At 37.6% G+C, this 72,089-nt stretch overlaps 1 protein-coding gene and 1 pseudogene across 2 annotated transcripts in view; both read right to left on the bottom strand.

The window, feature by feature from the left end:
- Positions 1-1,831, bottom strand: part of IGSF1 (immunoglobulin superfamily member 1) — a gene marked incomplete at its 5' end in the record, with an annotated part of 13,238 nt that extends 11,407 nt beyond the window's left edge. Inside the window, 4 exon segments of the mRNA XM_081043203.1 lie at positions 248-535; positions 889-1,170; positions 1,594-1,620; positions 1,762-1,831. Of these exon segments, the coding sequence (XP_080899329.1) occupies positions 248-535; positions 889-1,170; positions 1,594-1,620; positions 1,762-1,831 (667 nt within the window).
- Positions 1,832-47,563: 45,732 nt separating this feature from the next.
- Positions 47,564-48,688, bottom strand: LOC308494775 (olfactory receptor 10A4-like; annotated as a pseudogene). The gene is made up of 2 exons: positions 48,290-48,688; positions 47,564-48,108 (listed from the first exon to the last, which is right to left on the bottom strand). The product of its transcript is annotated as an olfactory receptor 10A4-like (transcript).
- Positions 48,689-72,089: the final 23,401 nt, after the last annotated feature.

Below are 72,089 nucleotides of genomic sequence, written 5' to 3'. Positions count from 1 at the left end.
GTGATGATCTGAAACTGCTGGATATTTTGCTGGGCTCACTCACTAGCCTTTTGACTGGCTCCCAAACATCTGCCACATAGCATGCGTAATTCTAATTTTCATCTCAGTAAAATGATAAATGACTAGCTCCTGTGCCTTGCAGAGCCTAGGAATTGGCCAAGGAAAATAAAATCAGAAACCCTGTCTCATCCAGCCATGATCCCAGGGACAACCATCATCAGACCCCAACAGCCATAGCCACACCCACCTGCCACAATCAGCTTCAGCGGGTTGCTGGGCTCTGACCACAAGGTGGGGAGCATCAGAATATGAGTGCGGCAGACGTAAACCCCTTCACTCTCAGGTGTCATGTTGGAAATGGAGAAGATGGCCACTGTCCCAGTTGGGACTTGGTAATCCACGGGCTCTGCATATCCCTCTTTGAACAGCATGAATACCAAATCCTGCAGCCAGCCATGGCAGAGTATGTTAACATTACATGCAGGAAGAGGAGAGTTCTCAGACTGGATCCAGAAGATGGGCTTGGGCAGCTGGCCTGGAAGGAGGGAAGGAACTAGAATTCAGGTAGAGCAAGAATAGTGCTGCTCAGGAGAGCTCTACTTAAATGAGCCTTTCCTGTATGATCCTTATTTGCCACCATCTCAGGTCTTCCCTAAGTTGAGAGCTCGCCCTCTAAATCTGTTCCAGAGTATGCATCCTCACTCTGCATTGCAGCGTGGGCAGTATGGAGAGTAGGCACTTATTTACTAATTGTGGAGTGTGCACATGTACGTGTGCATGCATTTGAGGTAAATGAATAGATGAATTAAACAAATCCTTCACTAGAAAAGCAAGTTTGAATCCCAGGAGCTGGAGTTTATTCTTGATTAGCTATCTCTGTCTTCCTACCTGGTGCCTCCAACTCTGAAACTTTACTGGGCTCTGACCAGCCTGTCTCCTTCCAGTAGCAGCACCTGTAAAGACCTGTATTGGACTTAGTAAGGGCACCTATGGAGAATGAAACTTGGGAAGTCTTATAGGAGGGTTGGATACAGGTCATCTGGGTCTTAATCTTCAGTAGCAGAAACTTGCTTGAAATCTGAGAAGGGCTTTTGTACCAAAGTGTGATGTTCTCCAAAGGTGCCTGGGGGTAGTTGGTCTCTATCCACAGATCTGGTTCAGATTGCATCACTGTTGTTACCAAAAATCACAAAAATGTGAACAGTCCAACCCTCTCCCTCCCCTAACATGCCCCACAGTGTCTCTTAAAATTAGCCCTGACCCAGATTATTCCTTTTGTCTTCCCTTAGGGACAGAATTGTCTGCTCATGTGGGGGTGGGATAGGGACCCCCACAGGGGACAAAGGATATTTGTTCAAGGAATCTAAGTGAGTTGGGGAATAAAATGCAAGACTGGCTTCCTTTCCATCTGAAATAAAGCTCTTTAGTATCCTGTGGAAAACCAAGTCACAAAGTGAGGGCTTTGATTCCCAACCAACGCAATCTGTGAATTGTCTTTGGGATCTCAAGGCATTTGTGTCTAGGACCATGGACGCAGACCGATATCTTGGAACCTTCAGGAAAGAAGGTATTGAGGTGGCAAGACTCACTTACCTATTGATGTCATACCCAGACTAAGCCCTGAAAAGAGAGATTACGGTAAAGGAAGGTCCCTTCATTGTTCCCACCTACCCTCAATACTTTCCTCTCCCTCCCCAAGGTGCCCACTCATGGGGTACTTATGACAGAGTTGCTTGCCCCTCACCCCTTCCTTGTACTCACGAACGCAAAAGAGCAAGAGAGTCAATGTCCATAGCATGGTGGCCCCCTCCCCTGGCCTGTCCAGGGTCATGGGGCCTCTGGAGCTCAATGTGTGCTTCAAGACTTGAAGGGCTTTGCCCCTTAGCAGGTGATGAGATCTAAAAACAGAAGTGTTTTTACTCAGGGGACTTGTCTTGCTTCTTAAAGTTTAGTTTGGATCACTAAACTGCATTTGACAACCCAACTACTTTCCATTCCCTCACAGCTATGCAAGGTATTACAAAGTATTATGAGACAACCGAAATGCCCATCGGTAGATGACTGGATTAAGAAACTGTGGTAAGTTTAAACAATGGAGTATTACGCAGCCATAAAGAAGAAAGAAATCTTGCCATTTGCAACAACATGGATGGATTTAGAGAACATTATGTTAAGTGAAATAAGTCAGAAAGAGAAAGACAAGTACCATATGATCTCACTTATATGCGGAATCTAAAGAAAAGAATAAGTGAATGAACTAATCAGAAACAGTTTGGGGGACAAAGAGGAAAAACTGAGGGTTGTTAGATGGGCGGGGGGGTGGGGATAAGGGGGAAGGTGAGGGGATTAGAAAACAGTCGGTAACCACAAGATGGCCTCAGGGTTTTTGAAAATTAATTTGGGGAACGTAATCAATAATGTTGTAAAGATTTTGTAGGGTGTCCGATGGACAGGTGTCCCATTTGGGAGACCACCTCAGGGATACTGTAGATGCCTGATCATGGCACTGTACACCGGAAGCTGAACAATAATGAATGCCAACTATAATTTTATATATATAATATGATGGCTCAGTGTGAAGTCGGAGGGATAGTGGATGGGGGTAGGGGGGTCCACAGTGTGAGGGATATAAATGATGAACGTCTAAGTATTACCTTGTCTTGTGCACCTGAAACTAATTTAAAAAAAAGTATTATGAGGTCACCTGTTACTTTGTCCCCTTGCCCTTTTTCTCCACTCCCTCCTCCACCCACCCAAGGTCTTTGCTGGTATCTAAAATATCAGATATTTTGGGGATGGCCAGTTAGCTCAGTTGGTTGGAGTGTGGTGCTGATAGCACTAAGGTTGCCAGTTCAGTCCCCACATGAGCCACTGTGAGCCGTGCTCTTTAAAAAAATAAAATTTAAAATAATAAAATAAAATAAAATAAAAATGTCAGATATTCTGAAATGTCTCTTTCTCCCTGGGCTCTCTCCAGACAAGCAGAAGCCCCATGGGATGAAGGAGATGGAGGTGTAGAGACACACCTTTTCAGAGGATAGATGATGATAGATAGATAGATAGATAGATAGATAGATAGATAGATATAGATATACATATAGATATAAATATATAGATATATAGATATACACAGACACGTATATTCTGAGTCCTCCAACAATGTAGCAAAGAAAGTGTTCCTACCATCCCCATTTTGCTGGCAAGGAAACTGAGACTTAGAGAGGATATATAATTTGCCCAAAGTCAAAAGGTATTAAATATCAGAGTCAAAACTCAGAAACATATTTAACTCCAATGCCTATGCTCTAAAACCAGTATTTAGAAGCAGCCCTGTCCCTCATTCTCACCCTCCCATACATATCCCATCTCATCCCATCCAGGCCTTCCTTCTGTGGAATGCTTCAGATCCAATATTATTCTCATTCTTATCTCTTACCCCCTAAAGCTCAAAAGCATCATCTCAAGTAGGTGTTGGGGAATCAAGCTGATTGAGCTAATCAATATTATTATAAGATGTAAATGATTTATTGGCTGTCTATAATTTATAAGCATTTTTGTTCGTTGCCCCTAAGTAAATAATAATAATAATTGTTTTAATTTCAGGGAGTAGGGCAAAGATTTGAGTTCCGGCAAACTTTCTCATTTTCTGAAAATCGCTACTGACCGCAGGCCCTGCATGTACACAAGTAGACTCCTTATGCTTTTCTGCCTTCTCCCACTCCACCCAGAGTATTATTTTGCCAAGGGGAGGTACACCTCCACTACACAAACTCAGGCTATCTTTCCTTCACCAACTGTTCAGAGTCGAGGTCCTGGATGACCCCAGTTTTATCCTACCTCAGGAGAGTGGGGTAAGGGCGGGTCCCAGGCTGATTTTCCTTCCCAAACTGATCCTAGTGCCGCCGCCTCTAACTTGTCCAGTGCTAACACTGGGCAGATGGAGGAAGAGAAAATGAATATTCATTTTCAAACATCTGGGCTGTAGGAAGCAAGCAGATTGTCAGAGATCCAAAGAGGCACAGTTTCCTTTTGCATTTCACCCTTTGCTTTGAGGGATGTTCAAATTACCTTCTCTGAACTTCTCCTATCTGTAAAGTTGGGGAATAATATATACCTAGCATTGTTGTGTTAGATCAAAGATAATATATGTGCAGTGCCAGGCACATAGTGAACATTTCATAAGAAGGTGGCTATTTTTCTTCTTCTCAAAAGGGACATCAACTTGATATAGGACCCTAAAGATGCTCTTTCCATCTTACCTGTTACAGCCTTTTGTACCTACTCCTCTCAGGACCAGGACCAGGGCCAGGGCCAGGCTTGGGTGCCACCCTGTTGCTTTGTTCCCCTGAGACTTGGAGTCAGGATTTATTGGAGAAGCCAAGTTCTACTGCCAAGGGAAAGGTTCAACCTGGGATTCTTCCCATTAATGCCATCTGAGATTCCAGCCTTCCCACTTGGACCCCTAAACCAGGGGTTTGCCTCCTGGGGGCTAGAGTGGAATCAGGGAAGTTGGGCTGCTCAGCATGACTGAACCCTCCCCAATCACTAAGAAAACTGTACCATTTATATCCAGCCAAAATGTTGAATCTTAGGCCCGGGGAACTTGGAAAGTAGCTGCAAGCTTCAGGTTAATTAGCCATGCACATTTTGGGCCTTTCACATACCCACCCAACCCCCAATTTCAGCAGTCTAGCCTTTGTACCCTCCCCTTCTACTCCACCCCAACTGCTTTCCCCACCCTTAGGCAGCGCCAAAGTGCTTTTGACGGTGATATACACGGAGTATCTAATGGCTCGCCCCCCTGCACAGCTATACGGGCTCCAGGAATCAAAGAGGTTTGGCTCGGCAGGGTGCCGGGTGCAGGATCAGCTGAGGGTTTGGAGGAAAGCCTGATAAGGACAAGGGAAGATATCTACAGTGCCCAGAGATTATCAGCGAGGCAAGGCTGGAATGGGGAAGGAAAAGAAAGGAAGGGATGACACAGGTGGGGGAAAACTGGGGGGCAGTTTGACTTACGGCAATTAATTACAGCAGAGAGACTATTTTGGGGTTTTGTTTAAGATGTAATGGCCAGTATTTAATCTTCAGCCACTGTACTATGCGCTCATTTGCAGATACTTACGGTAGTTGATGGCCCGCTCAGATGTTGGAGATTCTCCAGCGAGCTTCTCCAGATGAAGCAAACTGCCCAGCATGAAAAGAGCTGTCTAACGACAGCCTCTCAGGCTTCGCGCCCCGCCTCCCTTTCTCCCGCCTGCTTGCAGTCCCGTTCCAACCTCCTCCCCTCCCTCTGCCAGGCTCTGGGAGCCCACCTACACTAACTCTGCTTGACACCTGCAGTCCTCTGACAACCAGGATTTCTATGCCCCTCCCAACTCTCAGCCTCTCTCTCGACTCCCTGCAGAGGTTGCTGGAGCCAAATTCAGATCTCTGCCCCTTCCTCTGTCGCTCAGTCTCACTGGGTCACTGTATTCTGGAGGAGAGAGGGCCAGCATTTAAGATTGCCAAAACTGTAGGTCACTCTTCTCCAGCTCCCCAATGTGTTCAAAGGGATCTCCTATCTTTCTCTGCCAGTTTAATGCCCCACTCATGCATAAACATTACCACCATGGTTTAAATGCTTGCTATGTGACTCTGGGCCCTGGGTATCTACTATTTATAATCTTCGTAGCAGTTCTACAAGATGCGCTAATTCCCTCAATTTTACAGATGAGGAAACTGAAGCTCAGAGAGGGTTAAGTAACTTGAACAGCCTTCAAAGTCCATCTTGGAACAAAAGCCTAGGCTTTAGAGACATACAAATTAGGACTTCAGTCCAGGTTCCATTATTCAGTAGCTGAGTGACTTCAAGTGAGTTACTCTCTGAGTCACAATTTCTGCACCTGTTTTTTTTTGTTTTTGTTTTTTTAAAAGCTATTGCACAGGGCTTCCATGGGATAGTGCAAGTAAAACTTATAGAACAGTAAGCTTGGTACATGGTAGGTGTTCAATAAGTGATAGCTGCTGCTGCTACCACTACTACTATTACTAACCTCTAAAACATTCCCCACATGCCCTAGAGTAACATGATTTGAATGACATAGACAACCTTTCACTAATTTAGGTGACCATGAAATAGTTTTTGAAATAATAATGTATAGTTAAGATACTACTCAAAGCACCTGACATATATGATGGGATCAAAGTATAGTATCTAATGGATTCACGGATCAATTGATTGTTGGAAGAAATAGCCAATTTTTCTTTATGTGCATATTTTTACCTTCATAAGATTAAACATTATCTACAGAAAAATACTGTAATTTAAGAGCAAACTATGTATAAATAAAGTAACATGCTTTTTTAATCAGAAAATTGAATACCATATCTTCATGCATCAGGTGATATCAATTGTGGCTTACTGGCACCTTCTTTTACCATACACCATTATAAACTGCAGATTATCGCATAAGGAATAGAATAGCAATATTACTATAAATCTGTGTTTGGGGGCAGCAATTATTTAGCCTCTCTAAGCTGCAGTTTTCTTATTTGTAAAATGAGGATAATAATTGTATTTACTATCACACAGAGTTTTGGGTAGGATTGAATGAAAATCCCCCTGTAAACCACTATGTAGTGCCTGGGACACAGCAAGCATCCATTAATTCCATAAATGCTGAGTATTTTCTTTGTGCCAGGCATTGTTGTAGATGCTGACAATTTAGAGAGAATGGCAGTTTCTGCTGTTAAGGAGTTTGTAGTCTAAGGATAAACACTGGTAGAGAGTGAGGAATGGGATCTAGCCAAAGAAGGAGGTGCCATGAGAGTCAGAGGATTGCAATAGGCCAGACCGGTGGCAAGGAATGGAGAATTACAAGCAGGTTACTGTTGCTGTGGGTCTAAACGAGGGCTGTGAAAGAAGAGAAGGAGGGGACAGCAAAGAGGGGGACATTTAGGACATTTAGGAGGTAAAATTGGCCAGATATGTTTGCTTTTTGGAACACAGTAGTGAGAGTCATTATCTTTCAGGGTGAGAACATATATGCAAATTTTCAAAACAGGTATATAGAAATCACTATGATAGTACCAAGCTATATATATATATATATATATATATATATATAAATATTATATATATAAATATTAACTCATTGTGTCCCCATAACAATCCTACGTGATGACTATCATTATCAGCCCCATTTTACAGATGAGGAAACTGTAATGTAAAGCCATTAAGCAAATTGCCTGATGTCTGCACAGCCAAGAAGTTGCACAGCTAGGATTCACATCCAGGTAGCCTGTATATACAATCCTATGTTTTGTTTTTGTTTTTGTTTTTTTTTAACTGAAACCACTTTATTGATTTTACTGTATCTCTAAAAAGGGTCCTATATAGATTTCTGAAACTTTTTATGCAAAGTAACTGAACAACTTTTTATTTATTTATTGGGTTGGCAATTGTTAGTAAAATTACGTAGATTTCAGGTGTACAATTCTGTATTACATCATCTATAAATCCCATTGTGTGTTCACCACCCAGAGTCAGTTCTCCTTCCATCACCATATATTTGATCTGCCTTACCCTCATCTCCCACCCCCCACACCCCCTTACCCTCTGGTAACCACTAAACTATTGTCTGTGTCTATGAGTTTTTGTTTCTCATTTGTTTGTCTTGAGTAACTGAACAACTTCTTAACTGAACAACTTTGTAGCTCTATCATTCTTTTTCGGATTGAGGTATAATTGGCATACAACATTATATTAGTTTCAGGTTACAACATAATGATTCAATATTTGTATGTATTGTGAAATGCAGTCTAATATTCTTAACCACTACCCTATGCTGTCTCAGCATTGAATGTATGCTTGGAATGATACAACTAAAAAACAAACAAACAAACAAACAAAAAAACCCAAACAGATGTGAAAGTAGTTAGTGAAATAGAAAAGCAACAATCAAATCCATTAATAATGTAGAGAAAAGGTAATGATAGCGCCCCCCTGCTCTCTGTAAGTCTTTGAGCTGAGGCTTGTGTTCTTTGAACAGCAGCCTGAATCTAGAGCCGAGAAGCCTCACTAACTCGCCATGGAAGCCTAATAAAGGTCCTGGGACTGTGTAGGTGAGAATACCACTCACTCTTACCTTTTGCTCTGGGACACTATGGAATCTTGAAGAGACTTATTATTCAAGGTTCATAGAAGCCCCTCATTCAAATTACCGCTGGCAATTGAGATACTAGAGCCTCCATCTCTAGACTACCTCTGTGGGTCTTAAACTTTGCAGCCTGCCTGCAAATGGAGAAACATTCTCTGGCCAACCTCCTTAGAGAAAACTTGAGTGGACCAATATTATAAAGATAGTGGTAGAGGCCAACAGGGCCTGGGGCTGTGTCATAATTGAGATGGAGTTCTTTCTGTTGGCTCTGCTGGCCTTCCCCCATCGAGAATCCAGCAGGCCTATGGCTCGGTGACTCTGAATCTTACATATTAAGATAGGGGGATTGTAATGGTGGCAATAAATCTTCTATTTTGAGATTTGGATCTCTGGTATAATTTGTTTTAACAAGTATAATTTAGCTTGGGATTTTTTTCAAAGCTTTCTTTTCTTTCTTTCTTTGATTCTGTTTATACATTTACTATGCAGACCAGTTTCAAGGGTTCTGTTTACTTCAGCCCAATACTGGCCCTGTGACTTGGGATAGGTTTTGCATCTGTATGGGATCCGCTCAGGGTTCCCTTAAATCTACATACCATATGCAAAGGTTCTGATAACCAGCTTAACTGCACCTTCCCCCACCCCAAGGGACCAAGTCGAAATCCATAGAAAGTTCCATTACAAGCTGAAGCAATTTACATCCTGGTTAGAAAATATAAAACTTGAGACGAAACAAAGACTCGACGCAATAGTTTTCAGCAGACTCTGCCAAGCTGACCCTCCTCTTACTTTAATCTTCTTTCTGTATTTCTACCTGACTCGTGAATTCTTGAGCAGCCACAATATTACACACACACACACTCCAAGGAACCTGAGTTTCTTCTGATTTATTACTCTAAAGTTGGCTGATATTAAACAACTCCTCTTTCAAGGAATGTTTTGAGATTGACTACTCTTATTCTTGGTAGTTAGGGCCCCCCTGATTCTCCATCCTCTTAAACTGATGAGATGGACAGGAGAGGGCTGGTATAGGAGCCCCCACCCTCACTATCTTGGAAAGTGGTGATACCACAAAATATTCCTGAGCTATATCCCTTCTCACTTTCACTGCTTGAGCATGGGTGCTGGAAGAGGGTTCCTCCTTCAAAAGCTTCAGAATCAACTATTATGGCTTATGAGAAAAATGTTAAACACAAAATTTTATTGAGTACATGCTATTCATATTGAAGTAGGGAATATGGCAGGGGTAGGACTAATGTGATTTGTAAGACAGGGTTTCTAAGCTCCAAAGACTCAGCCTAGAAAGAAAAAAAGAGCAACTGTCTTATAAAAGCTGTAGTGGGGGCCAGAGGAGAGCTAGAAACACTTCAAGAAGGTGGAGCTCAAAGGAGGTGAGGCACCAAGGGCCATGTACATGCACAGGGTGGTCTGGTGAACCTTTCTCTAAACAGAGTCCAGTGTAGGATGATGAGACTTTTTTTAAAGCTAAATCTGTCTTATAGTCAAGCCAGGAGAAGCACAGGACAAATCTGGCCTCTTCCCAGTGATATGCTGGAGCTGGCCAGCAGTGGTTCAGGAGAGATGAATGTGTCATCTTATCTCAACCTAGTATCAGTAATATCACATTGGTAGTTTAAAATTGGCCATGAACAAAAAAATTACACTAGTGAATAAGTGAATGCTATAAATCAGTTTCCCCCGCTCCCCCAGGGAGCTGTTTGTTAAACATTTACTAGCAAACCACTTTCTTCCAGTTTTATATTTCAGGATAGTGATTCTCACTGGTAAACAGGAACTACCAAGGATCCTGATAATTTTCTTACACTCTCAAGAGAGTGATGAGCATTGTCTACTCCATCTCACCCCACCCCCATTTTCAATGCTATGGTAAGCCACCTAAGGACTGTGTCAGATCTCTACAACATTTGGTACAGTCAAAGTTTGCTAATTAATACGTTTTAGTACCCTTCCCCACTCCCTAATAACTTTCAGCCATCATCCTCTTCTGCAGTGGAGAGGGTATGTGGAGCAGACAAGTAAGGAACTAAGGTGGGACTAGACAAACAGTGTTCTGGGACAGTAAAGAGGTCCAATCAGACAGATTAGCTTCCAACAGAAAGACCTGGTGGAAGTTGGAGCTTTGGTGGTGAGAAGTACCTTATGTTAAAGGTGGAAAGGGAAGCTGGAGCCCACCCACAGAGCTTGGATTTCCATTTATTCTTTGTCAGGCATTTCAATTATCAAAGGCTCAGTTTGGGGCACTAAGTCACTTGCAGAAGCTGTAACTGAGGGTATTTTTAGGACTGTGAAAGGAAGATTCCTAGAATAAATCAAATACAAGTGGTGAACCAAACTGAAACTTATTTAATCAAAATATTCCTTGTGAGCCATAAGACATTATAAGCCATAAGCATAAAGGCTTGCCTGTCACAAAGCAAACCAAGACTGAGATTACCTAGGTGAATTTAACTTGAGGTTAATGGGTGGATAGAGAAAATGAAGTTTTGTTGTGTTCCAATCTAACATGGCCACAAGTTTCTGTTTGGCACATGTAGTTTGCCTGTACCCAAATAACAATCTGTTCCCGAATAATAATCCTTTTAGCATCACAAAATGCCTTTTATTTATATGAAGAACTGCAAGGAGACATGTATGTGCTTATATGTTGTATGCACCTGGGTAAATGGGGCGGGAGTTAAGGGATAGACTTATAAAATGAAGGACGGCTCTGAGGGTGGGCTGCCAAGTATTTCAGTGTCCCTTTTTTCCTGTGTTAGATAAAGTTGATAGCCCCAGAAGAAAAGAGGTGGGCTCAGCCCCACTGCCTGGGGTGGGCAGGGAGAGTGGCTCTTTTTAGCAGTTTAGGTCTGACACAGGCAGGATATTTTAAAGTGCCTGTGCCAGGAAAGCCTTCTTTCTGTGAGTCTACTTTGCCTTCAGTGTATCCAAATTGTAGGCATTTTCATGGATGGGTGAGGAGAAGGGAATATCATTCAGGAACGTTTAATCACTTGTCTAAAGGAAAGTATAGAAGTGAACAATGGTGTTTTTTTATTCCAATTTATTGTATGATTAACCCATTATATAATGAAAGGTAAATGGAGTTATCTGAACTGCAAGAACAACACAGATTAGCAATTTACAAACATGATTGCAACATCACCCACTGTTTACAATCTGTTTCTAAAATTATTGGTTTATAGGAAATCATTTCAAAATACATGCATCTCTTTGAGTTCTACTTGTTTTGTGCTCAAGGATATAGTGAGATTTTCTACAAGATTTAAATACCTTTGACAGGGTAGGGGAAGAATTTCTTTATTTAAACAAGTCTGTTAATTTCATATTTTTTATTGCTTTCAGATTCACAATAAAATTATTTTTTCTATCACATTCCAATGACTGCCTTTCCAACTGACCCTTAATTATCATCTTGCTGTACTCATATCCTGTCTCCCATTTATGTCTCCCTCATCCCTTCTCATTTTCTCTTTCACTTTTCTCTTCCCCCCTTTTCATGCAGGATGGATGCATTAATAGACAGACAGACAGACAGATAATAGACAGTAGATAGATAGATAGATGATAGATAGATAGACAGATAGATAGAAAGATATAGATATACATACACTTAATAACAACTCAGTTAACATTGTATTTTTACTTCATATTTAACTAATTACCCTGGCAAAAATGCAATTAATCATAAAACTAAGATCTACAGTCTAGCAATAAACTGTGCTTTGTAAGTCAAGTTGGTCACATCTCCAGGAATACCCTCTCCCTGGGGTGCACCTGTTTGCAGTAAAGCCAGTAGTTTCAGAGTTTTGCTGACAAATGCCTTGAAGTCATCTTAATTGTCAAAGATTCTTCTCTCATATGCAGATAGGAAAGATAGCTTAGTGGATGGTTCACTTGGGGCTTCAGCTGGTAATAGATCTTGCTCCAACTTTGTCTCTCTTCCACGGCAAGGCATAAGTCAGGTGTCAGACCTATGTTTGCCTTGTTGAAAATCACTTGTTTTTCTTCTGAGCAGCTTGCAAGATGATTTCTTTTTCTTTCCAGGTTAAGAACTGTACAATTATAGGGCTGGGACTTTCAGTTTGAGGGGTATATTTGAGTGGGGATCTGCAAATTCTCTCAGTATGTAAATTGAGATCTATGTTTAGCTCTGGAACATTTTTTTCAATAATTTCCTTAATAATGGTTTCAAGATTACTCTCATTTTCTGCACCTTCAGGGATACAAGATACACAAATATTTCACCTCCTTGATATGTTTTTAAGATCCATCCCCTTTTTTGGTACTGTGAAGAGCTGTTTGGTTAAATTTCTTATCTTTTGAAACTGAAGCTCAGTTTGGTCCTCATTTGTACTGATTCTCTCTTCCATGATATTTGTTCGGTAATTTTCCTCTCTCGGGGTTTCTTTCAGTCCTGTGACCTCATTCATTGGTGTCCTGTAGTCTTTGACAAGCTTTTCCTGTGTACTTTTCAAAATGTCCACATGGTCCTATATCACTTTCAGGGTGGAAAACATCAGCTTCTTCGTGTTGGCCCTTTTTCTGGGTTCTGCCTGCTGCTCCTCCAGGCCAGCTAAACTGAGGTCCCTAGTTCCTCTACAGCATCACTGTACTTCTTGCTTGCTCCTAAGCTTGATGTCATCATTTTTCTCATTCTTTTTAAAGCTTAGGTAGGGTTTCTTTTTTCTTTTTCCTGCTCTCATCGTTGAGACTTCTGTTGTCTTCAAGTCGTTTCCAAAGCTCAGCAATTTGGTTCTGCACACAGCTGCTCTCTCTCTGTATTCTCCCCCAGAAGCTCATGAATTGGGGTCTTTTAATCAAAATTCAACCTTATTTTAGGCTGAAATCCTCAGAAACACTATAGGAAATTAATGTATAATTAGCTAATGTGCTCTCCTCTAATAGCATTGGAAGTAAATGCTTCAATAGCCCTAAAGGTAAGATAAGGAAACACATTAATGCCTAAATAAAAAATAGACACACACGCATATAAATATATAAGTACACTAAATATCTGAATTCATAAATATATAAACACACCAAAAAATAATATAAATGAAGGCATAGATACATAAACATGGAAATAAATATGTACCTAAAATGAGCCTCGTGTGTTCAGAATATTTAGCTTCTTCCTGACTGAGGGTACAGAGAATATGTTTCTGGAAACTAGGTGCATTAGAATTATAAAGTAGAGAGTGAAAAGAGTTTATTTAAATGTTTTGGTGTTTGTGGAAAGAGATTTTGACTTTGTGTCTGGGGGCTTAAATTTCAGTCCTGGCATAGCCACTTACTAGCTGTGTAATCGTGTGACATTTGGCAAGTTACTGAATGTTATGTGAGTCTCCATCTCCTCATCAGTCAAATGAGTATTCAATAACTGTGAGTTAAATCTGAATATAGACCTCTCTGTTAGCCTCAGCCTAACCATGTTTTTGGTTTTTTTCAATGTCTCTTTACAGTGATATCTGGGGTTTAGATGGGTGATGATGGTGCAGGTGGAGACAGGACAGTGATGGGGAGGGGAAATTTTAAATAGAACTCAAATGGATACTCTCTTGGGTCCCATGGCATCATCTTTCTTTTTGAACAATTAAAAAATATGCATTCAGCTTGAATATATCTAAAATATTGTAGAAAGTGATAAACTAGATGAGAAAATAAACTCTGCCTTCAAGATTGGATGGAAGATACATCCATGTTCACAGTTAAATATAATATAATGCAAAACATGGTAAGCTTGAAAGACAGAGTATTAAACAAAGCATTATGGGAACATAGAAGGGAAAAAGTTAATTCTGATGGTAGGACTTAGGAAGTTCTTCATTCAAATTCCTGAGACTCAAGCATCATTAGGCATGGAGAGGGCACCTGTAAGGCTTCCTACTCCAAAACATCTGCCTCACCCACCTGATGCCTCCCTTACATTCTGCCATATAATTCACTTTTCTGGAATTCAGGACAAAGAAGTACAAAGTATGGCAGCACAAGGTGTAAGGAGAGTGATTGGAAATGAGATTAGAGACATGGGCAGCAGCCAGATCATTACTGGCCATATGTGCCCCCACAGCACTTTTTAGTAAAATCTCTTATTTGTGCAAAATTGAAAGGCTAGGTCATGATCTAGGTCCAAAGGGAGGGAGGGCTTCTAACCAAGCAGAAAATGACCTCTATCTCCTAATTCTCCCTGAAATTATGGGATCCTGAGCACAGATCCTTAGTGACAGGGCTCAGAGACCACTTTTTGAGCTGACAGTCCACCTGTCCCTCTAATTCAGACTCCTAGTAGTTCAGGGTTCTGTTTCAATAGAAAACAAAAAACCGGATTGCTTGCAATCAGAATTATACATATTAAATACCGATACATGAAAAGGCCTTTTCAGAGGCCCGGTAATTTTCAAATCAGGGTCTGTCTTAGACTCCAATGTGTACAAGCAGATAACTTTTCTTATTTTTATTTATTTATTTTTAAGGAGGGCATAGCTCACAGTGGCCCACGCAAGGATCGAACCAGTAACCTTGGTGTTGTTAGCACCACACTCTAACCAACTAAGCTAACCAGCCATCCACAAGCACATAACTTCTAATGGGGTTGGGAGAAGGACAGTTGAGAGTGGGAGATAGTGTGTAGGAAGTAGAAAATCCAAATTAGGTGCAGTAAGTGCAAACACAAAAGGTAATTTCATCTGATTCTCATCTGAATTCTCTGAAATACTCAAAATTGACATAGAAATTAGTATAAGCACTGGATGGGATTCACCTAATGAAAACTAGAAAAGTTATTTGGTACCTCTGCATTGAAAACAACTGAAAAATAGTCTTAGTGCTCATAGTGCTTAGGTACTATAATATCTTATGAGATTTATTCATTTGTGCATTTATTAAAAATATTTGTTTTTGGTTTATATACCACATAACAAGACAAACAAATGAGAAACAAAAACTCATAGACACAGACAGTAATTTAGTGGTTACCAGAGGGTAAGGTGGTGGGGGGTGGGTGATGAGGGTAAAGGGGATCAAATATATGGTGATGGAAGGAGAACTGACTCTGGGTGGTGAACACACAATGGGATTTATAGATGATGTAATACAGAATTGTACACCTGAAATCTATGTAAATTTACTAACAATTGTCACCCCAATAAATCTAATTAAAAAATATTTGTTGCACACCTACTATGCTTTCTAGTTATGAGGATACATCAGTGAACAAAACAGAAAAAGCTCCACATATTGATCAATGAATATTTTTACTAAGTATATGGGTAAATATATTTTCTAATGCTTGAATATAAGAAGATATTCTCTTATAACTTTACCATTACTAAAGATACAGAGCTGAACTTTGCTGCAAACTTTGCCAACTGAATTTTTGGATGTCATTTAGTAATGTCTGGTATTGGTTGTATGGATGACTGAAGGGATTCTTTGTCCTATCAAATATCCTTTCCCCAAACCCCTTTATTCAGAATCAAGTGAGCAAGTGAGGAAGGGAAGGGGTGTAGGAGAAAGATTACGGAAAGACTTTTATATGTTTAGAAAGGAGTAGAGGAAAAGGTTTGACCACTTGCCATTAAAGATCTTTTTAATTAACTATGTGACATTTACTTATAGAAGATTTTTTCTTAGTATTTTTTAAAAGATCTCCAGAAACTTAAGAAGGCATAATTCAATGGGGAAATTGCAGTGCCAAGGAAATCTACACTACAATTGTCGTTAGGCACTATGATGTTAAAAATATATATTAACTAATGGAAATAGTGCTGGACACTAATTAAAGTATCCAAATGACTTGCCATTATTAATAACTCTGTACTTCACCAAGGAGCACTTGCTGTGTAAGTTCTGTGACTATCCTGGGCACAGCATGACAATATTTTAAAAATATGTACCCCACGAAAGAATCCCACTTGAAATAGCTGTGAGATGGTGCCAAAAGGTTACCCAGTGGAACTTAGCACAAACTCAGAATGAAGTGGAAATCTGTTCTTATGACTTCAAGAAATAATTTAAATTTTACACTTTTGAAAATATATGAGACAGACTTAATAACATATGGTTTCTTGAATTTCAGATGGTTAATTCCAATGCTTATTCATAGCCAACATTTATTGAGTGCCCACTATAAACAAGGAACCCTCAAATATTTAGTGGTATAAGATGGGTGAAAGATGGAGAGAAGGAAGGAAGGAAAGTAGGGAAAGAGGGAAGAAGGGAGAGAGGGAGGGAGGGAGGGAGGAAGGGAGGAAGGAAGGAAGGAAGGAAGGAAGGAAGGAAGGAAGGAAGGAAGGAAGGAAGGAAGGAAGGAAGGAAGGAAGGACAAAAGAGTGCAAAACCTTTGCATGTGTGTTGGCAGCTAAAAGTTTAATAAAATATATTCACTGCCCTTGTAGTAACTAAAAGTCTAGAAATGGAGCAAAGACCTGTAAACAAAAACAAAAGTACAATGTGCTAAAGTTTGATAAGAAAAGTACAGAAAAAAATGGTCATGGAAGTTTAGTAAAGGGTAATATTCTTAATATTCTTTCCAGCTGAGGGGATCAGTGAAAGCCTTGTGGATAAGGTCACATTTGAACTGAACTTTGAAATATGGTTGGATTATTCTGGCAGCTGTAAGTACTAGATTGTTAGTTCTCCAAGTGTAGAGAGGGTGATTTACTCATGTGTGTATCCCCTACGCCTAATGCAGAAATAACACTAAATAATCACTACTATAGGCCAGGCACCATGTTAAGCATTTACTATTTGCCAGGCACCATGTTAAGCATTTTTCCATACATTGTTACGTTTACCATCACAACACTCCTGAGGGGGTGCTTATGTAATATAGCATCAGCAGCAGCAGCAGCAGCAGCAGCAAAGATATTTGTTGAATGTTGTGAGTCAGGCTCTGCTTTAATAGTTGTATGTTGCTATTAGTATCCCTTTCTTATACATGAGAACTGGAGGTTCAGAAAGTTTAAGAAATTTGCCCAAGATCACACAACTTAATGAGAAGTAGAGCTGCACGTTAAATCTAGTTCAACTGATTCCAAACCCTGTGTTATCATAGTTCAGAACCTGTTACCTAGAAAGGAGTTAGGAATTTTGAGAAAATAAGTGAATGAAAATTGAAACCGGAAAGAATAGAGATATTATGAAGATGGAAACCGTTGAATCTGTAAACTGTGGCAGAAAGAGTGAGAAGCAAAACTCCCACTGCTTTTTTTTTTAGCCTAAGCTAAAAAATGTAAATAGTTTTCCTTCTAAAAGATGAGCTACCATGTACTGGATTTTTAAAAAATGATTTTTATGAAGCATTTGAGAAATGTTATGATGTGTTTTACATATGTATGTATATATAATGATATCCCCATAAACGTTACATAAAAAAGACTTCAAAGAGAACAGGCAAAGTGTTCATATTTTATGTGATTGACCATTATTGGTGATGCCGTTCTTTTTTCTTCATCCCTGTATTTTCTACTGTGACAACAAATAAATTATGATAATTTTTTTAAAGTAGTGTAACATTTTAGGGCATATTTAAAACATAATGAGAGTTCCTTATTGTGTGTATATATATATATATATATATATATATACACACACACATGTTTATATACTTATGTATACACACATATATGAAATATAATAAAATGTCAAAATTTAGGGAAGCTGAGAGAATGGTATTATCTAGGAATTTTTTATACTAATTTTGCAAAATTTCTTTAAGTCTAAATTTATGTTCCAAGTAGAAAAACACACCAGTTTGGATAGATAAAACAAAAAAGCCAAGAGGAAATGTGTGTGCATAGTATATGTATAGTTTATAGTATATATGTATATATATATATATATATATATATATATACATATATAATACAATTTTGTATATAATAAAGAACATAATCACTATAATCATAAAATTTCTACTTTTCCTATAGCACTTATTTCTGTTGACTTTCTTTTGGCACTTCCAACCTATCCTTTCTAAAGTTTCCAATTGTACCAGAAGAAACCCATTCCTAGTTTGCACAACTGGCCATGTTACCTACAGTATTATTTCAAAGGCTAACTTCTGTTCAACTTCTTCAAAATCATCTTGAGATAGTCAAATCTCAATGTATTTTCACCATCTCTACTGAGCTAACTAGTTGTTTATTTGAATTTACTTGGTTATTCGGTTAAATAGACAGTTGATAGGGGGCTTTTGGAGAGTGAGGTGGAGAGAAAGGTTGGACTAATGGAGCAATTAATCCAAATGGTGAATCTTTTATGCAAATACGGATTGCCATGGAAACAAAACAATAAAACAAAAAGAAGAAGAAGATAGTTGTGAAAGGTTTGTGAAATTGCTTTTAGTTCTGCCGTCTAATTTCCATCAGGTCAGGTCTGATGACTGTTATTATTTTTATTGTCTATGTATGGCACCATTGTTCCTTTCCCGCAATGTGCACATAGATCCATTTTGTTCATTTACATTCACAACAATGCTGTTAAATAGAGCTAAGGTACATGGGGCCAATGCTTATTTTCTTTGCTAGCTTAATATATAGCAATTAATTGCATTAAAAACACTGTTCAGAGGCAATGGTATCTTTGACTGAATGTTGACATGCCATATATAATATAGCTATCATAACTGATAATGGACATAACAACTTATGATATGTTTGAAAAATGTTTTTGAATAGTACTCTGACCATTTATAAACGACTAGAAATAAATGGCACAGAAATGGAAATATACTAATTATGCATTGTAGGTTGAGAAAGTTTTATTTGAATTTGTGTTCCCTCAGAGTTTAGGGAGCGAAATGGAAGCTAACAACTTGAATTTTTCCTTAAAATGAGAAGATTATTCTATGATTTTATAAATCCATCACCTTATAACTTAATGTCACCTTCTGGAAATCATTCAAATAGAAAACATAAACAGAGAGGTTTTTTTAAGACTTATGTTTATCACAAGGTAATAAGATTAGACTGAGATACTTTAATATAATTTTAATTTTGGTTCTAAATAACTTGTATCTCTTCCAAGGTTAAACACACAGAAAGTACACATAAACACAAAGTAAGATCTAAACATTTCCTGAAGTGCATTAACCATTCCATATATATAACAAATACCTTGTTTGTTTGTGATCATCTCAACATTAAACTAGATAAATAAATGCAAAAATGAAGGGAGTTTGATCTGTGGTGCTGTCCATTGCACAGCAACAAGGGACTATGGTTTTTGCAGCATAGCACCACTTTTGGAGGCCGGGAATGGTCTAGGCATATGCCATTTTTTCCACCTAAAACTGAGACAGGCAGCAAAATGAAGAATTTAAATTTATTATTTGTCAACAGGTTAAATTTGACGACATTTACATTTTAAAGATGAAGTTTGAAAATCTAAATGCCCTTGAAACCTTAATTATCTGTGCCTTCATTCTGAAAATTAACTTTCAGAATAAAAAAAAAAAACACAAAATAGGATATTTACTTGACTTCAAAATTGATGAGAGTTATTTTTACAAACCTTGAAATAAGCTTAGTGATACATATATCAAAAATAATTTTTAAATGTTCACAAACTATGGAACATAAATGTGAAATCTTCATTTGCGTCCATAAAAAACCAGATGCACAAGCAAAGGATGAGATGTGGCTAAGTAGCAACACACACGTACAAAATAGATGTAAGGGTTTTCAGGGACTGTAAACTCAGTATTATTCAGCTGTGTGTTGTTGCTGCACAAAAAACTAAATCTACCTTCATGTGCAATAATGGGAATATAGAGTTGGAAACAAGAGGGTGATAGTACAGCCCAACTCTGGGTTTGGCAGACTTGTACTTGAAGTGCTGAATGAAAACAGCAGGATGGGAGGAGGGACATTTGTTCAGCAGCCACAAGCTAAAATGTGTCTAGAAGGGAAAGAGCAGGATTCTAAAGACTCTAGAAACTGTGCTGGTGAGGGACTGCTGAGAGGCCTGGGCTTCATAAAACTAGAAATGAATTTTTTTCTGAGGAGGAACAAGAGGTAGAAGTTGTCTTTGAATCCTCCTTATCTCCATTATCTCTTCCTCTCATCCTTAACCCCTCTCCTTTCCCCATCGCTCCTCCTCTCCCTGCTTCTTATCCTTCCTCTGTAAAGTTATTTCTCGAGATAGTGATGTTTTAATTTCATTCTTTGACACTGGTATTATTTCCCCACATACTGTAAACACCACAATTCCCTAGAGCCCCTTTTTACTTCCTCCTTGTTTTTGTGCTTCACCACTCATAGCTAGCAAGACCAGACCACAGTAAGAACCCCCCACCTCCACATTTTATTTTTAGGAAGGACTTCATGACCCTGAGAAAGGAAACAGAATATGAGTTAACTAGCACAGACTTTTAAGCCAAGGCCATGTGAAAAAGTGCCTAGGTATAAAAGGAGCAATTCTAATAAAGCTATAAAATGAACTTCTTTAGTCCACCTAATGCTCATTGGCATTAGACATGGGAATCTGAGCACAGATGCTCATGGGTGGGCTGAAAGTGCACCTGTAACACTAATCTAGGATTCTTAAATATCAGGTTCCTATTTAACAAGAAAAAGAAAAGGGGAAGTTTGTTAATACAAAGGTTTCAACATAGAATACCACCTGAATGATTAAACCTATTTCAAAGTGCTGAAATACTAATGACTCCAATTTGTCAAAACATAGCAATTTTAATGAGGGGTCAGGAAGGGTTGGCAGTGGTATGCAGCATAGGAATCAACAAATGCATACTTTAAAGCAAAACATAGCTCTGTCAGACTGAAATTCTCAGAACCACTATAGGAAATTAGGTGTAATTGACTGATGTGATCTTATATAATAGAAATGAGTGCTTAGAATGCTCATAGTTAAAACAAGTAAATGAAGTGAATTGGTGAACACAAAATGTTTATGATGTGCAACAGTTCGTAAAAATTGGCTACATTCTTGATTTAAACATTTTGTAAATATAAATTTTTATGTTTGAAAATGATGTTGAAGGGAAAAGGAAACAGAAGGAAAAAGAGAAAGGAGGTAATAAGGAATGGGAAGGACATATAGAAAAATAAAAAGTAAGAAAGAGAGAGAAGGAAAGAAAGAAAGGAGAAAGGAAAAAATTAGGTACAGAAATAGGGGGAAATAAATTTAAATAGGGAAATGCAGAAAATGAGGAAGAGAGCTATGGATAGAAGATGTATTACAGAACTGTACACTTGAAACCTGTGTAACTTTATTAAAAATTGTCACCCCAATAAACTATATATATATATATATATATATATATATATATATATATATATATGACTGCAGAGTATCTGTATTTACAAAAATCTTCAATTAAGAAATGAGAAATCATGAAGACATTCCGTGCTCATGGATTGGAAGAATCAACATAGTTAAAATGGCCATATTACCGAAAGCCATATACAGATTTAATGCAATCCCCATCAAAATCCCAGTGGCATTTTTTCATGGAAAACAGTATGGAGGTATCTCAGGAATCTGAAAATAAAACTACCCTATGATCCAGTAATTCCACTCCTAGGCATCTACCCGGAGAAATCCAAAACTCCAATTCAAAAATCTGTATGCACTCCTATGTTTATTGCAGCACTTTACACAATAGCCAAGATATGGAAGCAACCAAAATGCCCATCGGTAGATGACTGGATTAAGAAGCTGTGGTACATTTATACAATGGAGTATTACGCAGCCATAAAGAAGAAAGAAATCTTATCATTTGCAACAACATGGATGGATCTAGAGAACATTATGTTTAGTGAAATAAGTCAGAAAGAGAAAGACAAGTACCATATGATCTCACTTATATGCGGAATCTAAAGAAAAGAATAAGTGAATGAACTAATCAGAAACAGTTTTGGGGACACAAAGCAAAAACCAAGAGTTGTTAGATGGGCGGGGGGGGGATAAGGGGAAAGGTGAAGGGATTAGGAAGCAGCTGGTAACCACAAGATGGCCTCAGGGTTTTTTGAAAATTAATTTGGGGAACTTATTCAATAATGTTGTAAAGATTTTGTTGGGTATCCGATGGACATGCGTCCTATTTGGGAGACCACCTCAGAGATACTGTGGATGCCTGATCATGGCATTGTACACCAGAAGCTAAACATTAATGAATGCCAACTATAATTTTATATATATAATGTGATGGCTCGGTGTGAGGTCTGAGGGATAGTGGATGGGGGGAGGGGGGATCACAGTGTGAGGGATATAAATGATGAACGTCTAAGTATTACCTTGTCTTGTACACCTGAAACTAATAAATTAAAAAATAAAAAAAATAAAAGACATTATTGGCAAAATAAAAAATTAGAAAAAAGAAAAAGCTGAGAACCATATGGTTTCACTGATATGTGGTATATAAAACTAAAAACAACAAAGGAACAAAACAAACAAATGAAGAAACAAAAACTCATAGACACAGACAATAGTTTAGTGGTTACCAGAGGGTAAGAGGGGAGGGGGTGGTAGATGAGGGTAAAGGGGATCAAATATATGGTGATGGAAAGAGAAATGACTGGGTAGTAAACACACGTGATATAAAGATGATGTATCACAGAATTGTACACCTGAGACCTACATAACTTTACTAACAATTGTCACTCCAATAAACTTCAATAAAAAAAAAAATTCCAGTGGCATTTTTTAAAGAAATAGAACAAAAAAATCATCAGATTTGTTTGGAACCACAAAAGACCCCGAATAGCCAAAGCAATATTTAAAAAAAAGAACAATACTGGAGGTATCACACTGCCTGATTTTTGCTTGTACTACAGGGCTGCAATAATCAAAACAGCTTGGTATTGGCGGATAAACAGACACATAGACCAAGGGAATAGAATTGAGAACCCAGAAATAAAACCACATAAATATGGAGAGATAATTTTTGACAAAGAAGCTAAAAACATACAATGGAGGAAAGACAGCCTCTTCAATAAATGGTGCTGGCAGAATTGGATAGCTACGTGCAAAAGAATGAAACTGGACTGCTATCTGTCACCATGTAGCAAAATTAATTCAAAATGGATCAAAGACTTAAGCATAAGACCTGACACAATAAGCTGCATTGAAGAAAACATAGGTACTAAACTTATGGACCTTCGGTTCAAAGAGCATTTTATGAATTTGACTCCAAAGGCAATGGAAGTAAAATCCTAAATAAACGAATGGGATTATATGAAACTGAAAAGCTTCTGCACAGCAAAAGAAACTATTGACAAAATAACGAGGCAACCAACTGAATGGGAGAAGATTTTTGCAAACAGTGCCTCTGATAAGGGGCTAATATCCAAAATGTACAAGGAACTCATGAAACTCAACAACAAAAAAACTAACAACCCAATTGAAAAATGGACAGAGGACCTGAAGAGACATTTCTCCAAAGAGGACATACAAATGGCAAATAGACATATGAAAAAATGTTCAACATCGCTAATCATCAGAGAAATGCAAATGAAAACCACAATGAGATATCACCTCACCCCAGTCAGAATGGCTTTCATCAACAAGACAAATAGTAACAAGTGTTGGAGAGGCTGTGGAGAAAAAGGAACCCTGATACACTGTTGGTGGGAATGCAGACTGGTGCAGCCGCTATGGAAGGCAGTGTGGAGGTTCCTCAAGAAATTACGAGTAGAATTACCATAGGACCCAGCAATCACTCTCCTGGGTATCTACCCAAAAAATCAGAAAGCATTTCTCTATAGAGACACGTGTACTCCAATGTTCATTGCAGCTTTGTTTATGGTGGCCAAGACATGGAAACAACCAAAATGTCCTTCGATAGATGAATGGATAAAGAAGTTATGGTATATATACACAATGGAATACTATTTGACATTAAGGAAAGATGATATAGGAGCATTTGTGACAACATGGATGGATCTTGAGAGTATAATGCTAAGTGAAATAAGTCAGACCGGAAAAGCAGAGAACCATATGATTTTATTGATATGTGGTATATAAACCAAAAACAAGAAAAGAACAAGACACACTAAATGAGATATAAAAACTCATAGACGCAGACAATAGTTCATTTGTTACCAAAGGATCAAATATATGGTGATGAAGGAGAACTGACTTTGGGTGGTGAACACACAATTGGATTTATAGATGATGTAATGCAGAATTGTACACCTGAAATCTATGTAATTTTACTAACAATTGTCACCCCAATAAATTAAAAATTAAAAAATATATATAGGGATACCTGGTTTCAGCCTGAACGAGTAAGAAGCTTGGAAGTTGTCATTCCCATCCAAGAAAATGCTGGACAAATAACAAATCGATTAGTTTTTTTGGACTCAGAGAATTGAGGTGGCAGGGAAAACAAACACCTTAAACATTGAGTAGCAGGTGCCTGCAGAATTTCTTACCTGAAGAACTACTGGAACCCATTACCAGTAAGAGTACATAATTCACTAGTCATTATAAAAAAAATGTTGCTGCTTAAGTGTGGACTAGAGTGGGAGTGAAAAATTCCCGGGGGTCTCCCTATACTTGTTTAGATTGTTTTTCCCCAGGAACCCCTTAATATTCACAAAGTGAGGTCAGAAAATATCCTGTAGTGGCTTTGGCAGGGAGAGGAAAAAAACGAAAAGAATATGAAAAAACTATGGGACAGTAATTAAGGACTAATATACATGACTAGAATGCTAGAAAGAGAAGAAAAAGAGAGCAGAGTAGCTTATACTTATAAGTGTGACTATATGAAGAACTATTATTACTCAATAATAAGACAAACAACCCTATTAAAGGCTTAGATAATGATTTAAATAAACATTTTCCTAAAGAAAATAAACACATGTCTAATAAGTACATGAAAATATACTAAATATCATTAGTTATTATGGAAATACAAAATGAAACTATGATTAAATACCAATACACAGCATTTAGAACGTATATTATGAATAAAACAGGGTATACCAAGTATTGGTGTTGATTTGGAGAAATTGAAACCCTAATGCATTGCTGATGGGAATGCAAAATGGTTCAATCACTTTGGAAAACCATATAGCACTTTCTTTTACATTTAGCTTATACTTATAAGTGTGACTGAACAATTACACTCACAGGAATTTACCCGAGAGAAATAACAACATGTGCTCAAAGAGATGTAAAGCAATAGTCACAGCAACATTGCTCATAATAGTCCCAAAGTGGCAACATTGCAAGTATCTGTTAACTGGTGAATGGGTAAAAATGATGTAGTTTATCTATACAGTAGAATGCTTTTTGGCAATTTAAATAGTGAACTACTAATACATGCCATAACATGGATAAACTTCAACAACATTATGCTAAGTGAAAGAATCAATACACAAAAATTGCATATGTATGAATCTTTTCATATGATATACCTATTAAAAGTAAATTTTTAGAGACAGAAAGCTGGTGAGTGGTTGTCTAAGGTTAAGATTAACTATAATTCTAGAATTACATAGGAGAGCTGGGATTAACTATAAATGGATACAAGGGAACTTTTTAGGGGAATGAAAATATTCTAATACTGAATTGTCATAATGGCAGCAAAAATCTACAAATCTAGTGAAATAACTGAATTATTACATATACATTGGGTGAATTTTAGTATGTAAATTAAATCTCAATAAAACTGTGAAAAGAAAAATAACAAGAAAACATTATGAATAACTTAATACCAATAAAGGTAGGTAACATATTCACAGGTTTCAGGGAATTGAATGTGGACATCTTGGGAGGGGGCATTATTCTGCTTGCCACAAGAGGAATAGTAAAATAAAACCTGTAGTGCTGGGTTAGAGTCAGAGATAGTTTAGATTCATCGTCATGTTAATGCACACACAGATAGATACAGAATAAAATACAGATATGTGTGTATATGCATAGATTTTCTTGCTCTGTCCACAAGAGGGCCGAGAAATGGTAGCACCCCAGTAGCAACAAGCAGACCTGGGCACAGATCTTGTTTTCTAAATACCATACTATAATAAAAGCAACCAAAACTCCTTGGAGAAATGGACGATTCTAGAGCTGCAGCAGGGAAACTATGAAATGAACTGGAGTATCTTGTAGTGACAGAAAGTGCTTTTTAAAACCCGAAAACAATAGGGTCATGTCAAAAGAATATAAGACCAAACTTGAAAAAGCTCCCAATAGCCCAAGCTGGACAAATTGGAGCAACAAACTAAATAATGGTATTATTGTATTTTAACTCAAAGAATGAGTCATTGCTGATATAAAGAAATAATTGAATAATGGGAAAGAAATGGCAACTCTTTCTTACAGAAGAATTCCAATTAATAAAAGTAGAAGGAATGAAAGAAATAGAAAATCACCATTACTATAGCACAATAATTTCTGTAGGCAAGATGCACTGATGAATGCCAAAATTAGTGAATGTAACCTAAAGGAGAAATGAAATGTTTTGTATCTCCCTCAAATAGTATATGTTTCTGTGGTTGAGATACTTCTATTTTTTAAAAAAAAATTATTTGGTTCTCCTCTCTCTAGAAGGCAGAGATTAATTCTCCGTTTAAATATGGGCTAGACTTAGTGGCTTGCTTGTATCAAAAAGACTGAACTATAACTGAGCATGTATGTATGTATGTATGTGTGTTACTGTAAAGAGTAACTTAACAGTAAAAAATCTAGAAGACGCTACCCTGACCAAGTGACCAATGTTAACATCATTAGTGATAAATCCAGTGGATATATCACGTGCCCCCTGATATGATATACTGAGAAGAGCACTTTGACTATGTGGTATTCTTTTCCTTAACATAGAACCGCAGTCTAATCTTGAAAAAACATCAGATAAAGCTAAATCAAAGAACATTGTACAAAATAACTGACTAATACTCTTCAAAAGTTCCAAGGTTACAAAAGACAAGGAAAGACTGAGAAACTGTCGTAGATTGGAAAAGTCTAAGGAGCTATGATGAGTAAATACAATGTGGCATCCTGCATTTCATCCTGGGCAGTAAAAGGACATTAGTGGAAACACTGACAGAACCCTAATAAAGTCTGTAGTTCAGTTAATGATGTGCCAATGTTAATTCTGGCAAATGTATCATAGTTATGTAATGTGTTAACATTAGGGGTGGCTGGATGATGATTATACAGAAACTCTCCACATTATTTTTGCAAGTCTTCTATAAATCTAAAGTTATCTTAAAATATTTTTTTAGGGGACAAGAGCTTTGAACAGACATTTCACAAGGGAAAATATATAAGTGGCCAATATATACAAAAAAAGCACTCAATATCATTAGTCATCAGAAAAAAGCAAATTAAAAGTACAATGAGATATCAATGCACACATGTCTAAACAGTTAAATTTAAGATAACTTTCAACATCAAATGTGGGCAAGAATGTGGAGCAATCAGAACTTTCCTACATCTGGGTGGGAATATAAAAGGGTACAAGTTTGGAAAATGGTCTGCAATTTCTTGTAAAACTAAATTATCCTATGACAAGCAACTGCAATCTTACATATTAGCTCAATATAAATAAAAATCGTATGTCCACATAAAAACTTGTACATGAAAATTCATAAAAGATTTAACCATAATAGTTTAAAGCTGGAAATATATCAGGGGTCTATCGGTATGACAATGGATAAATAAACTTTGGTATATTCATAAAACTGAATATTATTCACAGTAATAAGGAACAAACACTAGACTACATGGAACAATATGGATTAATCTCAAAAACATTATTTTGTGTCAAAAAACCTTCACATATAAAAGTACTTACTGTCTTATTATATGCATATGAAATTCTGGAACAGACAAGATTAATCTATTGTAGAAAAAAGAGCAGAACAGTGTTTGCCTCTGGGGGATGGGGTAAGGATTGATTACACTGGGAAATGAGAGAATTCTGGGATAATGGTAATGTTCTATATGTTGAAAGGTATTTAGGTTACACATATGTATGAATTTGTAAAAACTTTTCAAATGTGGATTTAAGGCTTTTACATTTCATGGTATGTAAAATTCATATCCAAAAAATATCTATAAGCAAATATTTCAGCCTAATTAATTATATAAATTCTGAAAGATTTATGGACGAGTGTATTGATGTTTACAATTTACTGTGAAATGCATCAAAGAATAAGATGGATTGATGGATGGAGAGGGACACTAATGTATAATCTGAAAAAGCAAGTACAGTAAAATTTTAATGGTAGAATCTAGGTTGTGGAATTTTAGGTATTTATTTTTAAATATTTTCAACTTTGTGAAAAATATGAAGATTTTTACAATAAAATTTTGAAAATTACAGTTATGAAATTAACAATTTCAACTGAACAGTATCCATGGAACATCAAAGAAATAATAATGTTCAGTACATGTCTTTAATAAAACATGTACATTATCGACATAGTACTATTAAAACAGATTAAAATAAAAATATGGCACCTAAAAAATGGTCAAACAGAATCAAGAAAACACATACGACATGAAATGGTTACCAGCTGGATGTCAAAGGTTCGGTGTCAGAGTGACTGGCGGTGAGGGGATTTGAGGGTGGCTTGAACTTAAAAGGTAGTCAAAGATATTATGACCACTGGACAATATCAAACTGTTACCAAGCTACTGCTATGTGTAAGATAGTTAGCCTATTTTGAGAAATAAGTTATTTTATGGGTAAAAAAATGTGCAGAATCAGTGAGACAGTGATGAATTGGTAATAAATATTTGAGAGGGTAAAATAAGACTAGAGTAGCATTAGAGGCAGCAAAGTTTATTATATGGTTGTTCGGTTGATATCACTATTAGCATCTCAACAATGTGTCTCAGAGTCCCCAAAAAGAGTCACCAAAAACATTGTAAAGACAGGGAATTCTAACCCATGGAGATTCCCACTTCCTAAGAAAGCAAGTTCCATGACTCTTGCAAGATTTGCCTTTCCCTTAGTAATGGGTATCCACTAGAACACTGGTTCTGAACTAAAGGAGTTCCATCCATTAGGATGTGTTTGAGAAATTGTGGGGACATTTTGGTTGTCACAAAGTTTGGGAAGTGCTAGCAACATTTAGAAGATGGAAGTCAGTGATGCTAGTTTTCTGAAGTTCATGTGATAATCCTGCATAATGAAGAGTTATCCTGTATCCCACACAGTTTTCAAATACTCCAGTGAATCTTAATGATATGGGTGAGGTAAACACTGTCATTATATGAACCCTGTCTTATCTCAACAGCAGCTTTTAGCTTACTGCTTTCCAATATATATGTGTTTTTTTTTTATGTTTTCCGTTCTTATATGTAATGGCTCCCAACCTTCTTATTTTTTTCTTAAATATAAACTTACTCATTTTAAGGTGATGCAATCATTATGTATTCCATTATGTTTTCTGATGTAATCATGCCCTTGCATTTACATATTGAAATACATATTTTACTGTAAATAGATTTTCTTTCATTTCTCATTTATATTTCAGTTAGGTCACTATAATGAGTTTTTGAAATTATGTATGTAGGTAAGTTACACTATCTATAAGCATCATTTCAGAATAGTGAAGGGAGAGTCCCAAAATATTTGTTATAAGAAGTATAAAATTTTTTCTGGTCAAGAGGGTGGAGTAGGTAAACGCTGTGCCTGCATCATCTCATGACCACATCAAAATTACAACTAAACTACAAAACAACCGTTATTGAGAATTGCCGGAAGTCTAGCTGAACAGAAGTCCTATAACTAAGGACATACAGAAGAAGCCAAGTTGAACTTGGTTGGAGAGGCAGAGATGTAAAATGGGCTGGTCCCATACCCATGTGTGACAGACCAAAATTGGGGGTGATATCTTGACTGTGGAGGTCCCTGCTGAAGAGTAAGGTGTTCCAGCCCCACACCAGGCTCCCAACCCAAGGTTCCAGTCCTGGAAAGAGAAGTACCCACAAATTCTGACTGTAAAAACCAGCGGCAATCGTGCCTGAGTGAGACGGAGGGCTGCTGGAGTCCCAGGCGTTCCTGTTATAGGGCCCGAACTTACTCACTGACAGACTCACTCGCTCTGAGCTCCAGCACTGGGGCAACAGCTTGAATGGCACCAGGGACTTATGGGGAGGAACTGAGTTGTCTGGATTCAGAGCAAGGGCTGAAGGGACAGCTTTCTCCCAGATAGATGTGCTAGCAGAAACTATTGTTACTTTGTTGAGCCCTCGCACCACCCAGTATGCAAACACAGGCAGCTGCCAAATCTAAGTCTTCATCAATATGGTTAACACAATTTGCCTTGCTCTGGTGATTAACTGAGACGCCACCTCACCCAATTTGCAGGCCCACCCAAAGCACTTCCAGTGGTTTTTCCATACAAATGATGTCTCTTGGCTTATACTGTGGACTTCCCTAAAAAATCTCAAAGGTTCACAAGCCCCAAGTAAGCAGTGTCTGGACTGGCATGCCCTGTACCTGTTGCTAAGCAGCTCGAAGCCAGGCACTAATAGCAGCTGGCCTTGGTTTGAGGCTTGGCCTTTACTAGGCACCTCCAAGCCAAGCATGGGTGGCACCCTTCTGCAGATTGCTTTATGGCTCATTCCATAATGAGCAGGGAACAGCCTTCACCTGAACTTGGCTTGTAGCGTGGCCTCTCCAGAAGGCTCCAATGCCGGCACTCCTAGTGGCCTGCTTTGGATTGAGTTTGAACACGATCCAGCTGGCTACCTTGGTGGATGACACACCCTAAAGACAAACTGGACAGGCATCAGGGCACAGCTTGAAACAGATTCTGCTCTGTAGTGTAAGCCTATGCACAACAGCTCTTCCACTGTAGTTACAGCTAGTCCTCACAACAAAAGAGCCTGAGAGTAAGTCCCTCCTATTGATGTTCAAAGAGCAACCAAGGTTCAACTACAATAGGAGGGAACACACAACCCACACATGGGACACATTGGAACACCCAGCTCAGGTGACCAGGGAGACCGTACTACTGGGTCCCACCGGACACCTTCTACATAAAGCCAGTGTGCTAAGACTGGAAGACATGTGTCTTGCAGGGCGGCCTGTGGGGTCTCTGCTCCCGCTCCCCATATAATAACGCAGGATGTGGTGAGGCCAAAAAAGAACACCCATGGAGCCATAGGTAGGGGAGTCATACCACTATGATTTCATTGGAGGCTGGGTTCACACAACGTGCAACCTGCTGTCCGCTTTGCTGCCAACTGATCGACTCTCCTTGACTCTCCTCAGTAGCCGCGGCAGTTATATTAGTGGCCAATGGCTGAATGGTTACAGCTGACAGCCAACCAGCCACAGCTGACGGCCATCTACTACCTGAGCCAGCACCCTTCCATGTGAGACCGAGAGCCTGGAAACTGCTCTCTGGGGCTCTGTTCCCACAACATGGTAGCTCTACCTAATACATAGAAACAAACACAGGGAGGCAGTGAAAATGGGAAGACAAGGAAATGTATTTCAATTGAAGAAGAGAAAAAAACTCCAGAAAAAAAGAACTAAAAAAAATAACAATAATAATTGAGACACGCAATCTACCAGATGTAGCGTTCAAAACACTGGTTATAAGGATGCTCAGTGATCTCAGGGAGAACTTCAACAAAGAGATAGGAAACATAAAAATGGAGATAGAAAACATTAAGATGAACCAGTCAGAAATAAAGAATGCAATAACTGAAATTAAGAATACATTACAGGGAATCAAGAGTACATTAGATGAAGAAGAGGACTGAATCAGTGATTTAGAAGATAAGATTGCAGAAAACACCCAATGAGAACAGCAAAAAGAAAAAAAAATCCAAAAAAATGGGGATACTTTCAGGGGCCTTTAGGACAAAATCAAGCATACCAACATTTGCATCATTCATATCCCAGAAGGAGAATAGAGAGAACAAGGAATCATGGCATTGTACATCAGAAGCTAAACATTAATGAATGCCAACTATAATTTTATATATATAATGTGATGGTTCAGTGTGAGGTCGGAGGGATAGTGGATGGGGGGAGGGGGATATAAATGATGAACGTCTAAGTATTACCTTGTTTTGTACACCTGAAACTAATAAATAAATTAATTAATAAAAAAAAAAAAAAAAAAAAAAAAAAAAAAAAAAAACAATCTAAAGAAATAATGATGGAATACTTCCCTAACCTGGTGAAGGAAATAGACATACAAGCCCAGGAAGCAAAATGAGTTCCAAAATAGATGAACCCAAAGACACACATCATAATTAAAATAACTAAAGATAAAGAAAAAGATAGAAACTTAAAAACAACAAGATAAAGCAGTCAGTTACCTACAAAGGAGCTCTCACAAGTCTGTCAACTGATTTCTCAACAGAAATTTTGCAGGCCAGAGGGATTGGAACGAAATATTCAAAGTAATAAAAAGCAAGGACCTACAACTAAGATTACTCAATCAAGGAAAGTTATCATTTAAAATCGAAGGCCAGATAAAGAGCTTCCCACACAAGAAAAGGATAAAGGAGTTCATCACCACTAAATAAGTATTACAAGAAATGTTAAAGGGAAAACGTTCTACCAAAACCTACTGGGAAACAAAAAGAAGACATCTTCCTATAAACCTGTTACAGAACCCACTCCTGTAGATGTCCAGGAAGAGAAATCATAAATAATTAATTGCCATGAATGACCAAGGTAACAGAGGGAGCTCAGAAAGAAAATGAAAAGTCTCCAGAAAATGAACTTAAAGACATGGAAATATGTGACTAATACGACAGAGAATTCAAAAGTGAGTTTTCTGAAAAAAACTCAACAAGATGCAAGAAAACACAGACAGGCAGTTTAATGAACTCAGAAAAACAATCAATGAACAAAATGAACATTTTACCAAAGAGATTGAAAATTTTAAAAAGAACCAAATGGAATTTCTGGAGATTAAGAACTCAATAAAAGAAATGAAGAATGAAATAACCAGCTTAGGAAATAGAGTTGACCAGATGGAGGAAAGAATTCAGTGACATCAAAGACAGAAATCTGGAAATGACACAAATAGAAGAAAAGAATAAATTGAGAGTTAAAAGAAGTGAAAGAACTCTACAAGAACTTTCTGACTCCATCAGAAAGAGCAATATAAGAATAATGGGCATACCAGAAGGAGAAGAAAGGGAAAAGGGAACAGAGAGTATATTCAAACAAGTAGTCCACGAGAACTTCCCAAACATGTGGAAAGAACTAGATCCTCGAATCCAAGAAGCAAATGGAGAAACTAATTACCTCAATTTCAACAGGCCTTCTCCAAGGCACATTGTATTGAAGCTGTCAAAAATCAACGACAAAGAAAGAATCCTGAAAGCAGCTAGGGAAAAGAAGACAGTAACCTACAAAGGAAAGCCCTTTAGATTATCATCAGATTTTTTAGCAGAAACTCTACAAGCCAGGAGAAAGTGGAACAAATATTTAAACTATTGAAAGAGAGAAATTATGAGCCAAGAATAATATATCCAGCATATATATCCTTTAGATGTGAAGGAGGAATAAAGACCTTTCCAGACATACAGAAGCTGAGGGAATTTTCTAACACACGACCTGCACTACAAGAAATACTGAAGGAGACTATTTGACCAGAAACAAAAAAGCAAAAGAATACAAAACCATGAGTAGTATTAAAAACAGACAGAAGCAAGAAATGGCAACACCTATACCAAATAGGACACTATACACTTATAACATACAGGGTACAGAAGGAAAAAAAATAACTTAAAAAAAGAGGAAACAGACAACTTGCAGCTGCCGCGCAGAAATCAACTCACAGCATAAATAGGGATAATTTGTGACAACAAAAATATAAAAGGGGAGATAGTAAAGGTCTGAACCAGCACAAGGGAATGGAGAAAGTAAGCATGCTGAAGAAAATGGAATACTCTAAATATGAAAATTTCTTTGACAAACACTTAATGGTAACCACTCAAAAATATCCAGAACTGAGATATATAACATAAAAAAAGAAGAAATAGAGGGGAAAATCATAGAATACCACAACACTGAAATAATAGACGGCAACAAAAAGGCAAAGAAACAATGGAGACACCATCCTACCAGAAAACCAGAGATAGAATGATAGGAAATTCTTATATATCAATAATCAACCTAAATGTAACTGGACTGAACTCACCAATAAAAAGTCACAGAGTAGCAGATTGGATCCAAAAATTAAGCCCAACTGTATGCTGCCTCCAAGAGACACAACTCAGCTGCAAGGACAAATATAGACTCAAAGTGAAAGGGTGGAAACTGACACCCCAAGCAAATGGTATTGAGAGAAAAGCAGGTGTAGCCATAGTGATATCAGATGAAACAGACTTCAGGATAAAAATGGTAACAAGAGACAAAGATGAATATTTAATAATGATAAACAGGACTATACAACAGGAAGGCATCACAGTCATCAATATTTATGCTCCCAATCAGGGAGCACCAAAATATACTAAGCAACTACTAACAACTAAAGGGAGAAATTGATCAAGATACAATTATAGTAGGGGACCTAGATACATTATTGACAGCTATGGATAGATCATCCAAACAGAAAACAAATAATGAAATAGCAGCCCTAAATGACACATTAGATGAAATGGATATAATTGACATTTATAGAGCACTTCATTCTAAAACATCAGACTATACATTTCGTAGTGTACATGGTACATTCTCAATGATCGACCATACATTTGGACATAAAACTAGCCTCAACAAATTTAAGAAGATTGAAATCATCCCAAGCATATTTTCTGATCACAAGACTTTGAAATTGGATATCAACTGTAAAAAGAAAGCAGGAATACCCACAAATATTTGGAGATCAAAAAAACATACTTTTAAAGAAAGACTGAGTCAAAGAAGAAATGAGAGATCAAAAGATACATGGAAACAAGTGAGTATGAAAATACAACCTACCAAAATTTTGGGGATGCAGCGAAATCAGTTTTTAGAGGGAAATTTATATCATTACAGGCCTATCGTAAGAAAGTAGAAAAAAAATCCCAGATAAATATCTTCGCGTTATACCTTACAAAACCACAAAAAAGAAGAACAAATGTAACCCAAAGTCAGCAGAAGGAAGGAAAGAATGAAAATCAGAGCAGAATGAAAGGAAATGGAGAACAAAAAGAAAATAGAAAAAAATTAATACAACAAAGAGCTGGTTCTTTGAAAAGACTAATAAAATTGCCAAACCTTTGGCTAGACTCACTAAGATCAAAAGAGAAAAGACACAAATAAACAAAATCAGAACTAAAAGAGGGCAAGTTACTACGGATGCCACAGAAATGCAAAGGATCATCCAAGAATACTATGAAGGACTATATGCCACCAAATTCAATAACCTAGAAGAAATGGACATGTTCTTCGAAATACATAGCCTTCCTACGCTGAATCATGAAGAACTGGAAAATCTAAACAGACCCATCACCAGTAAGGAAATGGAATCAGTCATGTGAAACCTTCCCAAAAGCAAAAGTGCAGGACCAGATCACTTCGCTAGTGAATTCTACCAAACATTCAAAAAGGATCTAATACCTGCCCTACTCAAACTCTTCCAAAAAACTGAAGAAGAGTCAGTACTCCCTAACTCATTTTATGAGGCCAACATTACCTTGATACCAAAACCTGGTAAAGATAACACAAAAAAAGAAAACTACAGACTAATATCTCTGATGAATGCAGATGAAAATTCGTAAACAAAATTCTAGCAAATTGAATGCAACAATGCATTAAAAAGATTATACATCACGACCAAGTGGGGTCATCCCAGGGGCACAAGGATGGTTCAACACATGCAAATTGATCAATGTGATACACCATACAAACAAAATGAAGGACAAAAATCACATGACTATATCAATAGATGCATAAAAACTATTTGACTAGATGTAACATCCATTTATGATTAAAACACTTAATAAAATTGGTATAGAAGGAAAATACCTTAACATAATAAAGGCCATCTATGACAAGCCCTCAGCTAATCTCATAATTAATGGTGAAAAACTGATGCCCTTTGCTCTGCGCATGCTTTCTATTGTCCTACTGAGGTTCTCCAAGATCAAGTGGACAAGAAAGTACTAGATATCCCCATCCTTCTCCAGAAGAATCAGCCTGTGAAGATCAATAAATGGGGAACTTTCAATATTTTTTGAGTGCTTCAAGCTGTGCTAAGAAATCAGAAAAAAAAACCACAGAAACACCTTTCTCACTGTGAATTTCTAACCTAATTGGATACATCAGTTGTATAATAAGTCCAAGTTTAAATTAAAGGAAGGGGAGAAAATGGTAGTAGCTGGGAGAACAGGGGTGTGTGTGTGTGTGTGTGTGTGTGTGTGTGTGTGTGTGCCATTGTGTGCCATGTGTGTCTGAAAGAAATTTCAACAAAGATTTACTGAGTGCCTACTATGTGCACAGCAAAAAAAAGAAAAAGAAAAGAAAAAAGAAAAAAAACAGGGAAAAAGAATAAAGACATAGTGAAATGTTGGGGAAGAGAACCAGTCCTTGAGGTGGTAGAAAGGGAACGGGCCAGAGAACAGGTGAAAAAGCATACCTATTTGTCGGAGGCCATAGGCCCAAGGGAGAAGAATTTTGCAATATTAAGAAAATTTGGGAGGCAAAATAGGGGGGCTTCAGCCAGCCCTGATATGCAAGGACCAGGATGAGTTCATTCTTATTCATTGAACAAGAATTGGAGACAGGAGAGGGTAAGTTGAGAGAACAAGAAGAACAGAAAATGTTTGGGACAGGCTGTGGGGATGAATAAGGCCAATGAGTCAACAATAAATGAATAAAAGATTGTGGAGCTGCCTACAGAACTCTGATGAAGTTAAGCTGCAGGGATTTATGCATTTGTTGATTATCTACTTTGTGCGCTACACACAGTAAATATTCAACCCCAGACTGTCACCTCTGCAACTTCCACACTCTTAGCCCCCCAACCAATGTTCTATCTCATTTTTTTGGTAAGTTGTGAGCAACAAATTATGAAGACAGAGCATATACATACAAGGTTTGCTGTTATAATCAAAATTTACAACTAAATTAACCTGACACATATTTATTGATGTGCATAATTGTTATTGTGCTTGGTGGAAATTAGGCATGAATTATAAACAGTTTACATAAATGCCTGTAATTAGAATTACTTCCATACAGTTAAACCAAATTCTCAGTTTCTTCCCTCAGTTTGTCAGCTCTTGTATATCCCTCATCTGTATCCACATTAGCAGCACAGATACTGAGTTGGCGTTAATCATCACCTTCAAGTACCTGTTATTGCTAGAAGGTAAGATCTGGGGTCTTCTTGCCCAACAGCTATCTCTGGCTGCCACCCATATGGCTCTTTCATCTGAAGTGCCCATCAAGAGCCAGCCCTCTCTTATGAGGTTTTCTCCCAAACTCAGAGGGTGCTCCTTGCCCCCTTCCAAAGGATTTCAGTTGTGGACAGAGGAGATAAACCTGACTGGTGGTGGCAAGATAGGGGGAAAATGAGTTCTGAATCTCATTACCTGGAATTGAAGGGGCAAGTGGATCACAAGGTAGGAAAATGACTGAATTTAGGATACACCTACCCCACTCCCTGCCCCAGATCCTATGAGATGACTAATATATAACCATCTTTACAGCTGTCCTTAGTGGGATAGAGTCATACTAAAAAGCAAAACCTGCTTTCACCTAACTCTTGAAACATCTCTCCCCATTCAATGAAGCTATTGCCTCAAATGACTTTAAATTCCAGACATGTGTTGTTTTTTTTGCCATTAAAAATAAATGGTTTTAAAAAACTCGCAAGGAAGCCAGCCTATTGATGGGTATACTTGTCAGTAGACTAGGCTTTAGAGTCAGATAGACCTGGATGCTACAACATTCTAGCAGTGAAGTTTTGGTATTTACCCTCTTTGAATCTCAACTTCCTCATCTGTAAAATGGTGATAATAATAGTGTCTATCTCATATTACTGTTACAAAGATATGATGGGATCATCTATGTAAAACATTTAGTACACTGACTATAGCAGAGTAAAATTTCATTAACTATTAGTTGCATTTATTATTATTGTGGTTATTGTTGCTTTTAGTTATAGTCTTGGCTTCCTCATTACTGTGATCATCGCTCAATGTGTTTACTTTTGTAGGAAGCAGAACTGTAGGAAATGAATGGATGAAATGCTAGTGGTAAAAGCTGGATGTTAAAGCCGCAGATGACCTTAAATCAAACAGAACAGAACAGATGGCTCAGACCCTCATCTATATTCCAATTTTGTTAGAGGAAGTTTGGTGCCGACCTGGTACATGGTGAAAGCTGACATTTAGAGGAGAGTAAAGCCAGCTCAGATTAAAATGATCTTTAGAAACATTCGTTTAATCACCAAAAAATGTATTAATTAAACCTCAATGCAAGGCACTGGGAAGACAGAAGTTATATAGACAAGCTATTTTAGGAGAGGAGGGAGAACATGTGCAACTAGTATAACAAGGACACTAACGAGGGGTGTCCACGACACAATGGTAGCATCCAAGATGGACGAAGTCTGATACTTCTCTCTGCTTGAGAGGAGCAGGAAAGCTTCTTTCAGAAGAAAAACACAAAACAGTTGTTTAAGTGAGTGTAGAAATGTATGAAATGGTATAATATGTATTTTTTTAAAAATCTAGTCTCAGTAAAGATGCATTTTCCCATCCAGTTGAATTTCTTGAACTTATTTTTGGCCTCCTAAAATAACATGGATTCCATGGCCACTATTCTAATTACCATTCCTCCATAACAAAGTACCCCAAAATTAGTGGAATAAAAATAATTGAATTATGCTTATGAATTCTGTGGGTCTGGAATTTGGAGATGTCACAGCAGGCATGGCTTGTCTCTGCCTCACAATGTCTGGGTCCTCAGCTTGAAAAATTTTATGAGTAGAGGGGATCAGACAGCTAGGAAGTGGGATCATTTAGAGGCATCTTTAATCACCTATCTAGCAATTGATGCTGGTTGTCACTGTCACCTTCTATTAGAGCTCCGGTCATGCTAAATAGGTCAAAGTGTCACAGCTCTTTCATATTTAAAGGGAAGGAACATAGAGATACCACTTTTTTTTGATGGCCAAATGTCTACATTTATTTACAGGTGAAATGTGTTTCATACAGTTATGATGGATGTAGTGCATACCACCTGATAGCAGCAAGACCTTTTGAAGAACCCAACATTGACTATAGTATACCATGCAAGTATCTGTATATACACAAAAGAATTTTTCTTAAAAAAAAGTACAAAACATGTTTAGGGATGAATACAAGATACAAAATGCCAAAGTAAACACAAACCAAAAACCAAAAAATAGAACTCTCCCAGAGAACTATAAATGGAAGCGACACTTCAATAACTACCGACAGTAAATGTATTTATGAAAATGACCGAATTAATCCTGGGTGGCTCAGTGCTGAATCTAACGGCCATTCGCCATGCACAGGCTACTGCATTGATTGGTGGGTGAGGTTGTGCATCTCAACTCTAAGTACCAGAACGTTTTTCAGTAGCACCTAGAACAGGAAACACCAACTCTTTAGACAGCAAAGGGTTAAGTCGACTGTGATTTTTGTCTTCGTGTTAAGAGCCAGACAAATATTTGGTATCTTTAGTCGTCGTCTCATGACAAAAGCTTGATTGTATAAATGTATTGGTCTAATCACATATTTGTAACTTTTACAGTAGTACAGCCCTTTCTTTAAGTTTATCTCCTTGTACTCTTCCAGCCAGCCTTGTAAATTTGACCAGAAAACAATCAGCCCCCATTTTTACCTTTAGAATACCCTTCTTCCCCATTCTAAGATGGGGTTAGGGAAATGCACATTCCTTACTGGATTTCTGACCTAAGTTTTTATTCACCACCTGCGAGGCTACTTTAAACACCAGTTGGCATGGCTGGGAAAAGATGCCACACAGGGCAGGAGTGCAGATGTCTGCAATGCTCACCCCTGGACTTAGAGCAGGTGTATTGAGGATAGTGCTAAGACAATTAAATGTCCCCAGTGTTTTGAGACCCACAACCACCTACAATTTATGTAGTGAATTCTAAAAATTAAAAACACTGAAAAAGGCATTATCTTAGCCTGTAATTAGTTAACTCTTTTAAATCCGTGACATACTAAATTGTTTATTTGAATTCAGGAACTGCCCCTGTTACTAAGAAATCTGTTTTAAAGAAACAATACAAAAAGAAAAATTCTAACATGTAACAAAGAGTATTAAAAGTTATTCATTTGAATATATACAAATTCTTTTAAACTCAAATACTGTTGTTTTTTTTTAAATTAAAGTTAATTGGGGTGACAATGGTTAGTATCGTTACATAGGTTTCAAGTGTACAATTCTGTAATACATCATCTACATACCACATGTTGTGTTCACCACCCAGAGCCAGTTCTCCTTCCATCACCATATGTTTGATACCCTTTACTCTCATCTACCACCCTCATCCCCTTACCCTCTGGTAACCACAAAACTATTGTCTAGGTCTATGAGTTTTTGTTTCTTTGTTTGTCTTGTTCCTTTTTTTGCTTTCAGTTTTATATCCCACATATCAGTGAAATCATGGTTCTCGACTTTTTCTGTCTGACTTATTTCGCTTAGCATAATAATCCCAAGATCCATCCATGTTGTTGCAAATGGCACTATTTCATCTTTTCTTATACTTATCAAGGATATACACGATGAGGTGAAGAAGGTACCTTGAAAGAGAATATATTACAACAGCTTAGACAATACTGTTAACTCTATTATACTGAAAACTTTTTGTAACAAAAATGTCTTCTTTATTCCAGTGTGGACAGGTGTGTGGCTATTTTTCAGCCGAACTCAGTATTTTAGATTTAATGAAGGCCATGCCATATGTCTGCATGTGAGCATAAGGCAGCTTCAGTTACGAATGTTTTTGCTCACACTTTACACTTTCTGTTGGACACCATGCTGTTAGACGACTTGTCCTCATGGCTGGGCTTGTTCTCTTGCTGGCTGTGTTACCCTGCCCCGTTCTGCTTGGACACTGTCTGAAGCTTTTTCAGCTAGTGCACAATAAAGAGGTGCCTGGACAGGGCGATGTATGACGTATAGTACAGGCAGCACTCCCGGCACTGGTAGGAGAAGCTGTCTGATTTGTTTTGAGGGATGTTTTCATGGAAATGAAGCAGGTTTTTGGTGGTGAAGCACACGCAGCACATTTGTGTACCTTAGAAACATTTATCTTTAGCTTTTTCAGTGGTTGAATAATTGCTCAGAACTCTAAAACTGGTTCTTCCAACTTCCCTTGGGACTGGGAACCTTGGTATCTTCTTTTATTTCTGTTTCCTCCTCGTTGGCAGCTTCTGTCATTTCTTTTAAGTCAGGATCCTTAAAATTGCATGAGCTGGAAATGTTTCTCCAGTATCAATCGTTTCTTAAAGGTTCACCTGGAGTCTGAGTAGTAAGAGCCGGTATAAACTTTCCTGTTGCCTTTGTGCTTGTTCCAATTGTGACCGCACAGGCTGTGTGATGAGCCGAAAGATTTGTCACACTGCTGGCAAGGTGTGCTTTCATTTGCTTCCTGTGTTCCTTCCTCACGTGGGAAATGTAAACATCTCTTTCCGTGAACAGGAGGTCACACTCCCAACACGTCTACCCAGGATTGGCCACTTTCTTGGGTTTCACTGATTTATAAACAGGAGATGGAGATTTCTTTTCCAATTTCTCTTTCCTGTTCATGGATCTGGTGTCCTCTTTATTTTGATTGGCTGGATTCTGAGTTGCAGGCTTAATGCTCAAAGGCAAGTTTACACCCACATTTGGAGGCATTTCAATCCTTTTCAATATTCCATGTGTAGACTTGATATGATCCATCATAAGTTGCTTCTGTGCATGTAAAAAAGAACAGTCCAGACACTTGAAAACAGACACCTTCTGGTTTTTGATGTGTTGGTCAAAGTATCAATACAGCAGGGTTTGCTGGGTAAACACAGTGTCACACGTGGACCACCTATATTTTATTTTTGGTTTTTCTATCTTGATGCCAGGATGCTATGTGTAGGTATGGGAATGTGTGCTTGGGGCAGACTTAAATGCCACTGGACAAGTAGAATAATTGTAGAAGACGTCACAGTGAGAACCTTGAACGTAAGATTTTGGTGCAGCCACATCAGAGTACTGAACATTGTAATGCACACATTGAAAGCCAGCTCTCCATGTGTAGTGGAGACAGTTCTTGGTGATATGGATATGGAAGTGGCCCCACCTCCCTGCAGATGGCCCCACACTGGGGCAGGTGTAAGGAGATCTGTACTGATGGATTCTCTGGTGTGATTCATTGCTTCACTGGTTAGGAAGCAGTATATGATAGATAGTGCAAGTGTTGTGCCCACTTGTATCTGCAAATGAAAACAACAATGAGATATCACCTCACCCCAGTCGGAATGACTATCTTCAACAAGACAAATAGTAACAGGTGTTGGAGAGGCTGTGGAGAAAAAGGAACCCTCATACACTGTTGGTGGGATTGCAGATTAGTGCAGCCACTATGGAAAACAGTATGGAGGTATCTCAGGAATCTGAAAATGTACTCCGTTTCTTGTAACTATATATCTATATCTATATCTATATCTATATCTATATCTATATCTATATCTATATCTATATCGATATCGATATCGATATCGATATAGATAGGTAGATATACAATTATAGTTGACATTCATTATTGTTCAGCTTCAGTCAGACAGAGAAAGACAAATACCATGTGATTTCACTTATATGTGGAATCTAAAGAAAAGAATAAATGAATGAACTAATCAGAAACAGTCTCAGAGACATAGAGGAAAAACTGAGGGTTGCTAGATGGGAGGGGGGTGAGGATAAGGAGGAAGGTGAGGGGATTAGAAAGCACGATCCGTAATCATAAGATTGCCATGGGTATACAAAAGTCAATTTGGGGAATGTTATCAATAATGTTGCAAAAATTTTGTAGGGTGTCCGATGAAGTTATTTGTTTACTGGCTAAAAACTCCCCCACAGACAGTGCCGTGTGAGCTGGTGCATTGTCGTGATGCAAGAGCCATGAATTGTTGGTGAAAAGTTCAGGTCGTTTTTGTCTTTTTCACATAGTTTTTCAGCACTTCCAAATAGTAAACTTGGTTAACTGTTTATCCAGTTGGTACAAATTCATAATGAATAATCCCTCTGATATCAAAAAAGGTTAGCAACATCATTGCAACAAGTTCACAAAATTAATTCTCAGAATGCATATGATGAAGTTGGGACAAACTCTTAGCAATTTAACAGGTCCATTCCTCCTTATCCTGCCTTCTACTTCTATCAGGCAGCCCTTGTTTCCCTTCACGTTACTTATTGTCAAAAGGATTTTAGTAAGGGAAATGTGGCAATTAAGAAAAGAGAGAAGGAAATATGGTTCTTGCAGAAAGAATAAGGTAGATCCAGTCTGGTCTTATTGTTTGGACTGCCAGTGAAAGCCAGATGTTGAACAGCAGGATGCAGTTTCCAAAAGTTGCTCAATCAACTAATATATGAAGTACCTTGGTGCTCAGCTTGTGTATTGCTTGCCAAAGATGATAGTAAACTGAAATCCTGACAAAACTGAGAAGCCTCTGAAGTTTGTCTCATGTCTTCTACTTTCAGGTGTCAGATTACTGTATAGTTATTCCGATACCTTCTTGGTCAATATTTCTTTACTATATCAAAGCATGAATGGGTCCAATGACATACAATAATGATGTTAAAGATGATCATAATGATGATAACTACTAAAATAATAACATGTATTGAATATCTCTTATGTGCCCAGGATTTTACGTGCATTATCTCTTTTAATCCTCATAACATCCTAGTGAGGTAAGGTAGATATTAGTATTCCCATTTTACACATGAAGGATTTAAAGATCAGGGAGGCTATTTTAGTTTAGTTACCTAAGGCTACAGAGCTAAAACTCACAAGCTAGTCTGTCTGACTGGTGAGCCCACTTTTTTAAGCTTGATGAAATACTGTAATTCTTCCAGATAACAAAATATACAATCAGGCACCTGAAAATTTTGCACATGGAATGCCCCTCAAGCTGAATGTTCACCCTAATTTGTCACTTTTATCCAGACAGCTAGTTTCATATAGGCCAAACTGAACTGCGGCCTTTGCAAATGTATCTACCCTTTCCCAAGGCATTGCCTTCACACTGTAATTCAGGTTTTTTCTTGCAGGATTTCTTATTTGCATTCTGGTTTAAGAAACATGACCTTAGACTTACACAAACCACCATTTCGAGCTTCAACTATCCTTGGAAAGCATGGCATGTAATCAGCCTCCTTAAGTACTTTGAATTAAGTGATATGCTGAGAACAGCTTGCTTTTAATAGATTTCCTTACCTGATCCCAATGGGGACCTGTCTCAGGTATGAAAAAGAAGAAACCCAATTAGCTCTAATTGCTGTTCTCCATGGATGTGTTGCCTTCTCATTGGCGGATGGCAGCTGGTGTTGTGGAGGAGGCAATGACTCTTAAATTTTCCAGGTGAAGATTTCTTCCCCCCATGCATTCTACAACCCGCATATCTCTAAACTTATGACTCCATAGTTAAGAATATGGGTATTAGAAATTGATGATCTCCCCAAAAGAGTTCAGTTCCATTCCCAGAAAGTCAGGACATTCAATCTTTCCTTGGCTTAGTTTAGTTGAACAAATATTTACTGGGTGCAAGCTGTCTGAGACTGTGATAGACTGGATAATTTTCAAGGTAAATACACATGAACCTTATTCTTTTTGTTCCCAGAAAAATGCTATATACATAGTAGGCTTTTATATTTAAATTTATATTTTACATATTTATATAATAAAATATGGACGGATGATATCATAATAAGTATGTATGGTGTCAGACGGGTATTAGATTTAAAAAGTGATCACTTTGTAAGTTATATAAATGTCTAATCATTATGTTATACACCTGAAACTATTAGATTGGTGTAAATGTAATTGCAGTTTAAAAGGTTAAAAATAATTTCAAAAACTACAATTACCTTTGGACCAGCCTAATAATATATTGTATGTCAACTGTAATTGAAAAATTAAAAAAATATATATGGATAGATGGATGGATGAATGAATGAATGAATGAATGATTTAGGCTGCCTTTCCAAAAGCAAGGTGATCCTCTAACTCTAAGAGAAAAATGCTGAAGACTCTCCACTCCTCACTATAAATTCTACCATTAAATTTGCCCCAAGACAAATCTCAGACATTGAAAACTGGAAGTATCCTTAAGACATTATATAGCTCAGCTTCTACTTTAGACAGATAAGAAATTACCCTGTAGGATAAATAATAGCACTATATTATAGAAGAACTATTGACTAGGAGTCAAACAGAGGTCTGACCCATCCACTAACTTTAGTCAAGTCATTTAATAATTGTATTTATTTTTAAAACGTTTATTTGAATACCTATTCTGTGTCAGGCCCCATTCTAGGTGCTGAGAAGAGCTGGAGGTAAAAGTGGGGGTAGAGACAGAAATGAATAAGACAGGTTCTTCATCTTTAAGAATTCATTATTAAGTGGAGAGCCAGACACACAAGCAGAAAAAAAATACAGTATAATGTGATCAACGCAAACATAGAAATATATGCAAAGTGCTTTAGCAGAATAGGGGAAAAAGGTTTAACTTTAGAGGTGTGGTTAAGGGTCAGGGAATGCTTCACAGAATTTGTGACACTTGACATTTGATATTTGAGTTGGGCTTTGAAGGATGAAAGCAAGTTAATCCAGGAGAAGTAAGGCAGAGGTAAAAGTGTAAATAGTGTGTTTAAAGTCATGGAGTCATAAACAGTATGAGACCTTCATTCTGTTCTTAACTGGAGATCTTTGTGGCAGAGGTTGGTTAAACACAGGAAGAATGTAGACAAATTTCCATTGCAGGAAGAACACTCTGGTGACAGTGTGACGAAGAGACTAGGAAACCATTCTCACTTCATGCCCAGTCTCTTGGCAACCTTTATGGTTGTACTGCTATGGTAGACTGAGAAAAACATCAGATATACAGCTCATAGTTTCCATCGACTCGGGTTTTCCATTCTAGAAATGGGCACACTTCAAGTTGTTTGGAATTGTTATGCTCAGTAGATGTTGAGCTTCCTTATTTTGGATGATAGTAAAAAATGTTAAATTAAACGTCTATGCTATGCACATTTTTTGGTATTAGGGAACTGTGGGGAAAATACAAAAGTAGTAACGACAAGATCCATGCCCTTAGAGAGCTTATAACTTACTTGTAAGAGAAGAGAAGCCTCTCAAGTGTCTAGAATTGCTTCCATGCTGTTATTTAAAAGTGGGCTGTTTAACAGTTCTACTTTTTGTATAATTTACAATGATTTGTTAAACTTTGATGACTTTTCAATAGGTAATTTATTTACAAGATTTCCACCTCAAAAGGTACACTTTCCCGCCATTTTGTTTCTCTACCAAGAAGCAATTGATAGCACCTAATTCATAATCATCTTTCTAGAATACTATGTGCATCTACAATTAAGTATATTGTTTCTTTTAACTGTTGTTACACAAATGGTGCCATATTATTATACATACTGCATTATAACTTGTTTTTTGTACTTACAATATATCATAGAGCTCTTTCCTTATCAGCACGTGCAGAGCTGACTCATTCTTTTATGTTATTTTTGTTTGTTTACGGATGTATTGTATTCTACTATGTGAATGTGCTTTAATTTATTGAACTAGTTAGTTTGATTTTAATCATTTGTTTTAATAAATAATGCTGGACTGAAAAACTAAAACAAGTTAACCTCATGACATTTTTATCTCATGCATTTTTATCAAGAATTTTGGTAGAAAAAAGAGACTGTGATTTAGGTTGCATTGCATTACTTTTCTCTTTACCTCACATGTAGCTCACGTTCCCCTAAGAAAAATAATGTCTTCCATGGTCCAAGACAACCATTTTGGATACTCCAAGATTCTGGGTTCCCCTCTGTTAGTAGAAATATCAAGAATTTGGTGCTAAGAAAACCTTGGGCTCAAATTCATATTCTGGATTAATTACTATCTGGCTGGATGGTCTTGAGCAAGTTAATTAATCTCTGGGACTCATTTGTGATATCTATAAAATGGGGACAATAACAGTAATTAGCTCACAGTGTTGCTGTGAGTATTTAGCACAATAATCCATGCAAAGAACTTAGCATAGTGCCTGGCATCTACAAAATGTTCAACAAATGAAAGCTTAGCACACTTCCTGTTCATTAATATGGAGAAAGTTGATGGAACAAAGAAAAAAACCATCGATTTAATAGTAACTATTCATGATACTATGGAAAGATTCCCACTTTGTTGGGGTTTTCAGAAAGTTCCGAGAACCAGCATAAAAATTAAATTTTCTTTTGATAAGCTACATCTTCCTCATTACACCAATTCTCTCAGAGCTACCTTTACATACTTTTTCCTTAGGGTGTGAATAATAAGATTGAGGGCAGAGGTACTCACTGTATACAGAAGAGAAAGTAACTTCAATAAGTTCATACGGAGGCTCTGATGGGAAGCCATAGACAATGCTCAATGTCTCATAATACAGACTGACCACGGTCAGATGAGAGGAACAGGCAGAGAAGGTTCTTTGCTTCCTTGTAGTAGAAGGAATCCTCAGAATGGTGGAGATGATGTGAGTACAAGAAGCTAGAGTTAGCAGGAAGGGGTCTAAGGCAAATAAAGAGGTACATATAAAAGAGGTAATCTCAGCTACTTGAGTATCAATGCAGGCCAGTTTCATGACTGGCTTCAAATCACAGAAGAAGTAGTCAATCAATCTCATTGGCAGCACAGAATGTTAACCAAAACATGAGGACCATAAGAAAAATGGGTGCCAGAAATCCAGCCACCCAAGAAGCACCAACTAGCTATAAGCAACCCCAGTGGTCCATGACGCTGGAGTAATGCAATGGGTTACAGATAGTTTTGTGGTTACCAGAAGGTAAAGGGGATGGGGGGGAGGGAGATGAGGGTAAAGGGGATCAAATATATGGTGATGGAAGGAGAACTGACTCTGGGTGGTGAACACACAATGGGATTTATAGATGATGTAATACAGAATTGTACACCTGAAATCTATGTAATTTCACTAACAATTGTCACCCCAATAAATTTAAAAAAAAGAAAAAAAAACATGACAGCAAGGAAGATGCTTTCTTTATCCACTAGGGCAGCAAAAAAATAAAACTGACAAGCACAACCTGGGAAGGAAATAGGCACTTGAACTGATAGCAATGTCCTCAAGATCATGAGGACTGGTACTGGTACCATAATGGTACTGGTGTAGCCAATCTCTAGGAAGGAGAAGTGGCCAAGAAAGAAATACATGGAGTTATAAAGGGAACTATCAGCTGACACCACAGTTAGGATTACAATGTTGCCAATCACAGTCACCACATAGATGACGAGAAAAACCTCCAAAAAGAAGAAACGGAAGGCCACGGAGATGCCCCAAACCCAAAGGATAAATTCTGACATTTGAGTCATATTCTCTTCTTTGGTGCTAGCCAAGACTTGGGTCTGAAAATAAGTAAGTAAGTAAATAAATAAATAATATGAAGAATGCTATTTTTAGGAAAAAATCAAACTGTTTAGAGGCATCATACATATGAAGCATAACTGGTTTCTTTCTTTTTTTTTTGGTAGATTTTACATATATATATATATATTAGTTTCAGGTGCACAAGACCAGGTAATACTTAGACGTTCATCATTTATGTCCCTGACACTGTGGACCTTCCCTCCCCCATCCCCCCATCCACTATCCCTCCGACATAGCACCGAGCCTCTTTCTGGATGTTCAGAATTCTTAATTAATAAATTTGACCACAGTTCCCCAGGTGCTATTTGGTGAGTTAATCCATGACTTCAATTATCCCATCATATATATAGAATTATGGGCCATTGAAACTGTGACTATGACACATAAATATGCACATTTTTCTTGGTATTTAATTTGAAAAAAAATAGAGGGAAAATGTTCTATCTCTGGAGATCTTACTCTGGTTATTTCTACTGCTACTAGTGGTATTATCATCAGCAATAAATATTCTGAATCACTTATGTGTAAATTGTATAAGTTCTATGATTAAATCTGTTTCCAGTTTTAGAAATTCCATACCAGTTAAATTATATGAATTGTATTTCATCATGTCAAAGGATGTCTAATCCTTAAAACTTATTTTATAACAAGTTCTCTAAACATTAAGAAAGGAGGCATAGTGGAGTAAGGGTGAACTAGTTATGGTAGGTAGATGGTATGGTATAGTAGGAAGGGACCTGATTTCAAATTCCAGCTTACAACTTAGTGGCTGTGTGTCTTTGAGTAAGTCGCATAACTTATTTGACAGTCAGTTTCCTCATCTATACAATAGCATATTAATTATGTGGAATATGTTTTGCACAATCATCAGTCTATATTAGGCATTAAATGCATTCATCCACCCATTTAACTATATTTACTGAGTACCTACTATGTGTCAAAGTCTTTGAAATGTGCTTATAATAAAATAGTGAAAAAGTCCATAATTTTTTGAAGTCAGGAATATTCACCATGCCTCATGGAGTTAACATTTTAGTGGGAAAGGAAGTGTAAAAACAAGTAAAAAGACCCATAAAATAATTTTGAGGTGTCTACTATGAATATAAAATAAAACAAGGACTCAAAATATGAAATATGCTGTATGTATGTGTATATGGGAGAAGGGTGTTCTGGTTAGTGTGGTTAAGAAAAGCCAAAATATTGAGAACTAAAAAATGGGAAGGAGATAGTCACAGAAGAATTGGCAGTGGGAATGGAGAGAATATTCTAGTCAGAGGAAACAGGCCTTAAGGAAGGAATAATTTAGAGTGTTAGAAAAACTGAAACAAACTGAAAAAAAAAACACCCAATATATAATGGAGAGAAGAATTGGAGGGGAAAAGACAGAAACAGAGAGAGATAGAGTCAGAAAGATAAAGAAGAGAGTAGCAGGAAAAATAGGAAAGGGCCAGAGCATTCATGTCCTTGTAGGCCATGTTACCTGTAGCACATGAACTATCAAAGGTAACTCCTGGGTTTCTGGTTTGAGTAACTGGTACCATTTACTTAGGTGGTGATAATGTGGAGGGAAAGTTTAGGAAAAACACAAGTTCAACTTGGAGGTATTAAATTTGAGGTGTTTATGAGAATTCTGAGTGGAGAGGAGAGACAGACAGCTGGGTTTGAGAGTATGTAGCCCAGAGGAGAAGGCTGGGATAGGATATAAATTTATGAATCTTCAGAATATAGATAATATTCACAGTCATTAGAATGGATAATATAACATGCAAAGAGATTATGGGTACAGAAGGATGGCCTACCCTGAGCTTAAGATCCTCTTTGTCTTAGGCCTGACAGAAGGTTGAAAAGGAGGAGTCAGTGAAGTAGGACAAAAACCAGGAGTAAATAGAATACAAAAGCCATATTTCAAGAGAATTGCCGATTGTGTTAAAAGCCTTTGTGAAGTTAAGTTGAAGATACAAAATAGTCTCATATTTGGTTACACAGATAATAGATTCAGTGGGTAGTGGGAAGGGGAACAGAGAAACTGAGTGGTAACTATAGAGAAATGAGCTTTGATCCTACCTTTTTTATGCTAATGAGAATAACCCAGCATAGAGGGGATATTAATGATGCATACATAAATTAGGAGCTAATTTTTGGAGTGAAATCTTTTAAGAAAGTGAGAGGGTATGGGATACAGAGCACATGTAGAGGGGTTAACGTTTGGTAAGGGCAAGAACACTTCTTTTTAACAAGATTGAAGCTAGAGAAAATAGATGTAATTGTAGTTAAGTTGCTACATGTAATCTTAGGAAAATTTAGGCGTTTGCTTGTAATGGTTTCTGTTTTCTCAAGGAAGTAGGAGAAGACGTCATCATTTATGAAAGTGAAGGTAGAGAAGGACATATAGGATATTTGAAAACTGAGGGAAAACTGTAAAATAGTCATATGTGGAAAAGAAAAGGGTATCTATTCTACAAGAACAAACACTACAATTTCCAGAGAGTGTGGAATGGCAATATGATCTTTAAGATCATAAATTTAAGAGGGTGAAAACAGACTGCCTTCTTGCATGATCTTCTCTGACAATGTGTAGCTGCTAGGGTTGAGTAGGCAAATAGTTGGTTTCAATCAGGTTTGGAGTTTGCCAAATAAAAACAGTGGAAGAAAAGTTGGGCAAAAATGTTGGAGGATATTTGGGGAAAAGTCCTGATGAAGACTATATGATAAGTGTTAAGTCGCTGTCACTTCCTTCCACTATTATTAAAGATAGAAAGTAGTTTAAAAGTATCATTTGACCAACTCTTTAATTTTGTAACTGAATAAGAAGATTTAGGCAAATAAACTATTTTTCTAGTATTTCAGATCTAGTTAGTCAGTAACAGAGCAGAAACTGACACCCAGTTCTCATTTTCCAGTTCTTGCTCCTTCCATTATAGCATGCTCTTATACTTTTCACTCTTTTCATTTCTCTTCAGTGTCCTGTCCTTAACGTGTAATATGTAAGTACCACCAAAAGGAAAACTTACCTTCAATTTAGTAATTTACATGTCAGCAGCTTAATACTTTTCAAATAATTTTCAGATCTGCTGTCATTTTTAATCTCCTGAACTATCTTGTGAGATATTTGGGAGTGGGTTTTTGATTTGTCTCATTTGGTTTTTCAGATGAGAAAACTGAGAATGATGACTACTAAACTACCACATTGTACTTGTATTTCAATTATAACTAGAGATTTTAAAAAGTTAATCTTATGCATATTCAGGTAAATGTGAATTTACAAAATGCTAATTATATTATGAGCCAATAGTTTTTGATAGGCAATTGGATAATAAGAACCATATGGAGGTTGCCATCATCTGAGCTGAGCAACAAGTATAAGAAATTGAAGTAGATTTCCATGACAGAGATGTAACAAAAAATCTGCTTTAGGAAAAAGGGGTTTGAAGAGCAGGATGAAGTAAACTGTTTCAGAGCCATGGTGGATGTCTAGCAGAAGAGGTACCTTCTTAGAAGAAGAAGAGAGAAGGCATTCCAGGAAGAGGGAATAATGTGAGAAAAGGTCCAGTAACCTGAGGCCCATGCTGGCCATTAATTTCAGAAAGATTGAGCAAAATGAGTAGGGGGCTAAGGAAAGAAAAGGAGGGGAAGCACACATATTTTTGGAGAAAGAAAAATGAGGAAAAGATTTAAAAATGGGTCCAAGGAAAGAAAGGAGCCATCAGAATTGTTACTAAAGAAGGCACCATGAGTATTAGAGTGGTGGGACAAGAATCCTGACAGCACTGAGGTGGGTTGGCGAAAAGTAAATATACAACAAATATTTCAAGAAGACTGTTGAAAGGGAGGGTCAAAGATACGGTGATGAAAAAGAGAGAGGGCGACTCAGAAGGGTAATAAAGTCTGAAAAGATGAAAAAAAAGATATGGTGATGGAAGGAGAACTGACTCTGGGTGGTGAACATACAATGTGATATACAGATGATGTATTATAGAAATGCTCACTTGAAATCTATATAATTTTCCTAACCAATATCACCCCAATAAATTTAATAAAAAATATAAAACAAACAAACAAACAAAGAAGACTGTTGGTGAAGTAAAGGAGAGGGAGAGAGAGCCAAAATACTAGAGGTAGAAGAGAGGATTGAGAAAATATATTCTTGTCTTTTGCTTTTTAGTAAAGGAGAAACTTGACCAGGATTCTAGGCAAAGAGTCTAAGTCCAAAGCAAAGGAAATATGAAAGACATGAAAACAGATGAGTGGTGGAACAAGGAAGGTCTCAGAGGAAGTTAGAGGGGAATGGGATGGAGAAATACATAAGTGGAGGCATTATCTTCAGGCAAAAAAGAAATATCATCTTTTAAAAAAGAAGAGGGTAAAAATGGGTGTGGATAATGATTATCAAGATAGTTACCTTATCTTTTTCCTTCCACTTGAGTTAGGAAACTTAAGCCATCCCTAGATGCCTAAGATGAGCCCATGGTAGAGACGTTCACTTTGCTTCCTCAGATCCTGTCTTCTTGTTCCATCTGTATATGTGAAGCCCAAAATACTCATCAGAGACCAAAGTGGATTGTTAAGATGGGTAGCTGGTTTGCTGTATCACTACTGTGTTGTTTGACCAGGAGTACATCCAGCAACAGCATGACAGGCATGCTATTATGTGTCCTTTAAAAAGATCTGATGGGACAGGACTGCAAGAATCATAGCCTTCTAACTTTTCCTTCTATATCTTTACAATTATACTTTTCTCTCTAACTTCCGTGGAGCCCACCAGGCTTCCAAAAAGAAGAATTAAGAATACGTCAACTAAAGATAGTTTTAGTTTTCACGTGTTTGTGACCAAAGCATTTTTAGCTCCTGCAGTGACTTCCTTTGGGTTTAGAAAGACCATAATGTTTGTCAGTGTTATCTGTCTTTTAAACACTCCTACAGCCTTCTGCAAGCAGGGACTGATAGATACAAGAAAACCAATTATCTTTAAATTTAGCTCCCAGGGGAGCTTTGCTTTTTAATTGAGAGATCAATGCTGGACTCCCATGACTCCATTCAGTGAGTGCTGACTAATGGTGTGAAATTGGATATTGGAGGGTTTGACATGTCACATGGGTCAGAGCTACAATCCATCTAGGCCAGCCTCCAGAGGCTGCTGAAAGCATCAAGCAGTAGCTTGGGGAGGGTACAATATGAAACATATTAAAATTAGTGACAGAAACTCTTGAGTTCTAGATTTGGATCTCCCACTGCACATGCAGTCTGGTGTTTCACCTATCTTTACTGAATCCCAGTTTTATCTACTTTGAATGAGGACAATAATGCATGCCCTGCTAACCTCACAGGTTTGTGGGACTCAAATGACATGATGTGTAGGAAATCCTTTATCCACTAGAAATATACATGCTTCCTGTTAATATAATATTTGAGAAGCATGCTAATGATGTTGCTGATCATAAAAGTTGAGAATAGTTTTTACGTTCAAAGATAGCTGGACTCCAAAAACTGAAAGTAAAACTCTTACTTTTTTACATCATTAAATAAAGCCTGAAAACATCTAAATCCTCTTCCCCCGAAGTCTTCACTCAAACTTACCTGAATTCTACATTCTAATTAAAGGCACAACTACTACAATTTGATTTTTGTAATCAAATTAAAAGTACTCTTACATAACCTGTCAGAGGTAGTTTTTCAAACCAGTTATTATGTCATTTTTTCATCCTTGGTGGACAAATCATATCTGGCCTCCTGAGTAAGTTTCTTCAATGCTGGTTTGGTATGCTTTATTTACTTTCCAGGCTGTACAGAAAAGAGTTGGTTAAGTGTAGTAAAACTATTTGACCAGCAGTTAGTGAGGACTCTCCCCCATTTATTTGATAGCTGTGTGGACATCCTGTAATGTTATGTGAGCATAATATAAAACAAAGCACTTGCAGAGATATGACCATTGCCTCTGTTATCCCAGGCCATCATCATTGTCACCATTTGGTTATGAAGTTCAGGCTCCTCCTCTATGTCAGAGAGTACTCTAAATGCTGGGGACATAAAGGTGAAGAAAAGCTGGGAAGCTGAATCCGTAACTTAGGAGCTCCATGACTAGAGGAACTGACAGATATGTAAACCAAACAACGGAATTACAGATTGATAAATGCAACAATAGAACACTGTATAACATGTAGATGTAGCACAGAGAAAGAAGGTTGGAGGCCAGTTTGCAGGGGAAATAGTAACAGTGAAAGTCTATTGGAAGGCCTGCCAACTGCATTGGGATGTTTTTGGTTTATTTTTTCCAAAGCACGTTTCCAGGTACTATTTCACTAATCTTCACAATGCATTGACTTTTGAAGGATGAATAGAAGTCTTTCAAGACAATAAGGGGGCGGAGAGAGTTTTAGTCAGAGGGACTAGCATGTGCCATAAGGAGAGGAGCTTGGAGAAATAGGCAGGCACAGAAGATGGAGGGCCCTATATAACAACCTAAGGAGTGTGGACTTTATTCTGAGGTAAATGAGAAGCTATTAAAGAATTTTTAAATAGGGAAGTGGCTAGAGTCACGTTTGTGTCTTAGAAAACTACATACTTTGGGTGGCTACGCAAATGGTAAGTTAGAGCTAAAGGAAGAGACTAGAGGCAGGAAGTCCAATGAGGAGGCTGTTACTTCAACTCAAGAGAGAATGGCGGTCATTGGAAAAGGAGAGGAGGCAATGGCTTCAGGCAATAAAACATCACTAATTTTCACTAAAATCATATTCTCCCTTCATCAGCATTCAAATTTATCAAAAGTCATTTGTGGAAGAAAATTATTTTTCTGAGTATTCACAAACATGAATGAATCATAACCCTGAAGTTCACATGTGATTTGGTTATATGATGTCAACTCCCATTCCCCATAGAAACAACAGCAGTCTCAAATCTCTAGCCATCCTAGAGAAATCTATTTAAAGTACAAACTACTTGAAAAGCTTTATGTTTGCAGTAAAAACAGTTGTTCTTTAATAATATTTGTGAATGAACCAATGAAGGAATAAACGTATGAGTATAACTTGCTAACACAGGTAAGGGTCTGTACTAGGTCTGGTGGGAGATGCAATGACGTCACAGATATATGTCTGGGCCTTGAGGAAAATGAAAAAACATCTTTCAGCTGGACGCTCACCAAAGTGACACCTCCTCCCTAATTGCCAGCTTGCTCTTCAGTCATTAAGGCTCAGCAGGAAATTTTATTAAAAGAAAATCCAATAAATGTTATGTAATCTTCAATACAAAAAAAATACTAACCTGAAGATCATACAATGTGTTGGGTCTGATTTTAAGTTCATCAATTAAAAAAACAAACAATTTAGTTTAATGAGCATTACAGAATTTGCACATAGTGAATAATTAAAACCATATAACTAATTCACTCTTCAACTCCAGACAACTAGGCCCTCTCCCCAGAAGCAACTACTATAAACTGTTATTGTGGGTGCTTCAAGAAATTTTCTATGCTTATACCAGCATTTATCTACATTTAGATTTTTCATATTTAAGAAAAATGTGATTGCGCAGCACATAATAATTTTTTTTAATTCATTGCAGTGACAATTGTTAGTAAAATTAAATAGATTTCAGGTGTAAAATTCTGTATTACATCATCTATAAATCCCATTGTGTGTTCACCACCCAAGTCAGTTCTCCTTCCATCACCATATATTTGATCCCCTTACCCACATCTCCCACCCCCCACCCTCTTACCCTCAGGTAACCACTAAACTATTGTCTGTGTCTATGAGTTTTTGTTTCTCATTTCTTTGTCTTCTTCTTTTGTTGTTTTTGGTTTATATACCACATATCAGTGAAATCATATGGTTCTCTGCTTTTTCTGTCAGACTTATTTCGCTTAGCATTATACTCTCAAGATCTATCCATGTTGTCACAAATGTTCCTGTATCATCTTTTCTTACCCTGAATAGTATTCCGTTGTGTATGTATACCACAACTTTATCCATTGATCTATCGAAAGACATTTTGGTTGTTTCCATGTCTTGGCCACCATAAACAAAGCTGCAATGAACATTGGAGCACACGTGTCTTTATGGATAAATATTTTCAGATTTTTGGGGTGCATACCCAGGAGAGGGATTGCTGGGTCATATGGTAATTTTATTCGTAATTTTTTGAGGAACCTCCACACTGCCTTCCATAGCGGCTGCACCAGTCTGCATTCCCACCAACAGTGTATGAGAGTTCCTTTTTCTCCACATCTTCTCCAACACTTGTTACTATTTGTCTTGTTGATGATAGCCATTCTGACTGGGGTGAGGTGATATTTCATTGTGGTTTTCATTTGCATTTCTCTGATGATTAGCGATGTTGAGCATTTTTTCATATGTCTATTTGCCATTTGTATATCCTCTTTGGAGAAATGTCTCTTCAGGTCATCTGTCCATTTTTCAATTGGGTTGTTTGTTTTTTTGTTGTTGAGTTTCATGAGTTCCTTGTATATTTTGGATATTAGCCCCTTATCAGAGGAACTGTTTGCGAAAATCTTCTCCCATTCAGTTGGTTGCCTCATTATTTTGTCAATAGTTTCTTTTGCTGTGCAGAAGCTTTTCAGTTTCATATAATCCCATTTGTTTATTTTAGTTTTTACTTCCATTGCCTTTGGAGTCAAATTCATAAAATGCTCTTTGAACCCAAGGTCCATAAGTTTAGTACCTATGTTTTCTTCAATGCAGTTTATTGTGTCAGGTCTCATGCTTAAGTCTTTGATCCATTTTGAATTAATTTTGGTACATGGTGACAGGTAGCAGTCCAGTTTCATTCTTTTGCACGTAGCTATCCAATTCTGCCAGCACCATTTATTGAAGAGGCTGTCTTTCCTCCATTGTATGTTTTTAGCTTCTTTGTCAAAAATTATCTGTCCATATTTATGTGGTTTGATTTCTGGGTTCTCAATTCTATTCCATTGGTCTATGTGTCTCTTTTTCCGCCAATACCAAGCTGTTTTGATTATTGTAGCCCTGTAGTACAAGGAAAAATCAGGGAGTGTGATACCTCCAGTATTGTTCTTTTTTTTTAATATTGCTTTGGCTATTCGGGGTCTTTTGTGGTTCCAAACAAATCTGATGATTTTTTGTTCTATTTCTTTAAAAAATGCCATTGGGATTTTCATGGGGATTGCATTAAATCTGTATATGGCTTTGGGTAATATGGCCATTTTAACTATGTTGATTCTTCCAATCCATGAGCACGGAATGTCTTTCCATTTCTTTGTGTCTTCTTCAATTTCTTTCAAAAATGTCTTATAGTTTTCAGCATATAAATCCTTCACATCCTTGGTTAAGTTTATTCCTAGGTATTTTATTCTTTTTGCTGCAATTGCAAAAGGAATTGTTTTTTCTATCTCTTTTTCTGAGATTTCATTGTTGGTATATAGGAAAGCAATGGACTTTTGTACGTTGATTTTGTAGCCAGCAACTTTACTATATTCATTGATTGTTTCTAATAGCTTTTTGGTGGAGTCTTTAGGGTTTTCTATGTATAGCATCATGTCATCTGCAAAGAGTGACAATTTAACTTCTTCATTCCCAATTTGGATGCCTTTTATTTCTTTCTCTTGCCTGATAGCTCTGGCGAGGACTTCCAACACTATGTTGAAAAGCAGAGGTGATAGGGGACAACCTTGTCGTGTTCCTGAACGTAGAGCAAAGGACTTCAGCTTTTCGCCATTAATTATGAGGTTAGCTGAGGGCTTGTCATATGGCCTTTATTATGTTGAGGTATTTTCCTTCTATACCAATTTTAGTAAGTGTTTTAATCATAAATGGATGTTGTATCTTATCAAATGCCTTTTCTGCATCAATTGATAGAATCATATGATTTTTGTCATTTATTTTGTTTATGTGATGTATCACATTGATGGATTTGCGAATGTTGAACCATCCTTCTGCCCCGGGGATGAACCCCACTTGGTCGTGATGAATAATCTTTTTAATGCATTGTTGTATTCGATTTGCTAGAATTTTGTTTAGGATTTTAGCATCTGTATTCATCAGAGATATAGGTCTGTAGTTTTCTTTTTTTGTGTTGTCCTTACCAGGTTTTGGTATCAGGGTAATGTTGGCCTCATAAAATGAGTTAGGGAGTACTGACTCTTCTTCAATTTTTTGGAAGAGTTTGAGCAGGATTGGTATTAGATCCTCTTTGAAGGTTTGGTAGAATTCACTGGTGAAGCCATCTGGTCCAGGACTTTTGATTTTGGGAAGGTTTTTGATGACTGATTCAATTTCCTTACTGGTGATCGGCCTGTTAAGATTTTCCAGTTCTTCCTGATTCAGCCTTGGAAGGCTATATGTTTCTAAGAACTTGTCCATTTCTTCTAAGTTATTAAATTTGGTGGCATATAGTCCTTCATAGTATTCTTGGATAATCCTTTGTATTTCTGTGGTGTCCGTGATAACTTCCCCTTTTTCATTTCTGATTTTGTTAATTAGTGTCTTCTCTCTTTTTATCTTAGTGAGTCTAGCCAAGGGTTTGTCGATTTTGTTAATCTTTTCAAAGAACCAGCTTTTTGTCACATTAATTTTTTCTATTGTCTTTTTGTTCTCTATTTCATTTAGTTCTGCTCTGATTTTTGTTATTTCCTTTCTTCTGCTGACCTTGGGTTTCGCTTGTTCTTCTTTTTCTAGTTTTTTAAGGTGTAACATGAGGTTATTTATTTGGGATTTTTCTTGTTTCTTGAGATAGGCCTGTAATGATATAAATTTCCCTCTTAAAACTGCTTTCGCGGCATCCCAAAAATTTTGGTAAGATGTATTTTCATTGTCATTTGTTTCTATGTATCTTTTGAGCTCTCCTCTAATTTCTTCTTTGACCCAGTCGTTCTTTAAAAGTATGTTGTTTAATCTCCAAGTATTTGTGTTTTTTCCTGCTTTCTTTTTGCAGTTGATATCCAATTTCAAAGCTTTGTGATCAGAGAATATGCTTGGTATGATTTCAATCTTCTTAAATTTGCTGAGGCTGATTTTGTGTCCCAATATATGGTCTATCCTTGAGAATGTTCCATGTACACTAGAAAAGAATGTATAGTCTGATGTTTTAGGATGAAGTGCTCTATATATGTCAATTATGTCCAATTCATCTAATGTGTCATTTGGGGCTGCGATTTCGTTATTTATCTTCTGTTTGGATGATGTATCCATAGCTGTCAATGATGTATTTATGTCCCCTAGTTTAATTGTGTTTTGGTCAATTTCTCCCTTTAGTTCTGTTAGTAGTTGCTTGGTATATTTCGGTGCTCCCTGATTGGGGGCATAAATATTGATGACTGTTATGTCTTCTTGTTGTATAGTCCCCTTTACCATTATGAAATGTCCATCTTTGTCTCTTGTTATCTTTTTCACCCTGAAGTCTGTTTCATCGGAAATCATTATGGCTACACCTGATTTTTTCTGCGTACCATTTGCTTGAAGTGTCAATTTCCACCCTTTCACTTTGAGTCTATGCTTGTCCTTGTAGCTGAGATGTGTCTCTTGTAGGCAGCATATGGTTGGGTTTAGTTTTTTGATCCAATCTGCTACACTGTGTCTCTTTATTGGTGAGTTCAGTCCATTTACATTTAGGGTGATTATTGATATGTGAGGATTTCCTGTCATTCTGTCTTTAGTTTTCTGGTAAGGCTGTGTCTCCATTGTTTCTTTGCCTTTTTGTTGTTGTCTGTTATTTCTGTGTGGTAGTATTCTATGATGTTTCCCTCTGTTTCTTCTTTTATTACAGTATATATTTCAGATTTGGATGTTTTTTGAGTGGTTACCCTTGAGTTTATGTAAAAGAAAGTTTGATATTTAGAGTATTCCAGTTTCTTCAGTCGCTTACTTTCTCTATTCCCATATTCCAGTTCAGGCCTTTATGCTCCCCCTTTTTATGTTTCGGTTGCCACAAGTTGTCCCTGTTGATGGTGGTCTAATAGCCTCCTTTAGTATTTCTTGTAGTGCAGGTCGTGTATTAGAAAATTCCCTCAGCTTCTGGATGTCTGGAAAGGTCTTTATTCCTCCTTCATATCTAAAGGAGATCTTTGCTGGATATATTATTCTTGGCTCATGATTTCTCTCTTTCAATAGTTTGAATATTTGGTTCCATTCCCTCCTAGCTTGTAGAGTTTCTGCTGAAAAATCTGATGATAATCTAATGGGCTTTCCTTTGTAAGTTACCGTCTTATTTTCCCTGGCTGCCTTGAGGATTCTTTCTTTGTCATTGATTTTAGACAGCTTCAATACAATGTGCCTTGGTGAAGGCCTGTTGGGATTGAGGTAATTAGGTGTTCTATTTGCTTCTTGGATTCGAGGATCCAGTTCTTTCCACAAGTTTGGGAAGTTCTCATCGACGATTTGTTTGAATATATTCTCTGTTCCCTTCCCTCTTTCTTCTCCTTCTGGTATACCCATTATTCTTATATTGCTCTTTCTGATGGAGTCAGAAAATTCTTGTAGAGTTCTTTCATTTCTTTTAAGTCTCAAGTCTCTTTCTTCTTCCCTCTGTGTAAATTCCAGGTTCCTATCTTCGATGTCACTGATTCTTTCCTCCATCTGGTCAACTCTACTACCTAAGTTGGATATTTTATTGTTAATTTCTTCTATTGAGTTCTTAATCTCCAGAAATTCTATTTGGTTCTTTTTCAAGATTTCAATCTCTTTTGTAAAATGCTCATGGTGTTCTTTGATTGTGTTTCTGAGTTCATTAAACTGCCTTTCTGTGTTTTCTTGCATCTCGTTCAGTTTTTTCAGAATTGCTATCTTGAATTCTCTGTCATTTAAATCACAAAGGTCCATATCTCTAAGTTCCTTTTCTGGAGTCTTTTCACTTTCTTTCTGAGCTATCTTGTTGCCTTGGTTATTCATGGCAATCACTGATTTACTATTTCTCTTCCTAGACATCTACAGGAGTGTCTTCTGCAACAGGTTGATAGGTATGCGAAGAGCTTTTGGAGTTCCAAAGCTCTTTCTGCACCAGATTCAGAGACCGTTTGTTTCAGCAGTTCTGTTTACTCCTGCAGGGATCCGCCCAGATAGGTGCGGCCAGGGGCGGGGTGAGTTGTGAGAGGTGGCCCAGAGCAATGGCTGCGACCACCACCACAGCCAGTCCTGCTTCCACAGCTCCCTCCCCTTTGCCGGAACTAGTTGAGCTGCGAATCTGTGTCTGCGGTCCACAGTTCTCAGAGCAGCAAATATTCTGTCCTTTGATCCGACACTGCTACTTTATCGCTTCTAGCACCGGGCAGGTGGGGGCGGGGCGAGCTCTGGGAGGGTAGGGAGGGGGTGGCTAGTTTCCGTGCCTAAGGCTTCCGTTCTCCGGTCGGCAGTGAGGGCTTAAACCACCGATTTCAGCCCTCTTCCCTCAGTCTTTGCTCCGAGGTCTGCCGCGAGTGAGCGTTGGGTTCAGCGGTTTTGTATGCTGCCCCCTCAGCCCTGTGGGCCGTAAGCGGAGCCCTAGCAGTCCGAGTCCTTCCCTCTCCCGCAACGGCGGTAGTTCTGGGGGCAGCGGGCTCCGAGCACTGAGCTAGGTCTGTGTCCTGCGCCCGCGCGGCTCCGTCTCCGCACTTCTCCTCTCCCTCCTCCCCCGCTCGCGCGATTCACCCACCTGGAGGTGAATTCAGTAGTCGGCCTCTTCGTCTTGCCTGTCTGCTGTGCAAGGAGTCCTTTGTGGAGTTATTGTTGTCCGATTCGTTGTAAATTCCAGGGGAGCGTTACAGAGGCTCACCTCACGCCGCCATTTTTTTTTTCTCCTCTGTCCATTTTTCAATTCGGTTGTTTGTTTATTTCTTGTTGAGTTTCATAAGTTCTTTGTATATTTTGGATATTAGCCCCTTATCGGAGGCACTGTTTACGAAAATCTTCTCCCATTTAGTTGGTTGCCTCTTAATTTTGTGGATGGTTTATTTTGCTGTGCAAAAGCTATTAAAATTTCATATAGTCCCATTTGTTTATTTTAGCTTTCACTTCCATTGCCTTTGGAGTCAAATTCATAAAATGCTCTTTGATCCCAAGGTCCAAAATTTCAGTACCTATGTTTTCTTCTATTCAGTCTATTGTGTCAAGACTTATGCTTAATTCTTTGATCCATTTTGAATTAATTTTGGTACATGGTGACAGATAGCAGTCCAGTTTCATTCTTTTGCACGTGGCTATCCAATTCTGCCAGCACCATTTATTGAAGAGGCTGTCTTTCCTCCATTGTATGTTTTTAGCTTCTTTGTCAAATATTATCTGTCCATATTTATGTGGCTTTATTTCTGGGTTCTCAATTCTATTCCATTGGTCTATGTGTCTGTTGTACCGCCAATACCAAGCTGTTTTGATTATTGTAGCCCTGTAGTACAAGCAAAAATCAGGGAGTGTGATACCTCCAGTATTGTTCTTTTTTTTTTTTATATTGCTTTGGCTATTCGGGGTCTTTTGTGGTTCCAAACAAATCTGATGATTTTTTGTTCTATTTCTTTAAAAAATACCATTGGGATTTTGATGGGGATTGCAGTAAATCTGTATATGGCTTTGGGTATAATGGCCATTTTAACTATGTTGATTTTTCCAATCCATGAGCATGAAATGTCTTTCCATTTCTTTGTGTCTACTTCAATTTCTTTCAAAAATGTCTTATAGTTTTCAGCATATAGGTCCTTTACATCCTTGGTTAAGTTTATTCCTAGGTATTTTATTCTTTTTGCTGCAATTGCAAAAGGAATTGTTTTTTGTATTTCTTTTTCTGAGAGTTCATTGTTTGTATATAGGAATGCAATGGACTTTTGGACTTTGATTTTGTAGCCAGCAACTTTAGCATATTCCTTGATTGTTTCTAACAGCTTTTTGGTGGAGTCTTTAGGGTTTTCTATGTATAGCATCATGTCAGCTACAAAGAGTGATAATTTAACTTCTTCATTCCCAATTTGGATGCCTTTCATTTCTTTCTCTTGCCTGATTGCTCTGGCAAGGACTTCCAACACTATGTTGAAAAGCAGAGATGATAGGGGACAGCCCTGTCGTATTCCTGAACGTAGAGCAAAGGGCTTCAGTTTTTCACCATTAATTATGAGATTAGCTGAGGGCTTGTCATATGGCCTTTATTATGTTAAAGTATTTTCCTTCTATACCTGTTTTATTAAGTGTTTTAATCATAAATGGATGTTGTATCTTGTCAAATGCTTTCTCTGCATCAATTGATATAATCATATGATTTTTGTCCTCTATTCTCAGTACTGCAAATATTCTGTTCTTTTGATCTCACACTGCTACTGTTCGGCTTCTAGCACTGGACAGGTGGTTGCGGGGCAAGCTCTGGGATGGTAGGGAGGGGGCGGCTAGTCTCAGTGCCTAAGGCTTCTGTTCTTTGCTTGGCAGTGAGGGCTTAAACCACCGTTTTCAGCCTTCTTCCCTCAGTCTTTTCTCCAAGGTCTCTTCCGTGAGCGTTGGGTTCAGCCGTGTTATATGCTGTCCCCTCAGTCCTGTGAGCCATAAGCGGAGCCCTAGCAGTCCAAGTTCTTCCTTCTCCCGCAGCTGCAGTAGTTCTGGCATGCAGCAAGCTCAAAGCAATGAGCTAGGTCTGCGTCCTGCGCCCACGCAGCTCTGTCTCTGTTCCAATAATATTTTGACCATTGTTAATTCTACCCTCCCTCCTCCCCAACTCACACGATTCACCCACCTTTAGGTGAATTCAGTAGTGGACCTCTTAGTCTTGCCTGTCTGCTGTGCAGGGAGTCCTTTGTGGAGTTATTGTTGTTTGATTAGTTGTAAATTCCATGGGAGCTTTACAGAGGCTCACCTCTGGCCACCATTTTGATGACGTCAATCACTAGCACATAATAATTTTACAGAGATTTTTAATTTAATGTATCTTGGAGGTCTTTCTGTATCTGCATACATAGCTCATTCTCATTCATTTTTAATATTTGCATAGTGCTGTGGCATACTACAAAGCTGGTTTTCTAAGAAATAAAATATTATAGGTACAGTGAAAATACCTCATGTCCCACTCCCATTTTTCTTGAGCCTCAGAGGCATTCACTATCCTAAAGTTGATGTGTGTCCTCCATGTTCATGTTTTTATTCTTCTACCACAGATGAATGTATCTATAAAAAATCCGTGGTAACATTTTATGTTTTAAAATTTACACAAATAGAATCAGAACTTTTTGTAACTTGCTTTTCCCCCTCAGTTCACATTTGTTGTTTCAGATCTATCCCTGTTGATACATGTAGTTCTCATTCACTCATTGTTGATTTACCTCCTCCCTGTACTGAATACTGTGGGTCTGGTTGTTTGCTTCTCCTTATAGCTTACTTGCTAACAGTACGGGTCCTACAACTGAAATTATTTTTCATAGATACTTGCTTTGAGGTTGCACTGAATGGATTAATAAAAAGTTTGTGATTCTTAACAATTGAAAAACTGGCATTTTTTTTTTTTGGTCTAGAAAAGGATGGATATTTATGTTAATAAATTGTAGTCATTACACACAACATTGCAATGAATAGACTTGAAATTGATTATCATGTTTCTTTAAGACACATAGGAGTTGAATTCCTGGCTTGGAGTATTTTCACACGTTCATATTTACTAGGTACTACCACATTGTTCTCTAAAGTGGATGTAAAAATACACATTTCCATAGGCAGTGTGTCACAGTATCCATTTCCTCACATTCTTGCCGGCAGTTGGACTTAGCAGATGTTTTTATCTGTGACAATCTGATAGCTAGGTAGTAGTAGCTCCGTGCTAATTTAATTTGCATTTCCCTAATTATTAGTGAGGATAAAAGCATGTTTTCGTCTATTTACTGGCCACTCAAATGTTTTCTTCTATGTATTTTCCAATAATATTTTGACCATTGTTAATTTGGTTTTCCCCTTATTACACGTAGTCTTTATGTAGGCTGTATCTGTTATATATATGTTGCAAATGCCTTCTCCAAGTCTGTCACTTGCCTATTAACTTTATTAAAATATAACATACCAGGGACAGAGGCTTTTTCCTCAATGTAGTCAAATTTATCAATCATTTACAATTTGTGCTTTTCATGTCATAGTCAAGAAATCCTTTCCTACACAGTTATCATAAATATACTTTTTAAAAAAATTATTAAATTTATTGGGGTGACATTGATTAGTAAAAATATATAGGTTTCAAGTGTACAATACTAAAATATGTCATCCATGTATTGCATTGTGTGTTCAACACCAAGAGTCGGTTCTCCTTCCATCAATCACCACCTATTTGACCCCCTTTTTTCTCTTCTACCATGTTTCGCAAAAATAAGACCTAGCCAGATAACCAGCTCTAATCAGTCTTTTGGAGCATAAGTTAATACAAGACCTGGTCATATTTTACGATAATATAAGACTCTCCCGAAATCTATGGTGACCACCAAATTGTTGTCTGTGTCTATGAGTTTTGGTTTGTTTGTTTGTCTTATTCATTTGTTGTTTTCACTGTTATATCCCAACATGAGTTAAGTCATATGGTTTTCAACTTTTTCAGTCTGACTTATCTTGCTTAGCATGATAATCTCAAGATTCATCCATGCTGTCACAAATATAAATGTACCACATCTTCTTTATGCAATCATCTAGCGAAGGACACATTGGTTTCCATGTCTTGACCACCATGAATAATGCTGCAATGAACAGGGATACACATATCTTTGTGGATAAATGTTTTCAGATTTTTTGGAGGGATACCCAGAAGAGGGATCCCTGGGTTGTATGATAATTCTCTTCTTAATTTTTTTGAGAAAACTCCATACTGTTTTCCATAGCAGTTATACCAATTTACATTCCCACCAGCAGTGTATAAGGGTTCCTTTTTCTTCCACAGCTGCTCCAACTTGTTATTACTTTTCTTGTTGATTATACCCATTCTAATCGGAGTGAGGTGATACCTCATTGTGGTTTTTATTTGCATTTCTGATATGACTACTTTGTTGAGTTTTTTTTTTTCTTATGTCTATTGGTCATTTGTTTGTCCTTTTTGCAGAAATGTCTATTCAGGTCCTTTGCCCATTTATTAATTGGATTGTTTTTTTCTTTGTTTTTGTTGAGTTGTATGAATTTCTTATATATTTGGGATATTAGCCCCTTATTGGAGGCATTGTTTGCAAAATTCTTCCATTGGTTGGTTGCCTCTGTATTTTGACGGTGGTTTCTTTTCATGTGCAGATGCTATTTAGGTTGATGTAGTCCTATTTATTTATTTTAGCTTTTACTTCCTTTGCCTATGAACTGAAATTCATAAAATGCTCTTTCAACATAATGTCTATAAGTTTGGTACCTATGTTTTCTTCTATACAATTTATTGTTTCAGGTCTTATGCTTAAGTCTTTCATCCATTTTGAATTAATTTTGGTACATGGTGACAGATAGCAGACCAGTTTCATTCTCTTGCACGTGGCTATCCAATTCTGCCAGCACCATTTATTGAAGAGGCTCTTTTCTCCATTGTATGTTTTTTACATTCTTGTCAAAAATTACCTGTCCATATTTCTGTGGGTTTCTTTCAGGGTTCTCAATTCTATTCTATTGTTCTGTGTGTCTGTTCTTCTGCCAATACCATACTGTTTTGATAGATAAAAATCAGAGCAGAACTAAATGAAATAGAGAAAAGAAAAGACAATAGAAAAAATTAATGCAAGAAAGAGATGGTACTTTGAAAAGATTAATAAAATTAACAAACCCTTGACTAGACTCACTATGATAAAAAAAATAAAAGATAAAAACAGAATCAGAAATGAAAGGGGAAGTTATCATGGATGCCACAGAAATACAAAGATCATCAAAGAATACTATGAAGGATTATATTCCACCAAATTCAAAAACCTGGAAACAATGGCCAAGTTCTTAGAAACATACAGACTTTGTAGGCTGAATCAAGAAGAACTGGAAAATCTGAATAGCCCAATCACCAGTAAGGAAAATGATTCAGTCATCTGAAACCTTCACAAAAGCAAAAGTCCAGGAGCAGATGGGTTCACTAGTGGATTCTACTAAACATTCAAAGAAGATCTAATACCTGATCTACTTAAACTCTTCCAAAAACCTGAAGAAGAAAAATAGTCCCTAACTTATTTTATGAGGCCAACAATATTGAGATGACAAAACCTGATAAGGACAACACACACAAAAAAGAAAATTATAGACCAATATCTCTGGTGAATACAGATGTGAAAATCCTAAATAAAATTCTGACATATCGAATGCAACAACGCATTAAAAATATTATACAATCAAAATGGCAGTGTGAGGTGAGCCTCTGTAAATCTCCCCTGGTATTTACAACAAATGGAACAAGTATAACCCACAAAGGACTTCCTGCACAGCAGACAGGCAAGATGAAGATGCCCACTACTGAATTCACCTAAAGGTAGGCGAATCCTGCGAACCAGGGAGGAGATAAGGGAGAAGTACAAAGGCGGAACAGTGCGGGAGCAGGATGCAGACCTAGCTCAGTACTCCGAGCTCGCTGCATCCTGGAACTATTGCAGATGCTTGAGAGAGAAAAACTCAGACTGCCACGGCTCTGTTTATGGTCCACAAAGCTGAGGGGCCAGCATATAACATGGCTGAAACCAACGCTCACTGCCAAGGCCGAGACCTCAGAACAAAGACTGAGGGAAGAAGGCTGAAAACGGTGGTTTAAACCCTCACTGGTACAGAGAATGGAAGCCTTATGCACTGAGACTATCCACCCCTCCCTACCCTCCCAGAGCTCACCCGCCCCCACCAGCCTGAAGCGTAACAGTAGCAGTGTCAGATCAAAAACAGAATATTTGCTGTTCTGAGATCTGTGGACTGCAGACATAGATTCACAGCTCAACTACATCCAGCAAAGGGGAGGGAACTGTGGAGTTAGGACTGGCTGTGATGGTGGTCGCCGCAATTGCTCTGGGCCACCTCTCACAACTCACCCCACCCCTGGCCCACCTAACTAGGCGGATCACTGCAGGAGTAAACAGAACTTCTGAAATATACGGGCTGTGAGTCTGGTGCAGGAAGAGTTTTGGAACTTCTAAAGCTCTCGGAATACCCACACTGACACTGCGACCTGTGACTCAGGCGAACTATTAACAGAGGAGAAACCATCTCCCAGGGAATACCCCATTGGGTGAGAAGCTAGAATAGTCCACAGAAAACATAACACTACAGTGTGAGAGAGAAAAAAGGCTGTGGTCAGAGAGAAAATGAAACATTCTACCAACAAGTACTGGAAAATAAAAGAAAGATATCTTCCTATCAACCTGTGGCAGAAGACCCTCTATAGACGTCAAGGTAGAGAAATAATAAATTGGTAATTGCCATGAATAACCAAGGCAATAAGACAGCTCAGAAAGAAAGTGAAAAGTCTCCAGAAAAGGAACTTAAAGATATGGAAATATGTGACTTAAATGACAGAGAATTCAACATAGCACTTCTGAAGAAAATCAACGAGATACAAGAAAACACAGAAAGGCAGATTAATGAACTCAGAAACACAATCAAAGAACAACATGAACATTTTACGAAAGAGATTGAAATTTCAAAAAAGAACCAAATAGAATTTCTGGAGATTGAGAACTCAGTAGAAGAAATCAAGTATGAAATAACCAGTTTAGGTAGTAGAGTTGATCAGAAGGAGGAAAGAATCAGTGACATGGAAGATAGAAACCAGGAAATTAATATATCCAGCAAAGATATCCTTTAGATATGAAGGAGGAATAAAGACCTTTGCAGAAGTATAGAAGCTAAGGGTACTTCCTAATACATGACCTGCACTACAAGAAATAATAAAGGAGGATATTCGACCACATCAACAGGGATAATTTGTGGCAACACAAAAAGGGATACAGTAAAGGCCTGAACTGATAATGGGAATGGAGAAAGTAAGTGTGCTGAAGAAAATGTAATACTCTAAATGTCAAACTTTCTTTTACATAAAGTTAAGCGTAACCACTCAGAAAAAATCCAAAGATGAAATATGTACTGTAGTAAAAGAAGAAACAGAGAGAAACATCATAGAATACCACCACACAGAAATAATAGACAACAACAAAAACGCAAAGAAAAAATGGAGACATAGCCTTACCCAAAAACTAAACATAGAATGACAGGAAATCCTCACATATCAATAATCGCCCTCAATGTAAGTGCACTGAACTCACCAATAAAAAGGCACAGTGTAGCAGATAGGATCAAAAAACTAAACCCAACCATATGGTGTCTCCAAGAGAAACATCTCAGCTACAAGGAAAAGAACAGACTCAAAGTGAAAGGGTGGAAATTGACACTCCAAGCAAATGGTACCCAGAGAAAATCAGGTGTAGCCATACTGATATCAGATGAAACACACTCAGTGTCAAAAAGGTTACAAGAGACAAAGATGGACATTTCAAAATGGTAAAGGGGACTATACAACAAGAAGACATAACAGTCATCAATATTTATGCCCCCAATCAAGGAGCACCGAAATATACCAAGCAACTACTAAAAGAACTAAAGGTAGAAATTGACCAAAACACAATTATACTAGGGTACTTAAATACATCATTGACAGCTATGGATAGATCATCCAAACAGAACATAAGTAACGAAATAGCAGCCCTAAATGACACATTAGATGAAATGGACATATATGACATATATAGAGCACTTCATCCTAAAATATCAGACTATACATTTTTTTCTAGTGTACATGGAACATTTTCAAGGATAGACCATATATTGGGACACAAAATCAGCCTCAGCAAATTTAAGAAGATTAAAATCATACCAAACATATTCTGATCACAAGGCTTTGAAATTGGATATTAAATGCAAAAAGACATAAGGAAAAACACAAATATATGGAGGTTAAACAAAATACTTTAAAAGAACGACCGGGTCAAAGAAGAACTTTGACGAGAGATTAGAATATACATAGAAACAAATGACAACGAAAACATATTCTGCGAAAATTTTGGGGATGCAGCAAAAGCAGTTTTAAGAGGGAGATTTATATCATTACAGGCCTATCTCAAGAAACAAGGAAAATCCCTAATAAATAACCTCATGTTACACCTTAAAGAACTAGAAAAAGAAGAACAAGTGAAATCCAAGGTCAGCAGAAGAAAGGAAATAACAAAAATCAGAGCTGAGCTCAATGAAATAGAGAACAAAAAGACAATAGAAAAAATTAATGTGACAAAGAGCTGGTTCTTTGAAAAGATTAATAAAGTCGACAAACCCTTGGCTAGACTCACAAAGATAATAGGAGAGAAGACACTAATTAACAGAATCAGAAATGAAAAAGGGGAAGTTATCACGGACACCACAGAAATACAAAGGATCATTCAAGAATACTATGAAGGACTGTATGCCACCAAATTCAATAACCTAGAAGAAATGGACAAGTTGTTAGAAACATAGCCTTCCTAGGCTGAACCATAAAGAACTGGAAAATCTAAACAGACGGATCACCACTAACGTAATTGAATCAGTCATCTAAAACCTTCCAAAAAGAAAAAGTCCAGGACCAGATGGGTTTACTAGTGAATTCTACCAAACCTTCAGAGAGGATCGAACACCATTCCTGCTCAAACTCTTCCAAAAAATTGAAGAGAAGACAGCACTCCCCAACTCATTTTATGAGTCCAACAGCACCCTGATACCGAAACCTGGTAAGGACAACTCAAAAAAGAAAACTACACACCAATATCTCTGATGAATACAGATGCAATAATCCTAAACAAAATTCTACAAAATGGAATGAAACAATGCACTGAAAAGATTATTCATCACGACCAAGTGGGGTTCATCCTGGGAGAACATGGGTGGTTAAACATCTGCAATTCCATCAATGTGATAATTCACATAAACAAAATAAAGGACAAAAATCATATGAATCTATCAATTGATGCAGAAAAAGCATTTGACAATATACAACATTCATTTATGATTAAAACACTTAATAAAACAGGTATAGAAGGAAAATGCCTTAATATAATAAAGGCCATATATGACAAGCCCTCAGCTAATCTCATAATTAATGGTGAAAAATTGAAGCCCTGTGCTCTACGTTCAGGAACACGACAGGTTTCTCCCCTATCTCCTCTGCTTTTCAACATAGTGTTGGAAGTTGTTCCCAGAACAATCTGGCAAGGTAAATAAATAAAAGACATCTATATTGGGAATGAAGAAGTTAAATTGTCACTCTTTGAAGATGACATGATGCTATATATAGAAAACTGTAAAGACTCCACCAAAATGCTATTAGAAACAATCAACGAATACAGTAAAGTTGCTGGCTACAAAATGAAAGTACAAAAGTCCATTGCATCCCTATATACTAACAATAAAATCTTAGAAAAAGAAATACATAAAAACAATTCCTTTTGCAATTGCAGCA

Source organism: Rhinolophus hipposideros (genome assembly GCF_964194185.1).
Source record: "Rhinolophus hipposideros genome assembly, chromosome: X".
NCBI lineage: Eukaryota > Metazoa > Chordata > Mammalia > Chiroptera > Rhinolophidae > Rhinolophus > Rhinolophus hipposideros.
Note: the sequence above shows the minus strand (reverse complement) of the source record. Positions and strands in the feature narration are given on the sequence as shown.